The sequence below is a fragment of the Phasianus colchicus genome, chromosome 34, assembly GCF_987193195.1.
Source record: "Phasianus colchicus chromosome 34, bPhaCol1.hap1.1, whole genome shotgun sequence".
Classification (NCBI taxonomy): domain Eukaryota; kingdom Metazoa; phylum Chordata; class Aves; order Galliformes; family Phasianidae; genus Phasianus; species Phasianus colchicus.
Window position 1 is genome coordinate 100555 of NC_143469.1, and position 69175 is coordinate 169729.

At 50.9% G+C, this 69175-nt stretch overlaps 2 protein-coding genes across 15 annotated transcripts in view; one reads left to right on the top strand and one right to left on the bottom strand.

Moving 5' to 3' along the window:
• The first annotated feature begins 23250 nt into the window (after positions 1 to 23250).
• LOC149913794 (RANBP2-like and GRIP domain-containing protein 8) lies at positions 23251 to 51711 on the top strand. Its single transcript, XM_090128589.1, has 12 exons — positions 23251 to 23418; positions 33131 to 33238; positions 33879 to 34016; positions 34103 to 34249; positions 34758 to 34943; positions 35025 to 35108; positions 35595 to 35729; positions 47414 to 47583; positions 48754 to 48955; positions 50057 to 50140; positions 50471 to 50668; positions 51121 to 51711. Exons 1-7 carry the CDS (start codon positions 23251 to 23253, stop codon positions 35724 to 35726), a joined length of 963 nt encoding a protein of 320 aa, XP_089984715.1. The 3' UTR covers positions 35727 to 35729; positions 47414 to 47583; positions 48754 to 48955; positions 50057 to 50140; positions 50471 to 50668; positions 51121 to 51711.
• Positions 51712 to 63132: 11421 nt separating this feature from the next.
• Positions 63133 to 69175, bottom strand: part of LOC149913795 (coiled-coil domain-containing protein 81-like) — a 12213-nt gene continuing 6170 nt past the window's right edge. For 9 of the 14 annotated variants that reach the window (XM_090128659.1, XM_090128658.1, XM_090128655.1 and 6 more), the window contains 12 exons: positions 68735 to 69175; positions 68160 to 68221; positions 67452 to 67605; positions 66944 to 67200; positions 66539 to 66609; positions 66108 to 66187; positions 65874 to 65985; positions 65385 to 65508; positions 64674 to 64811; positions 64212 to 64354; positions 63882 to 64007; positions 63133 to 63772 (listed from right to left, as the gene is read on the bottom strand). The exon at positions 68735 to 69175 is cut by the window's right edge. In XM_090128659.1, coding sequence (XP_089984785.1) covers positions 63652 to 63772; positions 63882 to 64007; positions 64212 to 64354; positions 64674 to 64811; positions 65385 to 65508; positions 65874 to 65985; positions 66108 to 66187; positions 66539 to 66609; positions 66944 to 67200; positions 67452 to 67605; positions 68160 to 68221; positions 68735 to 68813 — 1467 coding nt within the window. In that variant the 5' untranslated portion in view covers positions 68814 to 69175 and the 3' untranslated portion in view covers positions 63133 to 63651. The other 5 variants (XM_090128663.1, XM_090128653.1, XM_090128664.1 and 2 more) reach the window with 5 other exon arrangements.

The window sequence follows — 69175 nt, forward strand, 5'->3', positions numbered from 1 at the left end:
CGGCTGGGATGCTGCCAGCGTGCTGCTTGTGCCCAGTGCTCTTGCGTTTGGTGGTGGTGCAGGCGGGCGTTGGGCACCTGGGTGGCTCGGTGCTGTCCCCGCGGTGCTTGTCTGCCAGCCGGCAGGAGATGCATCCGGGTGGCAGTGCGAGGCGCGTGAGAACCACGCGGGGCTGTTCCTGCTGCGCCTCTTCCAGGAGCTGTCCAGTTTGCGGCAAAGGAGGCACGGGGCGCTTGGCTGTCTCAATGCTGTCCCCCTGGTGTTTGTCTGCCACCCGGCAGGAGATGCATCCGGGTGGCAGTGCCAGGCGGGTGAGAATCACCCGGGGCTGCCTCCGCTGCACCTCTGCCATCAGGTGTGCCGCGGTGGGCGACGGTGGTGCGGAGGCAGCCAGTGGGTTTGGCAGTGGCAGACGGGTGAGAATCACCCGGGGCTGCCTCCGCAGCACCTCTGCCATCAGGTGTGCCGCGGTGGGCGACGGTGGTGCGGAGGCAGCCAGTGGGTTTGGCAGTGCCAGGCGGGTGAGAATCACCCGGGGCTCCCTCCGCTGCACCTCTGCCATCAGGTGTGCAGTGAGGGGCGCCAGAGGTGCTGGGGCAGCCAGGGGGGTCGGCACAGGCAACTCCGGGGATGCTGTCTTCTGCGGGAGCGAGTTGGTGCGGAGCCCAGATTCAGCATCTGTCTCGTTGCTGAGCTCCCTGCTGGCCCTGGGGGAGTCAGGCAGCTCTGCGATGGAAGAGCAGGAGTCGAAGCTGCTGGAGACATCTGGGCTCAGTCGCTCCGTGGCAGTGATGCACTGCATCAGGTCTTTGCTTTTGCAGCTGTCCGGAGCGCTGGCTGCTTCTGGAAAAGCGGAACATCCCCAGAACAATGATGGCAGCCTTCCCACGCCAGCTCGGTGTGGACACGGACCCGCCATCTCTGCAGACCACAAACTCACCATCAATCCAGTTGAGGAAATGGTCAATTTCCGCATCGTCAGCAAGAGTGTTGGTGCTGGGTCTCTCTTCTGGAAAAGGGAAGAAATCCCCAGTGGGGCAATGCCAGCTTTCCCACGGCCACTCGGCGCAGACAGCCGCCCAGCAGCTGTGCTGCTCCCAGACTCACCGTTGTTGATCCACGTGAGCAGGTCATCCATGTCTGCGGTGTCGTCCAGGATGCCTGTGTTGGCCGTCACTTCTGGAAAAGGAAAAAATCCCCAGTGGGGCAATGCCAGCTTTCCCGCGCCCACTCGGTGCGAACACCCCCCCGCCAGCTGTGCTGCCCCCAAACTCACCCTCGTTGATCCACATGAGGAGCTCCTCGATGTCGTCCGCGATGTCCTCCGGGGTGTCTGCGCTCGTTGTCACTGCTGGAAAAGCAAGAACATCCCCGGTGGAGCAATGCCAGCTTTCCCACAGCCAGCCGGTGCGGACAGCGTGCCGCCCGCTCCGCAGCCCCTGAACTCACCGCCTGGTTCCAGCGTGGCAGCGCTGCAGGTGAGCGGAGCCGTGGCGGGATGGGGGCACACGTCAGTGGGCGCAGGGTGCCCCCGGTCCTCCGAGAGCACCACGGCGTCTTGGAAGGGCCCCATCGGCGCCTCCCAGGTGTCAGGCAGGGTGCAGGGCACGGGGAGCACCTGCTGCTGCAGGGAGGGTACCTGCAAAAGAACGGGTGGGGGGCCGGGGCGGGCGGGGGCCTGCGGCAGGCAGGTGCCTGCGGGCTGCGGGGGCTCCCCGTGGAGGAGCACGGCCCCAGGCCACAGCCCCATGGGCTGCTGGGGCAGCAGCGTCCTTGCCAGCAGGGGATGTCCCGAGCAGGGAGCAGGGGCGGTGGGGGAAGCCATAGCTGGGTGCAGCCCCCCAGGTAGGAGCAGCAGCACCGGTAAGTGCAGCCCCGCAGCTGGGGTCAGGCCCCCAGGTGGCAGCTGAGCCGGGGTTGGGGGCAGCCCCCCAGGTGGGAGCTGCGCTGCCTGTCCCCAGACACCTGGTCCCCCAGGCCAGACAGAGGCCTGAGGTGCCAGGTAGGTGGCAGTGGGGACAGGGGAGGGTTGGGGTGGTACCGGCATCGGTCTGCGGACGGTGGGCTGCATCCAGGCGGGGTCCGGTGGCGGCACAGTCGCTTCAACGAAAATGGCGTCGGGTGTCAGAGGCACCATCAGCGCTCGTCGAGGGAATCTCTCTGTGGGGAAATGCCAGAAGGGGCGCTGGGCTGAGAGCCGGGGCACTGGGGTGAGATCCGGGTGAGAGGAGAGGGATCTGGGGCGCTGGGGTGCGATCTGTGGTCACAGGGATGAGATCAGGTGTGCTGGGGTGAGATCTGGGGCCCTGGGCTGAGATCTGGTGCGCTGGGCTGAGATCTGGGGTCACAGGGATGAGATCTGGGGCCCTGGGCTGAGATCTGGAGTCACAGGGGTGAGAGAGATCTGGGGCCCTGGGCTGAGATCTGGAGTCACAGGGGTGAGATCTGGGGCCCTGGGCTGAGATCTGGAGTCACAGGGGTGAGAGAGATCTGGTGCGCTGGGGTGAGATCTGGAGTCACAGGGGTGAGATCTGGGGCCCTGGGCTGAGATCTGGGGTCACAGGGGTGAGGTCTGGGGTGCTGGGGTGCGATCGAGGGTCACAGGGATGAGATCAGGTGTGCTGGGGTGAGATCTGGGGCCCTGGGCTGAGATCTGGTGCACTGGGCTGAGATCTGGGGTCACAGGGATGAGATCTGGGGCCCTGGGCTGAGATCTGGAGTCACAGGGGTGAGAGAGACCTGGTGCGCTGGGGTGCGATCGAGGGTCACAGGGGTGAGAGAGATCTGGTGTGCTGGGGTGAGATCTGGGGTCACAGGGGTGAGAGAGATCTGGGGCCCTGGGCTGAGATCTGGGGTCACAGGGGTGAGAGAGATCTGGGGCCCTGGGCTGAGATCTGGAGTCACAGGGGTGAGAGAGATCTGGGGCCCTGGGCTGAGATCTGGAGTCACAGGGGTGAGAGAGATCTGGGGCCCTGGGCTGAGATCTGGAGTCACAGGGGTGAGGTCTGGGGCGCTGGGGTGCGATCGAGGGTCACAGGGGTGAGATCTGGTGCGCTGGGGTGAGATCTGGGGCACTGGGGTCAGCTGGAGCATCAGAGCAGGGGGAGCCCGCTGCCTTACCTGCCATGACAGCTGGAGAGTGGCAGTTGGGGGAGCCCCTCCCCCCAGGGGGGTTCCGTGACCGTTGGGGTCAGCCCCTTTCCCCCAGGCTTGCGATGGTTTGACTTTTCATACCCAAACATCCTTCCCATGCCAGTTGTTTCCCATCCCGATGATCAGTGACCATCCCGATGGGCATTTGGCAGCCCAGTGCTCTTCCTTGCCAAGGGTCTGCCCGTCCCAGTGGGGATTTACCATCCCTGCAGTGAGTTCTCACCCCAGGGATGGTTTCCCCTCCCGTCCAAGCGATTTCCAGTCGTCACCGCCCAAAATTGTGTTTATCCAGGCCATGGCTAAGAACTTAAAGTGCCAGCATTAGTTACGAGTTCTTGAAAGTGGTAGTGGCCGTGGTAGGCCAGTTAGACCTATGGTAACAAGGGACAGTAACAACATGTGGGACAGCTCTGGTTTAGCTGAGAACAGTGCAGGAATGAGTCAGTGCCCGTGCAGCGTATGCCGAGCTTGTTACTGTGAACTGGTCCTTTGTGCCTCGGAGAACATCACTAACTTTAAACCGTGGACTTTTTCTCCTGGCTTTGGCTGTCTCTTGGGGGCATTGCTAGTGAGGACAGAAGAGACAGCATTGTCTTTTCTGCTCTTCCCTCTTCCGTGCTTCCCCTTTCTGCTCTCTTCCTCATCTACTCTTCAGCTCTTCTCCCTGAGTGTTATCCTCTTTTTTTCTGCTCATCTGCTGTTCTTTCTTCCTTGTATCCTGAGTCCTCTCCTGCATCTGTACTCCTCTTCTGCTTTTCTTTTTTCTTACCCGTATCCTCTCTTCTCCTCTTGTTCTCCTCATCCGCTCTTCTGACTTAACTGTATCCTCTTTGCACATCTTGCGCTCTACGGTTCTTCTGTTCTGACCACTCTCTGCTCTTCTACTTCACAGCTCTTTTCCTTCTCTGCTCTTCTGTGCTCTCTTCCTCCCTTCTGTTCTTTTTCGTTTCTGCGCTTCTCACGGACCCGTGTCCTGTCTTCCCATCTTCTGTACTTCTGCCATACCCGTATTCTCTCTTCTTCTCTTCAGCTCCTCTCCACTTCTGCTTTTCTGCCTTAGCTGTCTTGGCTCATCTCCCTTTCTGCTCTTCTCCCCGTCTGCAGGTCTTTCTTACCTTCATCCTCTCTTTTATTCTCCTGCTCTCCTCCTCTTCTGCTCATCTCCTCATTGCTCTGCTGTCTTGCCTGGATCCAACCGTTTTCTCTCTTGCGCTTTTCATCTTCTGCACTTCTTTCTTACCTGCATCCTTTCTTCTTTTTCTTCTCTGCTGCTCTTCTTTATTTCTGCCTTGTCTGTATGTGCTCTTCCCCTGTTCTGCTCTTCTAGTGCTCTTGTCAGCATCCAATCTCTGCGCCGCAGCTCTATGTCGGACTTTATTTTGGGGTGGAGGAAGATACGTAGGGCCTAGATTTGTACAAGAAAAGCTATTGTGCTGTGCCCAGAAGGTGATGAAGAAGAGCCCTGGGGAACCAGGAGCACAAAGGCAGCGTGTTTCTCCGAAGGCCACAGCGTGAGCACGTGTTCCCTTTGGCGGACTCCTTTGTACCTCTGCAGGAAGTGCTTTGGAATGGAGAATTTTCTGGAGTTGTTTCCAGTTGTTGCTTGGATGAGCTGAGGCTTTTCTCCTTGTATCTTGGCAGGAAAGCAGAGCGGAGGGAACGTCTGTGGTGAGATGCTCAGGTGAAGTTGCCTTCCGTGCACCAACAGCCTGTTTGTGTCCACGTGATGCACGGTGAAGGGAAGCCTGCTGTTCTGTCAGTAAGCCTGCCTAGTGGAATGATGTTTTTGGCCTTTTTGGCAAGTGTGTGAGGAGAGGTCCTTGGACAGGCTTTTTTTTTTTTTTTTTTTTTCTCAGGGGAAATGCTATTTCAGTTGTTAGTTACAATGGTTGATTGGTGCTTGTTTGAAAAATATTTCTCATCTCGAGAAGCAGTGTTCTCGCACCAGAGAAGTGAGAAATCTCCTGTACATCCTGTCTTCTCCGTGAGACCTTTGCACAATGTCTCTAGATGCCTGTAGAAATGGTGGGGGGATAAATGGGGAAGAGCTGAGGTGCAGTTTCTGTGCGTGCTCTGTACACGGAGCAGGCGTCGCCTAGTGAGAGCTAGGAGCCCTTTGCAGCGTGGTGGATTTGTTTTCCTTGTTTGTTGGAGCGTGATGCTTTTGTAGGTGCTGTGTGCATTGTAAGTAACTGTGAACTGTGCTGAGACAACAGGTGTGCTGGAGAGAGCCCCGCTGCAGCCTTTTTGTTTGGGCAGTTTTATTCCCTCTGGGGATTAAAGGGGTCTTGAAAAACTCACAAGTGCAACGTGCTACTGCTCCAGCCTGTCAAGTGGAGATGATGCCTTTCCTCCCATTGGGGCAGGGAGGAAAGTAGGTGAGAAATTCATCTGCCAGTGTGAAGTGGCAGGTTCGGAAGATGGTAACAGGCACGGTAGGCCAGGTAGCAAGATCTCAGAATCCTAGTATCGCCAAGGTTGGAAGAGACCTACGAGATCAGCAGTCCAACCATCCACCTATCATCAATAGTTCTCACTCATCCATGTCCCTCGACACAGCGTCTAACCGTTCCTCGAACACCTCCAGGGTGAGTGACTCCACCAACTCCCTGGGCAGCCCTTTGCAGCGCCCAGCCACTCTTTTGGAAAAGCAGTATTTCCTACCATCCAGCCTGAATCTCCCCCGGCTCAAATGGAGGCCGTTCCCTCCAGTCCTATTGCTAGTTAACAATGTGAGTTAACAGTGAGAGAGTGTTAACAGTGAAAGTGAATGTGTGTGGGGCATCCCTGACTTGGCTGACAGGAGTGGAACAGTGTTCACGTAGGCGGCGGGGGGCTTGTTCCTGTGAAACGGTCCCTTGTGCTCCAGGAATCTCTCTGACTTTCTATCATGGCCTCTTCCTCCTGGTTTTCAGTGTGTACAGAGGCACTGGTAATGAAGAGAGAACAGACCTCTTCCTGGGCCACAGAATGGAATGTGCTTGAGAAGCAAAGGCAGGCAGGTGTGTGCAAAGCAAAGGCGTGTGTGTGCTTGCAGAGCAAAGGGAAGCATGTGCACGCATCGAAAGCAAAGGCGGGCAGGTGCTTGTGAGGCAAAGGCAGGTATGGGTGTGCTTGCTTGCTTAGCAAAGGCATGCAGGTGCATGCTTGCATAGCAAAGGCAGGCAGGTGCATATGAAGGAACGGCAGGTAGATGGATGCATGCTTGCTTCGAAAAGGCAGGCAGGTGCATGGCTGTGAAGCAAAGGCAGGGAGACGTGTGCTTGCTTAGCAAAGGCAGGCAGATGGGTTCTTGCAAAGCAGTGGCAGGCAGGCAGGTGATTGCTTGTGAAGCGAAGGCCGGGAGGTGGTTGCTTGGTTAGCAGTGGCAGGCAGGTGTGTGCTTGCAAAGCAATCTCTAGCCGACTGAGGGGATGATGTTCTCAGGTTTTGTTGCTCTTTAATGACTTTCCTTTTTTTTTTTTTTTTTTTCCTTTTCTTCTTTACTGCCTTCAGTGTCCCCGTCTCTTCCAGAAGCTGCTCTTTTGGCAGCCGCCGCGTGGGCTCGTTAGATGCCCTGAGTGTTTGGAAGAGAGCAGTTTTGTTGAGGGCTGTTGGTGGAATTTCTGTTGCCAGGAGCGCGCGGACAGAGAAAGAAGCGTTGTGCAGGCGGGGCAAAAGGAGTGCTGGGGGTCCTGGGAGCAGCAGTGAGGGAAGGTGTTTGAGCTAGTGCCGTTCCACTGGAACGTCCCTTTGGTTTTCTACTTCTGAGAGTACTGGAACTGGTTGAAAAAGATGTGACTTTAAGCGAGGGTGCAGAGCAGATTTAAGCTTTACAGGCGGCTGTGCCAGAGCGTGAAGCATCATCAGCAGGCATGGGTAGCACCAGCTTGAAACATCAGGGGAAGCAGTTAGCTTCCTCAGAGCCCCCAAGTGGAGTGCCAAGGTGATGAGATGAAGCAGCACTGAGGGTGGTTTTCCAGGATCTGTGTCTTCTAGGGCTCGGGACCAGGGCTGTCACTGGGGTCGCTTTCACTGGACACCCGCCACCCCTCCTCAGGACCCATGGTGAGCGTGTGGGTGACAAACGTGTCACTGAGTGAGAGCATCAGGGTGGGAATGGATGGAACATAGCGGCCAGGGGAGAGACAGGCAGCACGGAGGGGGGTGCGTGGGGGGGGAAGGTCAGCCCCAAGGAGAAAGTCTCCCCGCATGGAAAGAAGGGCTTGTTGAATGCCTTGGGTGAGATGTTGCAGAAGAGGAAATGAGTGAGGTTAGTTAAAATGTGCCACCTGGGTTCTGTTTGAGCCCCCTCCAACCCCACAAGTGCCGTCCAAAGCTCTCCGGTGCCCCCTGGTGCTCTTTGCAGTTCCCCACTAAGGTCCCATTGCCTCTCGGCGTTGTCTGGACTCTCCTTGTGCAAAGTCAGTGCCCCCCAGTGCTGCCTGGAGCCACCCCAGTGCTGTGTGCGGCCCTCGCTAGCCTCCCAGTGCCCCGCAGTGGACCTCCCAGTGCCACCAGTACTGCCCAGTGCCCCCAGTTCAACACCCCCATTGCTCAGTACGTGACCATCTCCTTCCCCAGGAACAAAACAAGGCAGCAGAGATGATGACAGCAGCGATTGTGCTAGAGATGTTCAGTGTGGAGGAGCTGCAGCTCTTGGCTCCCTGCAGCCACCCCAACATCCCCAGAGGTGGGCACGGAGGCCTGGGGGGGCTTTGGTGCTGCATGAACGACTGCAGGCAGAGGTGTAGCAAAGCGAACGCAAACCATTTAATAGTTAAACGTACAAAAGAGTAAATAAATGACAATATTCCCAACCATTTCCCACCCTAACAATAGTTGCTGATCCCACCCCCTAAAATTCCCACCCTCTAATCAGTTTCCCACCCCCCGATCAAGTTCTCACCCCCCCGCTCCCTCCCACCAACAGTTTCCTCCCCGTCCAAAAAACTTCCCAGCCCCCAACATTCCCACCCCAGTAATTCTTTCCTCCCAGTTCCAACGATTTTGGAGTATAACATTGTATCAGAGTACAATTTCTCACTCAGAATTGCCACCCCACAAAAGTCCCTCCCCCTCCCCACATCCCCAGTGCCAGCAGTTACGGAGTACAAGAATTTTTGATGCCAGCCATCTCCCACCGCAGCCAGTTCTCACCCCAGTCATTTCCCACCCCAACAATATCACAGTACAGCCATTTCATTTCCCACTCCAAAAAGATCCCACCGCCCCAAAATGCCCACCCACAGCCATTCCCCACCCCAAGAATTCCCACCCGCAATTCCCACCCGCAGCCATTCCCTCCCCCCAGCCATTCCCACCCGCAATTCCCACCCGCAATCATCCCTCCCCCCACCCCCATTCCCACTCGCGATTCCCACCCCCAACCCTTCCCCACCCCAGCCATTCCCACCCCCCAACCATTTCCCACCCCCCAAGCAACATTTCCCAGCCCAAAGCTTTGACAGTCCAAGACTTTTGCAGTCCATCAGCTTCAGAGTCCCACATTGCCCCAGTCCAAGACGCCGCTTGTGGACAGCCCAGTTTTGGAAGGGTAGGGCTGGGGCCGGTGCTGGTGCCCCTGGAACGCTGCCGCTGCTCTCTGGGTGTCGTGGGGGCCAGCGAGGAGCCCAGGGCTACAGGGAGCCATATTCATCGGCTACGGCCACGTCTCCTGCTGCACCAAGTGGTGCCCATCACACCCCAACAGTGGCCGGAGCGGGAGTGTGCCAAGAAACCAGCCTGAGTGCTCCTGCTGGCCGCCGTGCTGCCACAGCCAGCTTTGCCTAGCGCCGATGTTTGTGGCCTGGAACATCCTGGCAGCGCGGCAGCTTCCTCTTTGCGGCTGGGATGCTGCCAGCGTGCTGCTTGTGCCCGGTGCTCTTGCGTTTGGTGGTGGTGCAGGCGGGTGTTGGGCACCTGGGTGGCTCGGTGCTGTCCCCGCGGTGCTTGTCTGCCAGCCGGCAGGAGATGCATCCGGGTGGCACTGCGAGGCGCGTGAGAACCACGCGGGGCTGTTCCTGCTGCGCCTCTTCCAGGAGCTGTCCAGTTTGCGGCAAAGGAGGCACAGGGCGCTTGGCTGTCTCAATGCTGTCCCCCTGGTGTTTGTCTGCCACCCGGCAGGAGATGCATCCGGGTGGCAGTGCCAGGCGGGTGAGAATCACCCGGGGCTGCCTCCGCTGCACCTCTGCCATCAGGTGTGCCGCGGTGGGCGACGGTGGTGCGGAGGCAGCCAGTGGGTTTGGCAGTGGCAGACGGGTGAGAATCACCCGGGGCTGCCTCCGCTGCACCTCTGCCATCAGGTGTGCAGTGAGGGGCGCCGGAGGTGCTGGGGCAGCCAGTGGGTTTGGCAGTGCCAGGCGGGTGAGAATCACCCGGGGCTCCCTCCGCTGCACCTCTGCCATCAGGTGTGCAGTGAGGGGCGCCAGAGGTGCTGGGGCAGCCAGGGGGGTCGGCACAGGCAACTCCGGGGATGCTGTCTTCTGCGGGAGCGAGTTGGTGCGGAGCCCAGATTCAGCATCTGTCTCGTTGCTGAGCTCCCTGCTGGCCCTGGGGGAGTCAGGCAGCTCTGCGATGGAAGAGCAGGAGTCGAAGCTGCTGGAGACATCTGGGCTCAGTCGCTCCGTGGCAGTGATGCACTGCATCAGGTCTTTGCTTTTGCAGCTGTCCGGAGCGCTGGCTGCTTCTGGAAAAGCGGAACATCCCCAGAACAATGATGGCAGCCTTCCCACGCCAGCTCGGTGTGGACACGGACCCGCCATCTCTGCAGACCACAAACTCACCATCAATCCAGTTGAGGAAATGGTCAATTTCCGCATCGTCAGCAAGAGTGTTGGTGCTGGGTCTCTCTTCTGGAAAAGGGAAGAAATCCCCAGTGGGGCAATGCCAGCTTTCCCACGGCCACTCGGCGCAGACAGCCGCCCAGCAGCTGTGCTGCTCCCAGACTCACCGTTGTTGATCCACGTGAGCAGGTCATCCATGTCTGCGGTGTCGTCCAGGATGCCTGTGTTGGCCGTCACTTCTGGAAAAGGAAAAAATCCCCAGTGGGGCAATGCCAGCTTTCCCGCGCCCACTCGGTGCGAACACCCCCCCGCCAGCTGTGCTGCCCCCAAACTCACCCTCGTTGATCCACATGAGGAGCTCCTCGATGTCGTCCGCGATGTCCTCCGGGGTGTCTGCGCTCGTTGTCACTGCTGGAAAAGCAAGAACATCCCCGGTGGAGCAATGCCAGCTTTCCCACAGCCAGCCGGTGCGGACAGCGTGCCGCCCGCTCCGCAGCCCCTGAACTCACCGCCTGGTTCCAGCGTGGCAGCGCTGCAGGTGAGCGGAGCCGTGGCGGGATGGGGGCACACGTCGGTGGGCGCAGGGTGCCCCCGGTCCTCCGAGAGCACCACGGCGTCTTGGAAGGGCTCCATCGGCGCCTCCCAGGTGTCAGGCAGGGTGCAGGGCACGGGGAGCACCTGCTGCTGCAGGGAGGGTACCTGCAAAAGAACGGGTGGGGGGCCGGGGCGGGCGGGGGCCTGCGGCAGGCAGGTGCCTGCGGGCTGCGGGGGCTCCCCGTGGAGGAGCACGGCCCCAGGCCACAGCCCCATGGGCTGCTGGGGCAGCAGCGTCCCTGCCAGCAGGGGATGTCCCGAGCAGGGAGCAGGGGCGGTGGGGGAAGCCATAGCTGGGTGCAGCCCCCCAGGTAGGAGCAGCAGCACCGGTAAGTGCAGCCCCGCAGCTGGGGTCAGGCCCCCAGGTGGCAGCTGAGCCGGGGTTGGGGGCAGCCCCCCAGGTGGGAGCTGCGCTGCCTGTCCCCAGACACCTGGTCCCCCAGACCAGACAGAGGCCTGAGGTGCCAGGTAGGTGGCAGTGGGGACAGGGGAGGGTTGGGGTGGTACCGGCATCGGTCCGCGGACGGTGGGCTGCATCCAGGCGGGGTCCGGTGGCGGCACAGTCGCTTCAACGAAAATGGCGTCGGGTGTCAGAGGCACCGTCAGCGCTCGTCGAGGGAATCTCTCTGTGGGGAAATGCCAGAAGGGGCGCTGGGCTGAGAGCCGGGGCACTGGGGTGAGATCCGGGTGAGAGGAGAGGGATCTGGGGCGCTGGGGTGCGATCTGTGGTCACAGGGATGAGATCAGGTGTGCTGGGGTGAGATCTGGGGCCCTGGGCTGAGATCTGGTGCGCTGGGCTGAGATCTGGGGTCACAGGGATGAGATCTGGGGCCCTGGGCTGAGATCTGGAGTCACAGGGGTGAGAGAGATCTGGTGCGCTGGGGTGAGATCTGGAGTCACAGGGGTGAGATCTGGGGCCCTGGGCTGAGATCTGGGGTCACAGGGGTGAGGTCTGGGGTGCTGGGGTGCGATCGAGGGTCACAGGGATGAGATCAGGTGTGCTGGGGTGAGATCTGGGGCCCTGGGCTGAGATCTGGTGCACTGGGCTGAGATCTGGGGTCACAGGGATGAGATCTGGGGCCCTGGGCTGAGATCTGGAGTCACAGGGGTGAGAGAGACCTGGTGCGCTGGGGTGCGATCGAGGGTCACAGGGGTGAGAGAGATCTGGTGTGCTGGGGTGAGATCTGGGGTCACAGGGGTGAGAGAGATCTGGGCCCTGGGCTGAGATCTGGGGTCACAGGGGTGAGAGAGATCTGGGGCCCTGGGCTGAGATCTGGAGTCACAGGGGTGAGAGAGATCTGGGGCCCTGGGCTGAGATCTGGAGTCACAGGGGTGAGAGAGACCTGGGGCCCTGGGCTGAGATCTGGAGTCACAGGGGTGAGGTCTGGGGCGCTGGGGTGCGATCGAGGGTCACAGGGGTGAGATCTGGTGCGCTGGGGTGAGATCTGGGGCACTGGGGTCAGCTGGAGCATCAGAGCAGGGGGAGCCCGCTGCCTTACCTGCCATGACAGCTGGAGAGTGGCAGTTGGGGGAGCCCCTCCCCCCAGGGGGGTTCCGTGACCGTTGGGGTCAGCCCCTTTCCCCCAGGCTTGCGATGATTTGACTTTTCGTACCCAAACATCCTTCCCATGCCAGTTGTTTCCCATCCCGATGATCAGTGACCATCCCGATGGGCATTTGGCAGCCCAGTGCTCTTCCTTGCCAAGGGTCTGCCCGTCCCAGTGGGGATTTGCCATCCCTGCAGTGAGTTCTCACCCCAGGGATGGTTTCCCCTCCCGTCCAAGCGATTTCCAGTCGTCACCGCCCAAAATTGTGTTTATCCAGGCCATGGCTAAGAACTTAAAGTGCCAGCATTAGTTACGAGTTCTTGAAAGTGGTAGCGGCCGTGGTAGGCCAGTTAGACCTATGGTAACAAGGGACAGTAACAACATGTGGGACAGCCCTGGTTTAGCTGAGAACAGTGCAGGAATGAGTCAGTGCCCGTGCAGCGTATGCCGAGCTTGTTACTGTGAACTGGTCCTTTGTGCCTCGGAGAACATCACTAACTTTAAACCGTGGACTTTTTCTCCTGGCTTTGGCTGTCTCTTGGGGGCATTGCTAGCGAGGACAGAAGAGACAGCATTGTCTTTTCTGCTCTTCCCTCTTCCGTGCTTCCCCTTTCTGCTCTCTTCCTCATCTACTCTTCAGCTCTTCTCCCTGAGTGTTATCCTCTTTTTTTCTGCTCATCTGCTGTTCTTTCTTCCTTGTATCCTGAGTCCTCTCCTGCATCTGTACTCCTCTTCTGCTTTTCTTTTTTCTTACCCGTATCCTCTCTTCTCCTCTTGTTCTCCTCATCCGCTCTTCTGACTTAACTGTATCCTCTTTGCACATCTTGCGCTCTACGGTTCTTCTGTTCTGACCACTCTCTGCTCTTCTACTTCACAGCTCTTTTCCTTCTCTGCTCTTCTGTGCTCTCTTCCTCCCTTCTGTTCTTTTTCGTTTCTGCGCTTCTCACGGACCCGTGTCCTGTCTTCCCATCTTCTGTACTTCTGCCATACCCGTATTCTCTCTTCTTCTCTTCAGCTCCTCTCCACTTCTGCTTTTCTGCCTTAGCTGTCTTGGCTCATCTCCCTTTCTGCTCTTCTCCCCGTCTGCACGTCTTTCTTACCTTCATCCTCTCTTTTATTCTCCTGCTCTCCTCCTCTTCTGCTCATCTCCTCATTGCTCTGCTGTCTTGCCTGGATCCAACCGTTTTCTCTCTTGCGCTTTTCATCTTCTGCACTTCTTTCTTACCTGCATCCTTTCTTCTTTTTCTTCTCTGCTGCTCTTCTTTATTTCTGCCTTGTCTGTATGTGCTCTTCCCCTGTTCTGCTCTTCTAGTGCTCTTGTCAGCATCCAATCTCTGCGCCGCAGCTCTATGTCGGACTTTCTTTTGGGGTGGAGGAAGATACGTAGGGCCTAGATTTGTACAAGAAAAGCTATTGTGCTGTGCCCAGAAGGTGATGAAGAAGAGCCCTGGGGAACCAGGAGCACAAAGGCAGCGTGTTTCTCCGAAGGCCACAGCGTGAGCACGTGTTCCCTTTGGCGGACTCCTTTGTACCTCTCCAGGAAGTGCTTTGGAATGGAGAATTTTCTGGAGTTGTTTCCAGTTGTTGCTTGGATGAGCTGAGGCTTTTCTCCTTGTGTCTTGGCAGGAAAGCAGAGCGGAGGGAACGTCTGTGGTGAGATGCTCAGGTGAAGTTGCCTTCCGTGCACCAACAGCCTGTTTGTGTCCACGTGATGCACGGTGAAGGGAAGCCTGCTGTTCTGTCAGTAAGCCTGCCTAGTGGAATGATGTTTTTGGCCTTTTTGGCAAGTGTGTGAGGAGAGGTCCTTGGACAGGCTTTTTTTTTTTTTTTTTTTTTCTCAGGGGAAATGCTATTTCAGTTGTTAGTTACAATGGTTGATTGGTGCTTGTTTGAAAAATATTTCTCATCTCGAGAAGCAGTGTTCTCGCACCAGAGAAGTGAGAAATCTCCTGTACATCCTGTCTTCTCCGTGAGACCTTTGCACAATGTCTCTAGATGCCTGTAGAAATGGTGGGGGGATAAATGGGGAAGAGCTGAGGTGCAGTTTCTGTGCGTGCTCTGTACACGGAGCAGGCGTCGCCTAGTGAGAGCTAGGAGCCCTTTGCAGCGTGGTGGATTTGTTTTCCTTGTTTGTTGGAGCGTGATGCTTTTGTAGGTGCTGTGTGCATTGTAAGTAACTGTGAACTGTGCTGAGACAACAGGTGTGCTGGAGAGAGCCCCGCTGCAGCCTTTTTGTTTGGGCAGTTTTATTCCCTCTGGGGATTAAAGGGGTCTTGAAAAACTCACAAGTGCAACGTGCTACTGCTCCAGCCTGTCAAGTGGAGATGATGCCTTTCCTCCCATTGGGGCAGGGAGGAAAGTAGGTGAGAAATTCATCTGCCAGTGTGAAGTGGCAGGTTTGGAAGATGGTAACAGGCACAGTAGGCCAGGTAGCAAGATCTCAGAATCCTAGTATCGCCAAGGTTGGAAGAGACCTACGAGATCAGCAGTCCAACCATCCACCTATCATCAATAGTTCTCACTCATCCATGTCCCTCGACACAGCGTCTAACCGTTCCTCGAACACCTCCAGGGTGAGTGACTCCACCAACTCCCTGGGCAGCCCTTTGCAGCGCCCAGCCACTCTTTTGGAAAAGCAGTATTTCCTACCATCCAGCCTGAATCTCCCCCGGCTCAAATGGAGGCCGTTCCCTCCAGTCCTATTGCTAGTTAACAATGTGAGTTAACAGTGAGAGAGTGTTAACAGTGAAAGTGAATGTGTGTGGGGCATCCCTGACTTGGCTGACAGGAGTGGAACAGTGTTCACGTAGGCGGCGGGGGGCTTGTTCCTGTGAAACGGTCCCTTGTGCTCCAGGAATCTCTCTGACTTTCTATCATGGCCTCTTCCTCCTGGTTTTCAGTGTGTACAGAGGCACTGGTAATGAAGAGAGAACAGACCTCTTCCTGGGCCACAGAATGGAATGTGCTTGAGAAGCAAAGGCAGGCAGGTGTGTGCAAAGCAAAGGCGTGTGTGTGCTTGCAGAGCAAAGGGAAGCATGTGCACGCATCGAAAGCAAAGGCGGGCAGGTGCTTGTGAGGCAAAGGCAGGTATGGGTGTGCTTGCTTGCTTAGCAAAGGCATGCAGGTGCATGCTTGCATAGCAAAGGCAGGCAGGTGCATATGAAGGAACGGCAGGTAGATGGATGCATGCTTGCTTCGAAAAGGCAGGCAGGTGCATGGCTGTGAAGCAAAGGCAGGGAGACGTGTGCTTGCTTAGCAAAGGCAGGCAGATGGGTTCTTGCAAAGCAGTGGCAGGCAGGCAGGTGATTGCTTGTGAAGCGAAGGCCGGGAGGTGGTTGCTTGGTTAGCAGTGGCAGGCAGGTGTGTGCTTGCAAAGCAATCTCTAGCCGACTGAGGGGATGATGTTCTCAGGTTTTGTTGCTCTTTAATGACTTTCCTTTTTTTTTTTTTTTTTTCCTTTTCTTCTTTACTGCCTTCAGTGTCCCCGTCTCTTCCAGAAGCTGCTCTTTTGGCAGCCGCCGCGTGGGCTCGTTAGATGCCCTGAGTGTTTGGAAGAGAGCAGTTTTGTTGAGGGCTGTTGCTGGAATTTCTGTTGCCAGGAGCGCGCGGACAGAGAAAGAAGCGTTGTGCAGGCGGGGCAAAAGGAGTGCTGGGGGTCCTGGGAGCAGAAGCGAGGGAAGGTGTTTGAGCTAGTGCCGTTCCACTGGAACGTCCCTTTGGTTTTCTACTTCTGAGAGTACTGGAACTGGTTGAAAAAGATGTGACTTTAAGCGAGGGTGCAGAGCAGATTTAAGCTTTACAGGCGGCTGTGCCAGAGCGTGAAGCATCATCAGCAGGCATGGGTAGCACCAGCTTGAAACATCAGGGGAAGCAGTTAGCTTCCTCAGAGCCCCCAAGTGGAGTGCCAAGGTGATGAGATGAAGCAGCACTGAGGGTGGTTTTCCAGGATCTGTGTCTTCTAGGGCTCGGGACCAGGGCTGTCACTGGGGTCGCTTTCACTGGACACCCGCCACCCCTCCTCAGGACCCATGGTGAGCGTGTGGGTGACAAACGTGTCACTGAGTGAGAGCATCAGGGTGGGAATGGATGGAACATAGCGGCCAGGGGAGAGACAGGCAGCACGGAGGGGGGTGCGTGGGGGGGGAAGGTCAGCCCCAAGGAGAAAGTCTCCCCGCATGGAAAGAAGGGCTTGTTGAATGCCTTGGGTGAGATGTTGCAGAAGAGGAAATGAGTGAGGTTAGTTAAAATGTGCCACCTGGGTTCTGTTTGAGCCCCCTCCAACCCCACAAGTGCCGTCCAAAGCTCTCCGGTGCCCCCTGGTGCTCTTTGCAGTTCCCCACTAAGGTCCCATTGCCTCTCGGCGTTGTCTGGACTCTCCTTGTGCAAAGTCAGTGCCCCCCAGTGCTGCCTGGAGCCACCCCAGTGCTGTGTGCGGCCCTCGCTAGCCTCCCAGTGCCCCGCAGTGGACCTCCCAGTGCCACCAGTACTGCCCAGTGCCCCCAGTTCAACACCCCCATTGCTCAGTACGTGACCATCTCCTTCCCCAGGAACAAAACAAGGCAGCAGAGATGATGACAGCAGCGATTGTGCTAGAGATGTTCAGTGTGGAGGAGCTGCAGCTCTTGGCTCCCTGCAGCCACCCCAACATCCCCAGAGGTGGGCACGGAGGCCTGGGGGGGCTTTGGTGCTGCATGAACGACTGCAGGCAGAGGTGTAGCAAAGCGAACGCAAACCATTTAATAGTTAAACGTACAAAAGAGTAAATAAATGACAATATTCCCAACCATTTCCCACCCTAACAATAGTTGCTGATCCCACCCCCTAAAATTCCCACCCTCTAATCAGTTTCCCACCCCCCGATCAAGTTCTCACCCCCCCGCTCCCTCCCACCAACAGTTTCCTCCCCGTCCAAAAAACTTCCCAGCCCCCAACATTCCCACCCCAGTAATTCTTTCCTCCCAGTTCCAACGATTTTGGAGTATAACATTGTATCAGAGTACAATTTCTCACTCAGAATTGCCACCCCACAAAAGTCCCTCCCCCTCCCCACATCCCCAGTGCCAGCAGTTACGGAGTACAAGAATTTTTGATGCCAGCCATCTCCCACCGCAGCCAGTTCTCACCCCAGTCATTTCCCACCCCAACAATATCACAGTACAGCCATTTCATTTCCCACTCCAAAAAGATCCCACCGCCCCAAAATGCCCACCCACAGCCATTCCCCACCCCAAGAATTCCCACCCGCAATTCCCACCCGCAGCCATTCCCTCCCCCCAGCCATTCCCACCCGCAATTCCCACCCGCAATCATCCCTCCCCCCACCCCCATTCCCACTCGCGATTCCCACCCCCAACCCTTCCCCACCCCAGCCATTCCCACCCCCCAACCATTTCCCACCCCCCAAGCAACATTTCCCAGCCCAAAGCTTTGACAGTCCAAGACTTTTGCAGTCCATCAGCTTCAGAGTCCCACATTGCCCCAGTCCAAGACGCCGCTTGTGGACAGCCCAGTTTTGGAAGGGTAGGGCTGGGGCCGGTGCTGGTGCCCCTGGAACGCTGCCGCTGCTCTCTGGGTGTCGTGGGGGCCAGCGAGGAGCCCAGGGCTACAGGGAGCCATATTCATCGGCTACGGCCACGTCTCCTGCTGCACCAAGTGGTGCCCATCACACCCCAACAGTGGCCGGAGCGGGAGTGTGCCAAGAAACCAGCCTGAGTGCTCCTGCTGGCCGCCGTGCTGCCACAGCCAGCTTTGCCTAGCGCCGATGTTTGTGGCCTGGAACATCCTGGCAGCGCGGCAGCTTCCTCTTTGCGGCTGGGATGCTGCCAGCGTGCTGCTTGTGCCCGGTGCTCTTGCGTTTGGTGGTGGTGCAGGCGGGTGTTGGGCACCTGGGTGGCTCGGTGCTGTCCCCGCGGTGCTTGTCTGCCAGCCGGCAGGAGATGCATCCGGGTGGCACTGCGAGGCGCGTGAGAACCACGCGGGGCTGTTCCTGCTGCGCCTCTTCCAGGAGCTGTCCAGTTTGCGGCAAAGGAGGCACAGGGCGCTTGGCTGTCTCAATGCTGTCCCCCTGGTGTTTGTCTGCCACCCGGCAGGAGATGCATCCGGGTGGCAGTGCCAGGCGGGTGAGAATCACCCGGGGCTGCCTCCGCTGCACCTCTGCCATCAGGTGTGCCGCGGTGGGCGACGGTGGTGCGGAGGCAGCCAGTGGGTTTGGCAGTGGCAGACGGGTGAGAATCACCCGGGGCTGCCTCCGCTGCACCTCTGCCATCAGGTGTGCAGTGAGGGGCGCCAGAGGTGCTGGGGCAGCCAGGGGGGTCGGCACAGGCAACTCCGGGGATGCTGTCTTCTGCGGGAGCGAGTTGGTGCGGAGCCCAGATTCAGCATCTGTCTCGTTGCTGAGCTCCCTGCTGGCCCTGGGGGAGTCAGGCAGCTCTGCGATGGAAGAGCAGGAGTCGAAGCTGCTGGAGACATCTGGGCTCAGTCGCTCCGTGGCAGTGATGCACTGCATCAGGTCTTTGCTTTTGCAGCTGTCCGGAGCGCTGGCTGCTTCTGGAAAAGCGGAACATCCCCAGAACAATGATGGCAGCCTTCCCACGCCAGCTCGGTGTGGACACGGACCCGCCATCTCTGCAGACCACAAACTCACCATCAATCCAGTTGAGGAAATGGTCAATTTCCGCATCGTCAGCAAGAGTGTTGGTGCTGGGTCTCTCTTCTGGAAAAGGGAAGAAATCCCCAGTGGGGCAATGCCAGCTTTCCCACGGCCACTCGGCGCAGACAGCCGCCCAGCAGCTGTGCTGCTCCCAGACTCACCGTTGTTGATCCACGTGAGCAGGTCATCCATGTCTGCGGTGTCGTCCAGGATGCCTGTGTTGGCCGTCACTTCTGGAAAAGGAAAAAATCCCCAGTGGGGCAATGCCAGCTTTCCCGCGCCCACTCGGTGCGAACACCCCCCCGCCAGCTGTGCTGCCCCCAAACTCACCCTCGTTGATCCACATGAGGAGCTCCTCGATGTCGTCCGCGATGTCCTCCGGGGTGTCTGCGCTCGTTGTCACTGCTGGAAAAGCAAGAACATCCCCGGTGGAGCAATGCCAGCTTTCCCACAGCCAGCCGGTGCGGACAGCGTGCCGCCCGCTCCGCAGCCCCTGAACTCACCGCCTGGTTCCAGCGTGGCAGCGCTGCAGGTGAGCGGAGCCGTGGCGGGATGGGGGCACACGTCGGTGGGCGCAGGGTGCCCCCGGTCCTCCGAGAGCACCACGGCGTCTTGGAAGGGCTCCATCGGCGCCTCCCAGGTGTCAGGCAGGGTGCAGGGCACGGGGAGCACCTGCTGCTGCAGGGAGGGTACCTGCAAAAGAACGGGTGGGGGGCCGGGGCGGGCGGGGGCCTGCGGCAGGCAGGTGCCTGCGGGCTGCGGGGGCTCCCCGTGGAGGAGCACGGCCCCAGGCCACAGCCCCATGGGCTGCTGGGGCAGCAGCGTCCCTGCCAGCAGGGGATATCCCGAGCAGGGAGCAGGGGCGGTGGGGGAAGCCATAGCTGGGTGCAGCCCCCCAGGTAGGAGCAGCAGCACCAGTAAGTGCAGCCCCGCAGCTGGGGTCAGGCCCCCAGGTGGCAGCTGAGCCGGGGTTGGGGGCAGCCCCCCAGGTGGGAGCTGCGCTGCCTGTCCCCAGACACCTGGTCCCCCAGGCCAGACAGAGGCCTGAGGTGCCAGGTAGGTGGCAGTGGGGACAGGGGAGGGTTGGGGTGGTACCAGCATCGGTCCGCGGACGGTGGGCTGCATCCAGGCGGGGTCCGGTGGCGGCACAGTCGCTTCAACGAAAATGGCGTCGGGTGTCAGAGGCACCGTCAGCGCTCGTCGAGGGAATCTCTCTGTGGGGAAATGCCAGAAGGGGCGCTGGGCTGAGAGCCGGGGCGCTGGGGTGAGATCCGGGTGAGAGGAGAGGGATCTGGGGCGCTGGGGTGCGATCTGTGGTCACAGGGATGAGATCAGGTGTGCTGGGGTGAGATCTGGGGCCCTGGGCTGAGATCTGGTGCGCTGGGCTGAGATCTGGGGTCACAGGGATGAGATCTGGGGCCCTGGGCTGAGATCTGGAGTCACAGGGGTGAGAGAGATCTGGTGCGCTGGGGTGAGATCTGGAGTCACAGGGGTGAGATCTGGGGCCCTGGGCTGAGATCTGGGGTCACAGGGGTGAGGTCTGGGGTGCTGGGGTGCGATCGAGGGTCACAGGGATGAGATCAGGTGTGCTGGGGTGAGATCTGGGGCCCTGGGCTGAGATCTGGTGCACTGGGCTGAGATCTGGGGTCACAGGGATGAGATCTGGGGCCCTGGGCTGAGATCTGGAGTCACAGGGGTGAGAGAGACCTGGTGCGCTGGGGTGCGATCGAGGGTCACAGGGGTGAGAGAGATCTGGTGTGCTGGGGTGAGATCTGGGGTCACAGGGGTGAGAGAGATCTGGGCCCTGGGCTGAGATCTGGGGTCACAGGGGTGAGAGAGATCTGGGGCCCTGGGCTGAGATCTGGAGTCACAGGGGTGAGAGAGATCTGGGGCCCTGGGCTGAGATCTGGAGTCACAGGGGTGAGAGAGATCTGGGGCCCTGGGCTGAGATCTGGAGTCACAGGGGTGAGGTCTGGGGCGCTGGGGTGCGATCGAGGGTCACAGGGGTGAGATCTGGTGCGCTGGGGTGAGATCTGGGGCACTGGGGTCAGCTGGAGCATCAGAGCAGGGGGAGCCCGCTGCCTTACCTGCCATGACAGCTGGAGAGTGGCAGTTGGGGGAGCCCCTCCCCCCAGGGGGGTTCCGTGACCGTTGGGGTCAGCCCCTTTCCCCCAGGCTTGCGATGATTTGACTTTTCGTACCCAAACATCCTTCCCATGCCAGTTGTTTCCCATCCCGATGATCAGTGACCATCCCGATGGGCATTTGGCAGCCCAGTGCTCTTCCTTGCCAAGGGTCTGCCCGTCCCAGTGGGGATTTGCCATCCCTGCAGTGAGTTCTCACCCCAGGGATGGTTTCCCCTCCCGTCCAAGCGATTTCCAGTCGTCACCGCCCAAAATTGTGTTTATCCAGGCCATGGCTAAGAACTTAAAGTGCCAGCATTAGTTACGAGTTCTTGAAAGTGGTAGCGGCCGTGGTAGGCCAGTTAGACCTATGGTAACAAGGGACAGTAACAACATGTGGGACAGCCCTGGTTTAGCTGAGAACAGTGCAGGAATGAGTCAGTGCCCGTGCAGCGTATGCCGAGCTTGTTACTGTGAACTGGTCCTTTGTGCCTCGGAGAACATCACTAACTTTAAACCGTGGACTTTTTCTCCTGGCTTTGGCTGTCTCTTGGGGGCATTGCTAGCGAGGACAGAAGAGACAGCATTGTCTTTTCTGCTCTTCCCTCTTCCGTGCTTCCCCTTTCTGCTCTCTTCCTCATCTACTCTTCAGCTCTTCTCCCTGAGTGTTATCCTCTTTTTTTCTGCTCATCTGCTGTTCTTTCTTCCTTGTATCCTGAGTCCTCTCCTGCATCTGTACTCCTCTTCTGCTTTTCTTTTTTCTTACCCGTATCCTCTCTTCTCCTCTTGTTCTCCTCATCCGCTCTTCTGACTTAACTGTATCCTCTTTGCACATCTTGCGCTCTACGGTTCTTCTGTTCTGACCACTCTCTGCTCTTCTACTTCACAGCTCTTTTCCTTCTCTGCTCTTCTGTGCTCTCTTCCTCCCTTCTGTTCTTTTTCGTTTCTGCGCTTCTCACGGACCCGTGTCCTGTCTTCCCATCTTCTGTACTTCTGCCATACCCGTATTCTCTCTTCTTCTCTTCAGCTCCTCTCCACTTCTGCTTTTCTGCCTTAGCTGTCTTGGCTCATCTCCCTTTCTGCTCTTCTCCCCGTCTGCACGTCTTTCTTACCTTCATCCTCTCTTTTATTCTCCTGCTCTCCTCCTCTTCTGCTCATCTCCTCATTGCTCTGCTGTCTTGCCTGGATCCAACCGTTTTCTCTCTTGCGCTTTTCATCTTCTGCACTTCTTTCTTACCTGCATCCTTTCTTCTTTTTCTTCTCTGCTGCTCTTCTTTATTTCTGCCTTGTCTGTATGTGCTCTTCCCCTGTTCTGCTCTTCTAGTGCTCTTGTCAGCATCCAATCTCTGCGCCGCAGCTCTATGTCGGACTTTCTTTTGGGGTGGAGGAAGATACGTAGGGCCTAGATTTGTACAAGAAAAGCTATTGTGCTGTGCCCAGAAGGTGATGAAGAAGAGCCCTGGGGAACCAGGAGCACAAAGGCAGCGTGTTTCTCCGAAGGCCACAGCGTGAGCACGTGTTCCCTTTGGCGGACTCCTTTGTACCTCTCCAGGAAGTGCTTTGGAATGGAGAATTTTCTGGAGTTGTTTCCAGTTGTTGCTTGGATGAGCTGAGGCTTTTCTCCTTGTGTCTTGGCAGGAAAGCAGAGCGGAGGGAACGTCTGTGGTGAGATGCTCAGGTGAAGTTGCCTTCCGTGCACCAACAGCCTGTTTGTGTCCACGTGATGCACGGTGAAGGGAAGCCTGCTGTTCTGTCAGTAAGCCTGCCTAGTGGAATGATGTTTTTGGCCTTTTTGGCAAGTGTGTGAGGAGAGGTCCTTGGACAGGCTTTTTTTTTTTTTTTTTTTTTTTTTTCAGGGGAAATGCTATTTCAGTTGTTAGTTACAATGGTTGATTGGTGCTTGTTTGAAAAATATTTCTCATCTCGAGAAGCAGTGTTCTCGCACCAGAGAAGTGAGAAATCTCCTGTACATCCTGTCTTCTCCGTGAGACCTTTGCACAATGTCTCTAGATGCCTGTAGAAATGGTGGGGGGATAAATGGGGAAGAGCTGAGGTGCAGTTTCTGTGCGTGCTCTGTACACGGAGCAGGCGTCGCCTAGTGAGAGCTAGGAGCCCTTTGCAGCGTGGTGGATTTGTTTTCCTTGTTTGTTGGAGCGTGATGCTTTTGTAGGTGCTGTGTGCATTGTAAGTAACTGTGAACTGTGCTGAGACAACAGGTGTGCTGGAGAGAGCCCCGCTGCAGCCTTTTTGTTTGGGCAGTTTTATTCCCTCTGGGGATTAAAGGGGTCTTGAAAAACTCACAAGTGCAACGTGCTACTGCTCCAGCCTGTCAAGTGGAGATGATGCCTTTCCTCCCATTGGGGCAGGGAGGAAAGTAGGTGAGAAATTCATCTGCCAGTGTGAAGTGGCAGGTTCGGAAGATGGTAACAGGCACGGTAGGCCAGGTAGCAAGATCTCAGAATCCTAGTATCGCCAAGGTTGGAAGAGACCTACGAGATCAGCAGTCCAACCATCCACCTATCATCAATAGTTCTCACTCATCCATGTCCCTCGACACAGCATCTAACCGTTCCTCGAACACCTCCAGGGTGAGTGACTCCACCAACTCCCTGGGCAGCCCTTTGCAGCGCCCAGCCACTCTTTTGGAAAAGCAGTATTTCCTACCATCCAGCCTGAATCTCCCCCGGCTCAAATGGAGGCCGTTCCCTCCAGTCCTATTGCTAGTTAACAATGTGAGTTAACAGTGAGAGAGTGTTAACAGTGAAAGTGAATGTGTGTGGGGCATCCCTGACTTGGCTGACAGGAGTGGAACAGTGTTCACGTAGACGGCGGGGGGCTTGTTCCTGTGAAACGGTCCCTTGTGCTCCAGGAATCTCTCTGACTTTCTATCATGGCCTCTTCCTCCTGGTTTTCAGTGTGTACAGAGGCACTGGTAATGAAGAGAGAACAGACCTCTTCCTGGGCCACAGAATGGAATGTGCTTGAGAAGCAAAGGCAGGCAGGTGTGTGCAAAGCAAAGGCGTGTGTGTGCTTGCAGAGGGAAGCAGAGGGAAGCATGTGCACGCATCGAAAGCAAAGGCGGGCAGGTGCTTGTGAGGCAAAGGCAGGTAGGGGTACGTTTGTGAGGCAAAGGCAGGTATGGGTGTGCTTGCTTGCTTAGCAAAGGCATGCAGGTGCATGCTTGCATAGCAAAGGCAGGCAGGTGCATATGAAGGAACGGCAGGTAGATGGATGCATGCTTGCTTCGAAAAGGCAGGCAGGTGCATGGCTGTGAAGCAAAGGCAGGGAGACGTGTGCTTGCTTAGCAAAGGCAGGCAGATGGGTTCTTGCAAAGCAGTGGCAGGCAAGCAGGTGATTGCTTGTGAAGCGAAGGCCGGGAGGTGGTTGCTTGGTTAGCAGTGGCAGGCAGGTGTGTGCTTGCAAAGCAATCTCTAGCCAACTGAGGGGATGATGTTCTCAGGTTTTGTTGCTCTTTAATGACTTTCCTTTTTTTTTTTTTTTTTCCTTTTCTTCTTTACTGCCTTCAGTGTCCCCGTCTCTTCCAGAAGCTGCTCTTTTGGCAGCCGCCGCGTGGGCTCGTTAGATGCCCTGAGTGTTTGGAAGAGAGCAGTTTTGTTGAGGGCTGTTGCTGGAATTTCTGTTGCCAGGAGCGCGTGGACAGAGAAAGAAGCGTTGTGCAGGCGGGGCAAAAGGAGTGCTGGGGGTCCTGGGAGCAGCAGTGAGGGAAGGTGTTTGAGCTAGTGCCGTTCCACTGGAACATCCCTTTGGTTTTCTACTTCTGAGAGTACTGGAACTGGTTGCAAAGGATGTGACTTTAAGCGAGGGTGCAGAGCAGATTTAAGCTTTACAGGCGGCTGTGCCAGAGCGTGAAGCATCATCAGCAAGCATGGGTAGCACCAGCTTGAAACATCAGGGGAAGCAGAAGAAGAAGAAGTAGAAGAGCTGAGGTGCAGTTTCTGTGCATGCTCTGTACACGGTGCGGGCGTCACCTAGTGAGAGCTAGGAGCCCTTTGCAGCATGGTGGATTTGTTTTCCTTGCTTGTTGGAGCGTGATGCTTTTGTAGGTGCTGTGTGCATTGTAAGTAACTGTGAACTGTGCTGAGATAACAGGTGTCCTAGAGGGAGCCCCAAAGTCCTTAGTTGAGTGAGGGCCTTTTTTCTCCCTCTCTCAGTTTTTTTTCTTCTTCTTTTCTTTCTGTTAGTGTGATATAGCTGGCCCATCAGATAATTCACTGGGAGTTGTGCCTTCTTGCGAAGCTGTGGCAGGTGGGTGCATGCACTTCACTGCTAGTATGACCAAGCTGAAGATGCCTGAGCTGTGTGAGAGCTTTGAGAATTGGATGGAGAGTTCTTGACCAAGGAAGAGCCCTGTGGTCCTAGCCCCCTGGGGAGAGGCTGGGATTGCTGAAGGGAGCGAGGATTCTTTGAGTGATCTGAATGGTCTAGGAAGGGAGGTGACAGGTTTAGGGTTCCTTTGCAGTGCTCTGCCCAGGCTGTGACACTGCCGGGGTTTGATTTTGAGTCACTCTGAATACAAAAGGAGACAAATGGTATTTTGTGCAGCCTGAAACCCTGCAACTCTGCTGTAGGGGCTCCAGCCCAGAGTAGGTGCCCTGTCTCCATGACTGCTGACCACGCTCTTCCCTTCTCCACAGTGACCACGGCCAGCCCCTGAAGCCCCAGTCATGAAGACCCTGTACGTCATGCCCAATGGCCATCTGTCTGTGCTGCCCATGTCTGTGATGGGTGATGGAAAGAGGTTGGGAAAATTGTCATTTTTCTTTTTCAATGCTCTCTACGTTAAATGATGAAATGTTTAGTGTTCACTTTGCTACACCTCTGCCTGCAGTCATTCATGCAGCACCAATGCCCCTGTACAGTGCATTCCTTAAACCCAGAGTAGAAAATGTGTTATTTGTGGGCAAATTGTATGATGTACATTTTTTATTGCTAAATCTGTCTATGATGTACTTAAAAAATGATTATTTTTTTGATAGAATTGGCTTCAGTTTTTAATTTATTTTTCCAGTCGATCCTTTCTTTTGTGTCCTGACTTGATCTGTCTGGTAGCTGCTGTGATAGTCTTACCATTGCCCTTTGGACTAAGGGTCTGTGTCTGCTGTGGAATTGCCTAGCAGGGATAATGGTAACCTAGTTGCAACTGGAAAACTCCACCAAAGGTGTTTTTCAGTGACACTGTTTGTTTGTTACTGGTGGTGTTCTTGTTACAGAGGTAGACAGGGGCAGAGCAAATGAAGTGCTGAGTAGGCAAGTGAATGAATGTGAACTTCTCAGACAAAATTCCTTCGATCAGGCTTTGGGCAGGGGGAGGATGTGTTGAAAAATCCTGTTGCCAACAGAGTGAAGCGCTCTTGCCCTTGATGACATCTTTTTTCCCATAAGTCTCCATATTGAGTTAGACAAGTAGTCATAGTCCAGCTGCCTACATATAGCAGTAAGCAGCCGTAGGGGAAGAGGATCTGATTTTGGCATTCTTTCTTTTACTCTCTTCTGAATTCCAGCAGTTATCTGAGTGCTATAATCTAGTGGTGGCCTTTTCACAGTGAATTCAAAAAGTATTTACTGAGAGTTGTAGTTGGAATATCTGGGTCTGTTGAATGGCCATCATTTTCTTTCCTGTTTTATATGGATTGCAAGATCAAGTTACCAGTAGTATACAATTATAATACAAGTTACCAGTAACCTTTTTTTGTCTTGCTTGTGCATGGGGAAAACTAGTGTTCTGTGGATCTGAACCTAGTATAGAAAGATCTGGTGCTGAAGATTGTGGAGCTATTCTGCAATAAAGACATCAGTGATGGAAGAGCAAAATACTGGGTTGAGAAAGCTGCCAGGCTGCTCCCTGGGAATGCTGCTGCTCTCTTGAAGGTTGAAGGTAAATTCCAGCTTCTCATGTCATCTAGTCATCTCAATATTTCCTTGGCTAGATTATTTTAGAATCAGGAATCTTAAATCAATTACATATTAATTTCTTTGCTGCCTGCTGTTTTTTTCTAGCTTGCATGAAAATTACAGCTCTGGACTTTCACATGCATTTTAAGGTTTATCTGTTCAAAAATGTGGGGAAATTGTTAGTAATAATATCTAAGAAGTTGAGCTTAGATAGGCAATACCTGATGTGTCTCTTGTGACTAAACTCCTTTTTAGTTTTTTGAGTTTAAAAATGAAGTGTGTGGGAAGTGCTGTCATTCTCAACTACTGTGTAAATGCTTTCAGTTATACAGTGTCACTTTGGCACTTAGTTTTATGTAGCACAGCAGCAATGACATTGAGGTTCTTAGGGGCTTCTGTTGGTTTTCTTTTGTTTTACTTGGACTAGTGTATGGTCAATAAGTATACAGATGCTATGTAGTATATAGAAAAGTTAGGCTGGTAAGGTTATCACGTTGAGAAAGATAATCAGAGATAAATGAAAAAATGCTCACTGATGTTGTGGGCTCACAAGAAACTCCATGAGGAGCGATCTCCAGAGAGAGATCCTTCCTCAGTGGCAGTCAGCCCTTAAATGGGGTCTAGGAGAGGTGCAGCCGGGCTCCATCCCTTGTGGTCACACAACTGAATTGCCTTCACCTGCAGTCCCAGGGCTGACTCAGTGCTCACCTGCGGTGATCAATCAGAGGTTCAAACTGTGATTCAATAGTTCTCATACGGACTAGCTATTCTGTAACAAGGTGTGCTGTCTCTGAATCAAACTGTCTGACAGTCTTAACTTAGCATCTACAAGAGGCACCCTCTGAAGTTTTTTCCCCTGTTATCTTGTTTCTAAGATGTTGGAGTAATTTCATCAAGTCTGTAGTCCGTGTAGTGGAGGTGAGCAAACAGTGGTGATGTGGTTGTTGAAAAGACTGATGCAGAAAAAAAATTAATTATGTTGCCTTCATGTTTCATAGGAGAAGTTACAAGAATATAAAGTTGAAGATGGCTGAAATGAGCTCTTTTATGTGACTCAAGCTGAATTCCATGCAAGACCTGATGACGTCTCTCTTAACATCAAACTTGGTTGCACTGTACCACTCATGCAGTAAATTACGAGATGCTGTGCTCCATGTTCAGGAGGCAGAGAAGAAAATACCTCTGGAGACGAGCTTGGAATATGGTGTTTCTGTGTCGTAAAGACACTTGAGGTATTTAATCATCTTTTGATTCTGTCATAATCTTCCATATCCTCAAAACTGGTCACAGTCTCTTAGTTTCGTTCCACTGACAGCTATTGCTCAAATAATGTAACTCCTCCAAATGAAAGTCAACTGAAGCCAATTGTTTAATGGGGATTTTCTTCCTAAAGTTAAACCTTGTATATTTTCTAACTTCAAGTCTAAGCTAGATATAGTAGCTTCATCAAGGAGAGAACTGTTTGAAGAGTTCCTGGAACTTCACTGCTGAAAGATACATTAATGCCTCACCTGTGAAAGTGAGTTAGGTAGCAGTGTGTCCTGGAGAAGTAATATCCTTGCCTTCACAGAAAGATGGTGGTTCCTCATCCTCTGATGAACTTTATTCTTTAGGAATACCTTGAATCAGCCCAGGACTTGGAATCTAATACAAGGAATTGGAGAGCTATCAAAAGCGGTCATCTGCTGGCGCATTCTAGCTTTATTAAAATGAAATTTGCTTTGGGAGATGTCTGTCAGTGCAGAGAGGTGCTTGAAAGGTATTGTTTTATCATTTTTGTATTTAAAAGTCCAGAACGGAATACTTTTTTCTTAGTCAGAGAACATCTAGCAGGTGTCAATTTCCCTGCGTAACCAGTTTGTGGACAGGAGAGGAGTTTCTCTGTACTAAGGTTCTTAGTAGGCTTGAAGCCCAAGCTATGTATTTGTCCAGGCTACAAGCCTTGGAGAAGACTTGGTGATATCCTGGGTCGGTTGCCTTCTGTCTCTTCAGTAAAAGAACGTTGTTCTATACTTCAGCATCTAATTCAGATTTCACAGATATTTGTGGACCAGTTTTGTCCTGGTCAGCTTAACACAACCCGCATATGATATGATATGATGAAGAATTGTAGATATAAATGGGAAGCAGAAGGCCACCCCCAGTAAGAGCATTCTTCTTCAGGGAAAACTGGTCAGGCCAGCTAAGCCAACTGACTTCAAGGTATATCACCTGCGGCACAGCCGGAATAGTGCAAAACAATGTTTGTAGCCCATTTCTTGGTGAAGTTCTGTGTTCCATTCTTCCTGTTATGTTTTCTTTCATACTGACTTCTACTGACTTCAGTTGATTTCACTTCCATAAGTGAAGGTCAGTGCTTTGGGAACTTGAGGCTGTTGTCCTGCTTTCTTGTGCAACTCAGGTTTAAACAACTGAGGTGGTAGTAGCAGTTGAATCACCAAGTTGCTCGGTCCACAGTTAAATAACACTGACCCAAAGCATGCGATGGCTTTCACCAGGACTTTGTTGAAAATGAGTCTTTTCTGCCTTCTAGCTTTGATCGTCTCCTTCACTCTGTGAAACAGTATGTGAGAGAAGCTGAGGAGCTGTCTCACACCGTCCTGGAAATGAAAGGACAGCTATACATGCATGCTGGGATGTTTCTGCTCAAACTGGCCCAGAACAGTGAGGTGCAGTGGAGCGATGCGTGTCAACTGGCAGCACTGTGTTATTTGAAAAGTTTCAACATAAGTCACTTTTCACTTTCTGCCTGTAGTTAATGCAGTTCTTGACCACTCTTGCTGTACATGTGCGGAACACCCATATTCCAAAGATTAATTAGTGTTTGTAAGGCTCTCCCCTCACTAAGTCTTACTCTTCCACATGCCTTTAAAGGACGTGGACAGGAGCTAACTGAGTATCTCCCACATTCTTGTTCACAGACAGTCAGTAGAGCTTAGTCAGTCTTAATTCTTTGCCTTATGAAATACTACTAATTTTCCATTTTGTGCAACTGCTGGTGTTCAGAACTTTACTTTCTCTTGTGTGTGCTTACAGCTATTGGCAGTAGCTAAAATTACTCACTGTGTCTTCTTCATTGATATGTTGCAGAGTGCCTTCAGAATGAGTGTATATTTCTAAAGTTCTCTTGTGCTAGAAATAAGAATATGTTTCCTAATGTTCAAGACTAAACTAAGTGATCTACTTTTTGTTGTAAAGAAGCTGTGACAAATCCTCTCCTTTCTTCTCCAGGTTCTTAAACCAAAGTCAAAACTAATAAAAGGGGATCCCGCTGGAGAAGACAAGCTGGAAATGTTGGCTTGTGATCGCAAAAGCCAGTCTGGTAATAAGAATTAATCCTTAAGAAAGTTCCATAGATCTCTTTTAATTTTATGAATAGTTACTTGAAGAGTTAAGTGGCTCGATTCCCAACCTTAAGTAGCAAGAGCAGCCCACTGTTGGGGTTGTCCTTCAGTGTTTTTATGTGAAATCCCATTTTTGTTTTCTAGGTCATATGTTGCTGCGCTTAAGCCGTGGCAAGGACAATTTCTTGAAAAAGACTGGAATCTTTTGCCAACACAAGGGGTTTACTGACGTTATTTGAAAGCCTCTTTGGGAGGGGGGCTTCTCTTTCCTTGGCATAGATGAGACAAGCAATGTCAGTACACGAGCACCAATGTAAGAAGAACTTAATAAATATGATAATGGTAAGAGGTGTTTCTTAAATTCAACTGAAGCACGACTGTTTCAGAGGAGCTTTTTTAGCTCCTTCCTTTTGCAACGAAAGAGGTGGGGCTGTGACAGCTGTTCAGTGTATCAATGCAAGGGGGTGATGTGCACGAAGCTTCCATTGATGCTTGTTGCTGAGAGGTGGTACTGTCACGCCTGCTTCTGAAGAATTTCTCATGCACTTCCTGCTTCCACGGTGCTGTCTTCTTGTCTGCTTTGATTCATTTTCACTTCAGCTGTCTGCTTAGCCTTTTGTGTCTGAACACTAGGAAGTGTTAATAGGAAGGCACATCTTGTAATGCAAGAATGCAGTTTCCAAGCATAAAAATGAAGTAACTCTAGGATGAATTGCTGAGACTTGATGATGAAGTCTGGCTTTGAAATTGAGTGAGAGAAGATTAGAATACTGGTAGTTTTCTACCTAGCTGTTAGTTTTCAGAAATGTTTAGATTATTAAATCTAAAATGATCTAGCAGGATACAAAACAATAACTACAGCAACAACTATGGCCTTTTTTCTTGATAGATATAGCTAAAGAGAGATACGTGTAGGTATAAAGGAAAAAAGTTTATAGTTTTACAGTCTCTCCTAAGAGGTTTGTTTCTTTATATTATTTTGTAATGTGTATTTAAAAACAAACTAACAAAAATGAAAACAAAAAAAAAAAAAAAAAAAAACCAAAACAACAGCACTCAAAGGCTTGTGCTTATTATACATGGGATAAAGATTTCCCCTATTAGAGGAAAAGCCGTGTAAGCATATTTGCAGGAGTAAAAAACAAAACTGAATTCAAAACAGAAATTAAGCATTCAGGTTGTTTTCTTTGCTGAAAATGGTAGATCTCTTGAGCTTTACAGACTTAGAAAAACGGGAAGGATGTCTGTATAATACATCAGCTTAACCTGATACCTCAAAATGGAGAGGTTAATGTTTAAATTTTTTATGTGCTTCCTTGGAGATGTTCTCTCCATTTTTCGCCGTGACAGAAAGAGCAAATGTACCAATATGTTTGCCTTGTGCACTTCTGTGAAGTTGGTATTTCTCCTTTAAAAGTTACTTGTGTAATCAAAACAGATGGAGAAATCACTTGAAGAGTGTTACATCTGCTTTTCAAAATGCTTAGTTCCAGCTTGTTAGACAAAGGCAGACAGGTGGGAAGAGGTTGCTAGGAAGCTCCTAGGATGGGAGAAATCTTCAGAGCTCCTTACTTCTCTTGGAATGAAACCCAGCTTTGATCAGACGCTAGCCTTCCTCCCTAGGACGTAGATACTAACTTGCTACTGCTTTGTTTTTGCACAGGTGCTGTTCAAATGCACAATGTAGTGTGCTGGTAGTCTCCAGCACCCTGTGTGGCTTGGTTTGCAGTGGTGCTACCCCCAATGTGACAATTTTAAAAACAACTTTTTCACTTGCTGCAAGAAACATCAAGACTTGAGACAGATACTCCTGAATCCATTTGCCTGTTGGACCTTGAAGTCAGTGCACTTTCGTACATCTTAAATGCATTTAAGTGCTATTTTATCTTTTCTTATTTATTTTCTTCTCCTTTATTTTCCTTTATTTCTTTTGGTATCTAATTTTTTGGTTGTTGTTGTTTATTTATTTTCACAAAAACAGGTATTTCTACTCGGGATGGTATTCACTAGCAACTTAGAATTGCAAGAGAAATTTAATATTCGTAATGAAACACATCAGCCTCCTTTCTTACTGTTGCTGCTGTGCAAACAGTGCTGTACTGAGAAGCAAACATCCTGGTGGGATGCTGTTCATATTCTTATGCAGAAAAAAAACAATGTAAGAATTCTTCAGTTCAGAAATATTTGAAACAAGCCTTTAGACAGCTTCTGAATTGATTCCCATAGTTTGTGTAAAACTAGTTTGCTTTGTTGGGCTGTTTTGGACATGAATGTTTTGTTCCAGTAGGGGTTTGAGACCTACTGCATACGAGCTTTCTGTAAATGGGCTTAATGTTTCATGTACAGCATTTCTAAACTAGAGCTAGTTTAGAACCTACTAGCTATTTGTTTTCGTCAAACAAGTCACGTGAATAGAAGAAAAAGAGAAAATACTAACTGAGGACTGTTTCCTTTGATACTCAGACCAGAATCAGAGACAAAACTGAAGTTGCTTGCACAGCATGGATTAAGTACTCTGCAAACACTGGAGAAGCATGGCCTTCGGCCTGCCTTAGTTATACACTGGGCAAGAAGCCTGCAAAATATAGCAAGCTAAGATTATTTTTAAAGGTGTACAATCCGTTTTTTCTCTCCTTGTGTAAACTGAACACACAAAGTAAACAAAATCAGATGAGAAGGTACTATTGAGAACTGCTGTTAACTTTGTCGGGTAAGTTACTCTATCTAGTCAACCTATCAGGTACACTCTCCCTCACTACCTCTTCACATTACAGTGAACTGTAGTGTTGTTTTCTGTCTTTATGTTACTTCAGATAACTCTAGAGAGAGACCTCCTGAAATTTATCACAAGTGTCAGAGAACAATTCTTGAATTTTTCAAGAAAACAACTACACCAGGAAAGAATAAGTGTTAATAAGACTTGATTTGAATTTGTTGAGGTAGTTTCTATTTCTTTTCAACAGGGCACCAGCCTGAAAATTTTCTGTGATCAGAAGGAATACATTGGAAGAAGTGTCTACTACTGGAAGAAAATCCTGATTAGTTTGGAAACAATAAAAAGAACAAAAATATTCCTGAACCAACTGATCCTCTCTTCAAATGTTTCCATAATGTGGACATTCAGGTGCAGATTGACCAATCTAAGATTGGAGTAAGGTTATATGTCTTTATACAAGCTTATGGTTGTGATTTAACCTGGAAGATGGCTAAACATGATGTCATCCTGCACGGAACACCCCTTTGGCCAGTTTAAGTCAGCTGTCCTAATTCTGTTCCCTCCCAGCTGCTTGGATTATTTGCTGAGAATGGCTTGGTTCTGTACAACATGCTTAGCAGGAACTATAAGCATTGGTGTGTTCTCAACATTGCTTTTCTCCTAGAACCAAAACATCGCATCATACCAGACACGCTGAAGGAAACAGTTCCATCCCAGCTGCAAATAAGACACTTACATTTACATTGGAGCTTTTTTGTTTGTTTGTTATGTACTCGTTGTTGGTGGGTTTTTTTTGTTTTTTTTTTTTTGCATTGTGCTAACGATGAGATTTGGTAGTATCAGAATGTATCTGATGAAGGGGGAAAAATATTTTCTGAGAACTTTTCTTAGATGTGAACCTGTATCTGCTTGGACGACACTGAACTCCCTTAGCACCAACTTTGTTGAAAAAGTATTTTCTTGTCTTAGAGGAAGATGAGTAATACCTGATTACTTCCTGGATGTTGGCATGCACTAGCTGTTCCAAGTATTCACGCATATGTTAGGTATGACTTGTCTTTGGCTTTGGTTGTAGGTCTTTCAGGTTGCAGCCTATGAAGAAGAGGCACGAATAGCATTTGCAGTGCTGGATGCGGTTGAAGGCAAAACTGATGATGCCTTCCTAGCATTTGAAGCTATCAAGAATGTGATTTCATACTGGAATCTTGCCAAGGTTGGTCCCTAACCTGCATTACCCCAAATGCTCTTTCGTTACTTGCATTCCAACTGATTCTTATTAATCCAAATGCTGTTGCTTAGCTTTGCCAAAGAAAGGCAGAGGAGATTGTGAATGGTGATGTTTTGCCAGAAGAACAAGGAGAACACAAAACCTATCTTCTTAAAAGAAAGCACTACCTAACGAAGATCATTGATGAGTTCTCCTCAGATCTGTCAGTAGCTGACAAAGTAAGTAATTCTTGCCCAACATCTTGTTTGGAGAGATGCAGTGGTGTCGCTTACAGTTTCAAATTGAAACCATTTGCAGCCTTTGCTTTAAGGCAAGTGAAAACTTACTTGTTCCCCCAGACAAATAACTTGCCTTACTCCAGTGGGTTGATATATTCTGGGAAACTTCTCTAACAACACGAGAACATGCAATGTTTTGACTCCTGCAAATGGCAGTTTTTATGTAAACAAACAGCTTTTTCCCACTATCTTCTCAGTGTGGTTGATAGTTTCCAAGTAGAATTCAGGCTTGTGTGAATTGTCCTCTTACATTAATTTTAACAGAGGTTGGGCTTTGCTGGGAAGGAAAAACAAAACAAAACAAAACAAAACCAAGGAACAAAACTTAACAACATTTCTGTCTTTTTGTAATGAAAGCCTTGTGAGCTGTTCTACCAGAGTTCAGAATGTAGCCTCTTGCTCTGAGGAAGGATTGCAATCATGACTTGCATTTCAATTAATTTTCCAGCTGCCAGTGTCTATTGAAACTGTAACAGAAATGCTGAACGCAGTGATCCAGGAGCTTGGAGAATTTGAAGAGAAGGAAGAGGGGGATCTTTCCTCCAGAAAGATCTCTCAAGCTGCAGGTTCAGGAGTAAAACATTCCATTCCATTTCCTAAGAAGTTATTGTTCTCACCAACTGACAGCTACAAGGTACATGAGACATATGATTTCAGGGAAGCGTTACGTTTGAATAACAACTCAAAGTTCAGTACATTCTTTTTTTTTTTCCAGTTTTCTCCTAAAACTCTCCCTCAGTGGGCAGAAGATGCCCAGTCTTTACTTCAGATGCTCTGTCAGCAAGTGGAGGCTTTAAAGGTAAATAACTTTGTCACTATATTCAATGCAGAACAGTTGATCTTTTTGTTACGGTAGGTACTTGGTGATCCAAGCATTGGACAGACATTCTTTCTGGACTAGTGCATGACTCATGAAAACATCTGCTCTGAACATCTGCTGAAATTGAGTGCGAGAGTAAAACTTGTTGCCTATAAACTCTGACTGGGGACTCAGAGATGCGGAGGGAGCCTTTCTAAGGACTGTGTGAACAAGAAAGAGTCCTGCTTTCATCAGCTTGGCTATCGTCCTCTTGGTTCTGGGCTTTTTCTAGCTTTGGATAACAGTCTCAGAGTTCTGTACAGGACGGGCAGATCTTGAATTATTCCAGCAGTTAACTCTTGATTTTTTTCTCAGACCTTAAACATGCTTTTAAACAGCAAGAGAGTAGGGATTATTCCTTAGGTTTTCTTCAAATACCGATGGAATACCTTTACATTCTCTTAATTGAAACACTGTCTTTAACAGAATGAAATTCAGGAAATGAAATGTAATAACTCCAGTGTGAGTGTATCATCTCATTGGTGGTCTGCTAAAAGCTATGGAACAGATGCTATGTCAGATAGTTCTCAGCACAAAATCTTCGTGAAGCTCCCTTAACAGGTAAGTTGTTGCTCTTCCAAAGAAAACAACTGCAAAGAATTATGTTTCATGCCAGAGCCCAAATCCAGCTATGTGGGAAACACGTGGCTCCCCATTCACTGAATGTACTGCAAGTTTCAAAGCCAAACATAATACTGCACGAGGGAAATTTGGATCTGGCTTTGCTAAAAAGGAAGGTCAGTGGGACTGTAACATCTGTTCGGTGAGAAACGAACCCACTGCCTCCTAGCATGTTGCCTTTCAGAATCCAAGCAAAACTAATACAAAAGCATCTCTTCAACGATTTTCCTTTAAACTTGAAGAAGCGGATGCTCCAAGCGTCAGAATTACTTGAGAACTGCTTTTTCTTTAGCTGTTCTGTATGCCAAAACGAAGGAAGTGATGAAAACTGTTGTTCCTGTAAGAATCCTAACTCGCAAAGTCAACCTAGTGTGCTACTATCTGTTGTTCAGGATTATTATATACATAATAAATATATAATATTTATAATATTTATATAACTGTCTGTTAAATTTCAAAGACTGAGAGCAGTATTCCGGTGATCTCAGGAGCATGGAACTAAAAGATGACTTCTTGAACAGAAGTTGTTTCAGTAACAGCTACCATGGTAATAGGTTGAGATTAGTTAGTAAAAAGCACAGATCTCCCATGACTGACTTGAAACAAGTCCTCTTCAGTTGCTATTCAACGTCTTCTGTAATTTCAAACACTCAAAGTTATTCAGTAGTACGCGTTGCTGCAAACAGCTTTTTTTTTCTCAGTCCTGCCTGAATTTTACTTCTCCGCTTCTGTAGACGACACCTCTTTGGCTCTTCTCCGTAATCCTGTATTGTTTGATGTGAGGATATAGCTGACCCTTGTGACAGTATGAAGATGCAGGCTTGTTCCTGATCTGAGCCTTGAATTTCAAAGGCAATAGTATAAGACGTAACTGTGCATGGAGATTGGAGCTTGTTACATTGCAACACAGTCTATAATTTCTGCCCCGCCATTCTGTAACTTGGACTATTTTTTTTTCTGTGGGCAAGGAGAAAGTGCGTAGACTCCAAATCTATTTCTAACTACCTGGGAATTAATTAGCTCAGTAATAAGGGCATTGTGGGGTTAATGTTGCTGTTGTTCTCGAGTAATTCAGTCTTCATGTTTTGCTCAATTTCTGTCCAAAGCTGTGACTGCGCCATCAGACGATCCACCATCTGATGATGTTATTATTGCTGATGAGCTAACAGCTATCCCAAAGCCTTTCTGGGTCTTCCAGAGGGCTTTCTGTAGGTAGGCCCCAGGTTTACTTCTGTAAGCAGGCCCCCTCTCAGAGATTGGTCTTTGCTTGCTGCTTTGCTGTGCCTACCTGCCTGCTCCCTGTGCTTGCTGCATCTGATACCAGTGGTTGTGGAGCAGGCTCCCCAGGGCTGTGGGCCTGGTCCTGAGCTGCTGCAGCTTAAAGACTGTTTGTGTTTGGGTGGTCCTTCCTGGAGCACGAGGTTGGACTTGATGATCCTTGTGGATGCCGTACAACTTGGGACATTCTGTGATTCTATGATCTTGGTGTTTGCCTGGAAAATACCGGATGATTTTTTTTTTCCCTCATTTTTTCCTGGCATTTAAAGTTGTAGTTTCACTTCTAAATGTGAGAGTGGAGTTGGATAAGGGGAGGGTAAGTTGCTTCTTTATTTTCTATTCTCCCAGGTGGGTCTGTATATTTTCTGCCCAAGTTGTGGTAGCTCTGTAACTGGGAATGTTCCTAATGGTCATAAGAAGAGTCTGCTGCCAGCACAAAATTTGGCCACAGGACTGCCTGCTGGATTAAATTCTGTAGATTGATTATATGTTATTTGAGATGGCATGTTCTGTTTATTTTTTCCAAGACAATCAGGTTTTGAGGTCACTGAGATGCATTGATTAATCAGTCACTTGCAGCTTGTTTGAGCTCATCCCACACAACAGCATTGTTAAATAAAACCTTACAATCACTTTGAAATTGTAGCTCTGCGCTACGCTATGCCACTGGTATGAATGTCTGTGCTACAGATGGCATCCTTCCTCATCCTCATCCTCCCACTGTGCTCCTCATTGGCAAAAGCTGTCTACTTCACACAATGGTTTCTACCTGAGCAGAGATTTGGTCACTTTCCAGTTTCTCTGTGGCACCCCCCTATGCTGTTAGTTCTTTTTTTTTTTCTGTATTGGTGTCCTGTCTTGTCTTCAGTTTGCCCCAGGATGCCAGGTCAGTTGAAAAAAAATTTCAAATTATATCCATCCTGATTTTTTTAATGTATTATCTTTTTTCTTGATGAGGAACACACTAGAGTCTTCAGAAGAAATCACCATTTCAGGTGTGCGTACTGTTTATCTGTGTAACCAACTAGTCCTCTCAAGGCTCTTGTTGTCTAATGTGTTTGGTTCAGGATCAGTCCATGTCCTTCGTCCTCCTTGCTTTGCTGTCCTCTATGGATTTACCTGAGGTTTTTTCTTCAGCCTGCTTTGCTTTCAGTGCTGACAATCATGAGGAACTCTATGTTGTATGCTGCTGTGTTCATTTTCCTCAGCACGTTCCTTCTTGATGTATAGCAGGTACTGGTGATAGCAGAGCCACTGTTCTGTGTGAGTGACTTGTGCCAAGCCAATGTTTATTGAGCTCTGATCTGCAAGATTAAACATAGCTTCAAGCTACCTGTGTGGAATTGTGGTTTGCGCTGCTTTGAATTTAGTCCTGCTGGCCAGAGATGGACAAGGCAGGGATGTTGGGATACTGAGGAAAGTGTTGGCGCTTGATATTCTCGCTGGATTTTATTTTTTAAGCAAGCATTGGGAACCACTGAAGTTTAGCAAAGGAGCCTTAGTGGTGTGGTCGTATCAGGTGTACCTGATTTCATGATGATTTCAGGTCTTCTAGTAGAGTTTAGGCTCTGACCCCTCAAAGCAGTGAATGGAATGAGTTCCGGGTGATACCAAGGCTAATACAATAAGGTTCCGATGAAGCTGTCACAGAAGAGTTACCTATCTTTACCAGCCTGGCTGGTGTGTGATGTATGTTACTGAGGCGCTCCTTCCTCTGTGTTTGATGAAGTAGATGCTGTTACATAAGGGCATTAAGGCATTGGATCTTAGCTTCAAAGCACAGTGAAGGCAGTTGGAAGGCAGGAAGGTGACAAGTTGGAATCATATTGTGAGCCCAAATTCAGCAAGCCGTTACTGCTAAACAGGGGCCTCAGGCATACGTTTTAAGTTGTTCTGATTCCTATAAGATTTAAACATCTGTTTATAGGTTTGCAGTGTAGATGCCTAGGAGCCATGTTTTTCCTAGGGAGAACGGTGTGCTTGCGTATCTTGTGTGCTCTTCAGCAAGGACATGGTAAAAACCAGTCCTGGATGTTTGGTGAGGGAGCAGAGTGAGAGAGGTGAGCCCAGTTAGTGATGGGAGTCCTGATCCAACGGGTTTCTGTGCCTCTCTCTAGAGCGAAGACGTTTGGAAATTTTCAGATTAGCTTTGGATAAGCCTCTGAGCTTCTGGATGCTTTTCATGACCAGTTCAGACCTCTCAAAAGCTTGAGGTTTGTCCGTTACTAATTTTCAAGGAATTGCATGGGAAAAAAAATGCATATTCCTTATTTTAAAAATAGAAGCAATAATGAATAAGCTAGTAGTGTCACTGTCATGGAGGAACACAAAGTAGTAGCCAAGCAATAGGAGAAATAAGGAAGAATGTCCTTTGGTTTTTTTCTCTAGGATCTCCAAGAACTGTTGATAAATGTGAAAATATGTAATGTGCACATAAAAAAAGATAGTTCCTACAGTTAGAAAAAAATAATGTGAGGTACTCAAGTTTTACCCCTGGTCAAAAAGCTTTGGAACTCTCCCAGAGTAGAGAACAATTTCCCTGATTTTTCATTTTGCTGAGCAGTTGAAAGCATCCAAGAGGACTTGCTAGGATCTGGATGAAGAAAGAGTGTTGAGAGGAAGAGGAAACCAAGTTGTTAAGATCTGTGAAGAAGGAAGGAATTAATTATTGTTTGAATTGGTAGATGCATAGAATTATAGATCACAAGGTTGGAAATGACCTACAAGGTCATCTAGTCCAACCATCCTCCCATCACCATTGCCAGCACAAGCACTAAATCTCATCTTGTAGCTCCTCATGCAGATGCCCCTTGAACACTGCCAGGGACGGCGACTCCACCACCTCCCTGGGCAGCCATTCCAGTGCCTGACCACTCTGAGAGAAAAACCTCAGAGAGGTCTAACCTAAACCTCCTCCAGTACAACTTGTGGCCGTTTCCTTGGGTCCTGTTTGTTACCTGGGAGAAGAGGCCAAACCCCTCCTCATCATCACAACCTCCCTTCAGGAAATTGTAGAGTGCAGTAAGGTCTCCTCTGAGCCGCCTCTTCTCCGGACTAAACAATCCCAGCTCCCTGAGCCGCTCCACATAAGATTTGTGCTCCAGACCCCTCATCAGTTCTGTTGCCCTTCTTTGGACATTGAGGCCTCAGTGCCTTTTTTGTAGTGAAGGGCCCAAAACTGGACACAGTACTTGAGGTGCAGCCTCACCAGAGCTGAGTACAGGGGGATGATTCCCTCCCTGCTGCTGCTGGCCACACTATTTCTAATGCAGGCCAGGATGCTGTTGGCCCTCTTGGCCACCTGGGCACACTGTTGGCTCCTGTTCAGCCGAACATCAACCAGTACTCCCAGGTCCCTTCCTCTTCACAGTCATCCAGCTGCTCAGCCCCAAGCCTATAGCACTGCATGGGGTTGTTGTGGCCAAAGTGCAGGACCTGGCACTTGGCCTTGTTGAACCTCAGCCCAGCGATCCAGCTTTTCTAGATCCCTCTGAAGTGCCTCTCTGCCTTCAGGCAGGTCAGCACCACCTCCCAACTTGGAGTCATCTGCAAACATACTGAGAGTACACTCAATCCCTTCATCTAGGTCATCAGTAAAGATATCAAACAAGATGGGCCCCAGTACCGACCCCTGGGGTTGCCAGCTGGATTTAGCTCCATTAACCACTACCTGTTGGGTGCAGCCCTCTAGCAGTTCCTTAGCCAAAGAAGGCTATACCTGTCCAGGCCATGGGCAGCCAGTTTCCCCAGGAGAATACTGTGGGAGACCATGGAAAAGGCTTTGCTGAAGTCTAGGCAGACTACATCAATAAATAGCCTTTCCCTCATCTACCAGGCTGATCACCCAGTCATAGAAGGAGATGAGGTTTGACAAGTATGACCTGCCTTTCATGAGCCTGTGCTGGTTGGGCCTGATCCCATGGATGCCACGCACATACCATGAGATCTCACCCAAGATGATTTGCTCCATAACTTTCCCGTGACTGGGGACTGGCTTGTAGTTCCCCAGATCCTCCTTAACAGCCCTTCTTGTAGATGGGAATCACAAGTAGTACTGGTACCTCTCCAGTTAACCAGGTGCGCTGGTAGATAGTGGAGAGTGGCTCAGCAATCACCCTCACCAGCTCCCTCAGCGCCCTAGGATGGAGCCCATCCGGTCCCATGGGCTTGTGACAGTCCAGATGGAGGAGGAGCTCTCTGACTGTCTCCACCTGAATCACCAGGGGTGTATTCTGCGTAGCATCCCAGACTTCGGGATCGGGGCACAAAGTGCCCTGATGATAACTGATCTGCCTTTTAAAGGCAGGTGTAAAGAAGGCGTTGAGGACCTCAGACTTCTGCTTATCCTCAGTGGTCACATTCCCCGCTGCATCAAGTAAAGGATGGAAATTCTCCTTGGTCCTTCTCTTACCATTGATATATTTATAAGAGGATTTCTTACTCTCTTACTGCGGTGGCCAGTCTGAGTTCAAGTTGGACTTTTGCCGTCCTAACTTCCTCCCTGCATACCTTAGCAACTTCCTTGCAATCTCCCCAAGTAGCCTGTCCCTTCAACTTTGTCACCTTACTGCCCTTCTTGTCTCCCTAGAGCCCATCTGACAGAAAAACATTATTTGAAGACTCATTTCAACAGGTATTGTACTAAAACATATTAGTAGTGGGCATGAGAAGTTGAATTGAAGAAATCTGTTATCTGTATGTCATTCTTAATGCCCTGACACCTTAATAATGTTATTTGAACAGAGACTAACAAAAACTAACAGTTAGCACACAGGCATGCTTGTATATCTAAAGATCATGCAAAAATGTGAAATTCTGTCTCCAAGTGTCACTGTGTCCATGAAACAAATATAAATATATATATATATACGTTTGGGGTTTTTTTGCACAAAGACGAGAACTGTGTTGGAAACATCATAAAAATACTACTTAGAAATAATTTTAAACAGCATCTAGTTTTAAAGCATTGTAGTTCGGTACTAATTTTGTAAGAGCAAGTTTCCAGGGTTGTTATGCACCATTTGTTCTAATAACAGTGGTGATTTTTTTTTTTTTTTCCTGACACTTAAAAGCAGGAATTGGAGGCTGAGGAATAGAAGGGATAAATAGTTAAAACTTCTACTGCTATAATGATAAATAATAATTCTTTAAAAATCTGAAAACTTAGGCTGGTTTAAGGGTCTAGAGAGGTAAAACGTATTTCACTCAAGAATGATCAAGCATTTTTTAAAAAGCTTAGGAGATGAATGCATTTTTAAGAAGCAGAAATGTGAAAGACGAAAAGTAGTGCATCTCTGGTGATGAATCTTGGGATTGTTATTGTAAGCAAGGAAGAAAGGGTGAAAGAGCTTTTGAGATATTTACAAGTTGAAATAGGAGTTTTGGATCAGTTTTGAAAAGGTAGCATGTTCTGAGCTGGGTAATGTGCTGCTAGAAGGTGCAGTAAGAGAACATTTCATTAGGAAACTTCAGTAGTGGGCATTTGAGTAAAGATGACGTGAAATTGAGACCTGAAAGGGAAAAAAAGATCGAAGGCTTGATTCTTGAGATTAAAGAATCTCAAGCAGGTGTGTATTTTTTTCTTTATCCTTGTTATCCTGTGACTTACTGGATTTTAGAAATCAAGCAAATACAACAGTGAGAGAAAGCTACAGGAAAGAAATTTACACTAATTGGTCTTTAATCGAGGGGCAAGGAATTTGTGAATAAATTCTAATAAGTACCATCTGTAACAAAATTTACCTTAAGAACAATGTCACTCCATTAACGTTCTGTGGAGAGTCTAAGAGTGAAAGAGCAGTATAACCTTTTGTAAACATAGTCACCTCTTTGCATTTGTCTATTAGTAAAGGTGAGCTGGACACTTGTTCAGCACTATCATTTGCACATTTCAAAACAGTGTTTTGGTTTTTTTAAATAACATCTGATAACCTGAAGGTCTTTTGGTGCAGAAGTGTGTTGTATTTATTCTCTGTATAGTTCTTTTGATGCATGTGTTGCTAAAATGGATCAAAAGAGAGCACAGAGCCTTCTGAATACCAGTACTAAGCTGCTTGTTAGTGGCATGGAAGAGAACTTGTAGACATTACAGATTACTTTTTCCTCCTCACCTTTACTTCAAAGTGTGCAGCATTGCCAGACAGCATTCAGGTGATAGTTTGTGAGCTTTCCAAGTACAAAAAGTTTGAGTAGGTTTCCAAGTAGGACCAGCAGTCCTACCAGGAGAAGCTTACATAGGAAGTAGGGAAATAAAAAACTCAGAACTTGTCAAAAACAACTTTTGCATTTCACTCTAAGTGTTATTTTCAAATTTCTCCACTCTGCTGGCTACCTATGCTTTTATTAATTTACACTTAGTATTTTGAGGGGGTTTTTTTTTTGGCTAGTTTGGCTGTTCGAAGTTTTTTTTTAATTTCTAGCTTATTGCCTCAGAAAAAAAAGCAATGAGGAAACTTAGGGCTGTAGCAAGAACTTTTCTGAAAGCTGTCTCTAGAGAAAATACGAACTACATGTCAATTACAGTATCTGTACTGATACAGAAGTCTTCTAATCTGGAGTCCATGAAAGGCTTTGCCCCTTTTGAGTAAACACGGAAGTACCTGAGCATTTCAGAGAAGAACCTTCAGACCTCTAAGCAGTGTGCACTGAGCTCTAAATGCAGAGGTCAGTAGCTGGACCTGCTTACCAGCACTGCTGAAGGAAATCACTGTAAATGTGCGGTAAAAAAATCACACCTGGCAGGGAGGATACCTTTTTATTAATCACCAAAAAAGCAAATGATGCAAATTCCCAGGAAGCTTTGCAATAAACACTTTCTGGTCCCACTTTTTCAGAAAATCTGCAGAATTACTTTGTTTGGAAAGACCTGGAGAGTTCGTCTAGTGAGGCCCCTCTGCTCAAGCTGAGTCAGTTAGAGCAGGTGTCTCATTTGAAAGGAAGAAGTAATTTTATTTTGCCATCCATCAGCTCTCCTGAGGTTTTGTATTGTATTTTGGAGAGATCAAATTGAGAAGCACTGTTGCATCACAGCACTAAATACATCACGGTGATGTTTTCAGTAATGATGTTTCTATGTTTATAGTTAAGGGCATTTACATTTTATGTTGGGGAAATGTTCATCAAGTGGTGGTTTCACACCAGTTATCAACAGAACACCACCACACCATGCTGTTACTGCCCCTCAAAGGAAGAGGGGGGAGAGAAAATGTGGTTGGAAAATAAATGAACGAAATGCTCATAGGTTGAGATAAGGACAATTTAAAGGAAAAGGAGGAAAAAGAAAAACACCAAGCAAAGGCCATACAAGGAGAGGAAACAATTATCCTCTGCTCATCATAGAGTGGCCTGGGTTGGAAGGGACCTCAGAGTCCACCTGGTTCCAGCTCCACTGCTGCCAGCAGGGTTGCCAGCCACTAGATCAGCTTGCCCAGGGTGCCATCCAGCCTGGCCTTGGAGACCCCCAGGGATGGGAAATCCGCAGCTTCTCTCAGTAGTAAGCAGTGTTTGGCCACCCCTTGGAAAGCAAGGCCTCAGTACATGTTGTGGCCCTTCCCCAGCTCCTCATGCTGTGTGTGGCATCGTATGGTATGCGATATCCCTTCAATCAGTTTAGATCAGTGCCCTGCTGATGTCCTTCCCCCTCCTCTTGCCCACGCCCAGCCTGCTGGCTCAGGGGCTGCAGAGTTGATGCTGTGCCAGCACTGCTTGGCAGGAGCCAAAACATGGCTGTGATACCAGTGCTGCTCTGGCAGCAAGTGCAAAGCACAGCACCGTGTGGCTGCCGTGGGAACAGCAACCTTGTCCCTGCCTGCCCCAGTACTGCACCCCTGCATATGTGCATCACTGCTATAGAGAAGCACATACCAACATAGAAATTGCAATGTTGCACCTGTTATTCTGGCTATTAAACCACATAAACAGAACAGAGATCTGAGCAATGTTTGTTGAATTAAGGTTCTTCTTATTTTGAAGTTTCTAATGAGAAAATTCCTCTTTCTCAGGAACATATTATTTTGTTAACTTAGGAGCTTGGAATATTTTGATTTACAAGATAGTCCCATAAATATACTGGAGTTGAAGATAATTCATTAAGCATTCTAAATCTTTTCCTTCTTATCTGCTATTACTTCACAAGGCAGCAGGTAATGAAACATACAACAATGTCATTACTTCAAAGGTTTTTGTATTCCATAGGCATTCCACTTAGAGGCGGTGGGTAATTTGTCAGCCCAGTGACAGATGAATTTAAGGATACAACTGTACCTAGTGCACAGTTTGCTTATGCACATCAGTGAGGTGTAGTCTGTAAATCTTACAAAACCACAGTTATTGTGTAACGTTTCCTTAACTTGATTCGTGAGCTCTAAAGAGTTAAGAAAAGTCCTTATATTCTTCGTACCCATCTCTTCTACTGCGTGCACAGTCTGGACCTGGTTATTAATAATTACATTTTCATCCTTGCAGAGAGAATGATATTTAAGAATGTTGCTTGGAAGTGTTTTTCTCAGTTGCTAAAGAAATTCTAGGTGAAATCCAAAGCCATGATTTGAAGCCAAATGGTAGCAACATTCTTGTGACGGAAGAAAACAAAGAAGAATATATTAAGTAAGATTAAATGAAGATTTTAAAATACTTTTCTCTCTCCCATTTCTTTTAGCTCAATCAAGAAAATACTGTCACACTATGTAATCTGAAGCATTATTGAAATTCTGTCTATGAATAAGTACTGATGGCAAAATGTGGCAAAATGTGGCAATTGTTCAGATTCCGTATTTGAAAGGAAAATATTGATGGAAATATTTAAAATAGATATATATTACATTTCCAAAAGGTAATATATATATATTACTTTTCCCAAAAGATTCAGTTTAGTAGAAGCTCCACTTGTTGTGTTTTTTTCCCAGAGATAATTAAGTTTAGCAGAACATCGTGACGACAAATGTGAACGTCAGGTACTTCATCGTACCATTGCACACATTTATTATTCACATTTTGGCTTTGTAGACTGCTGATATTCTATCCAGCCATTTATGGTGTTGCTTGTTTTTAACCAAAGAACAGTTTTGGATGCTTTTGTGGTAAACTTGAGTTTTTAAAAATGCATAGTTTTGATACTAGTTTCCATGTGAACTGCCCTGATAGAGCTGTTATGTCTAGGCATTTGTAACAAGGCAGCATTATGAACAGTGTAATGTGTTGTACTGTTGTAAATGAGGAATTATGATATAGCAGTAGCAGAATGTTTTAAAGCAAGGACAGGAGCCTATGAGTGATTACAGAAGAAAAACATGAGCGATGAGGTGCTTTGTCTCAAAATATCCCCTTCTTGTCTTGTAATATCCCCAGCGAGCAGCAGTATATAAGCTCTGCTTTAAGGTGTGAACTTCAACATCATCTTACATAGAGGATTTGCTCAGAACAAAAAGAAACAAATAGGAAACCACTACACACGTGGCAGGCATGAGATAAATTGAATGAGTAGAATTTTCCTCTTATGATATATTCTGTGAAGGCTTTTTTGTGGGAAAGGTTTGAGGGATGAGGGAGTAGGAATTGCTTTCATCATGAGTCGTCCAAAAACATTTCACAGAAATTGTAACATTTGCAGAAGGAACATATTGGCATTTTGCAGTTGTGCAAGATATTAATTGGGATGAAGAGTAAGGAGTATCTGCAGAAGACCATTCTCCTCTAGTTTTGAGGAACCCAGGCAGAGCTCAGATTGCAGCCTAAGTAATATTCTTTTGCCATAATAGGTCCTGTGTTACGCTCCCCAGAGTTTCATCTCTTCTTTAGATTCCAGTTCTCCTGACAGGTTAGGTTTGAATTCAGCATATCTGCTTCTCCCTGGGTTCAGGTTCTTTGGGTCTCCTGCCTGCTTTTCACCTTTTTATTAATGGAGAGTGGAGTTTCTACCACAAAGCAAAGTTTCATGATTAACAGAAACAAACATGGAACTTTCCAAATGGACATAATCGTTTCTTGATAAGCTAGCAGTCCTACTTATCTTCACTAGTACCACCTGACCTAGATTTTACCTTGTTGTGGATAATGACTGAGATTTCTGGGGACAACATTAGATGAATCTAGCTCTGCCTTTTTTTTCCTTTTCCAAATACTTAGGGATTGCTGTGCTCTCATTAATATCATCAGCTGCCTCCTGTTTGAGCCTAAAATGCTTTCCATAGCGGAGTGGTTGGAAACATAGGGTTTTAACTTAAAACTGTTTGCACAGACTGAAGATTGAGTTATCTAGCCATAATTATTACATTCTCCTTTCTTTTATAAAACTTGTTGTCATCCATACACTCTTAGTATAGTTCTCCTTTCTGTCTTTTCCTACAAAGGACTCACTCAGATGGCCTTGAAAGCTCTGAAGATGCTGCTTCAAATAAAAACAAGACTGTTAATGGCAGTGATTCCCCACTACTCACCAATGGAAGCTGCAAACCTTCTCGACCTCCCAGGCCTTTTTGACCACCTCCACCCACACCCCGCAGACCCACATCAGTAGCTGGTGCGTATTCTAGGGCCAGACATCCACTTCAAAGCTGTGGATTCTCTGTACAGTCTTAAAATGAACGTAACGTTTTCCAATGCGTGTTTTTAACTACAGTTTTTTTCAGGGTAAATTCTTGGATATATAACTTCTATTTTAACAGCTTGCATTCAGCATCGTTGTTCCTCTTATAAGTAATTTCTGTTTCCACGACAGGTAAGTGATGATTGCAGCGATACTGCTAAATATGTTGGAGCTGGTGCCAAAAGAACATGAGTGAGTGCTACTGTTGCATTCAGTTAACTTTAATGAGACCCGTGAACAAATCTGCTGAAGGACTTACAGAACTGCCTCAAGTAGATAATACTGGAGCTTGAAAGACTAGTGATTTGTTTCTACAGTCCTGGTTAAATTATTTGAAACAGCAGCACTTCAAACACTGATTGCGTGAAAATAAATATGTTTTTTAGTACATCTTATAATTTAGAAACTACAAAGCTTTAAGACAGTGGTAGGTGTTTTCAGGTTAACTCCTCCACATGCATACACTACCATGTGTTTTGGTGATCTTATTGTCACAATTGATAAATACTGAGGCTGGACGGAAAACTGGGCTGCAGTAATTATTTTAAAAGATAAAGGCAGTGTAGTTTAGTAATAAGACTTGTGTATAGTTCTTAACACTGCCTACCAAATGGCCTGCATGGGAAAAAAAATCTGAAAGCGTTTAAAGAATGCATGTATTCTCCCTTCCACAGCCTTAATTTTTCTCTTCTTGAAAATGTTATGCACGCTGCCTCTTAAATTGTTGCAAATATTAAATGGGAAATCCATCAACGCAAGCAAGTAGCTTTTTCTTTATAATCATCTAATGTTTAGAAAATGCAGACAAGTTGCTTTAGTGAATAACTTTTCTTTGTCATATCAAAGCTGTGCAGCTGAATAGCTGATAGTTCTTGGATTGAAGCATTTTTACAGAGTGCAGCTAAAGTTGCCTTTTGTGTGTGTCTGTGTGTGTGTGTGAAATAGAAAATGTGGCTATATGTGCATACTACTTCAAACCACCACCTTTTGCACATCTACTTTTGTGACTTACAAATTCTGAAATAGATTACCAATACAGAGAGAAATGCAATGACATGTCTGGCGTCGTAGGAAGTGTAAATGGTTCTCCATCCACATCCACAGAGAATGATGGGGCCAGTGCAGGTTCACTGGCAGGTGCAGCTGCAAATACATCTTCAGAACCAAGCCCTGAGGGGGGAACAGAAGCAACTACAGCTCCTGCAACTGCTGCACTCACCACACCTCCAGTATCAAGACAAGTCCAGCCAGTAACTCCTGCAACTCAGGCACTAACTACAGTCAGTCAAGGTCCTCTTCCACCTGGGTATGAGTTTAGTGAATTTTTCTGCTGCCTTTTCTGTTTTCTTATTTTAAGCATACCAAAATACACATAACATCTGTCTTTTGCTGCATAACAAAAATTCCCATAATCTGCTATATGGCTTTAAATTTCATAGTTCATACATTGCACCTCCTGAGAGCAATGTGGGCGCAGCGAGATACTTCATACCCATGTGGAATTTGTCAGATGATTGGTCTCTTGTCTCAGAGATATTATTTAGATTCTTAACTTTTTCTTAAAAAAATAGAAATGTTTCTGTACTCTGAGTAAGAAAGGGAAAGCAAAAGCTTCTTAATGCGAGTGGTATAATAGATAAGAGTGCTGGGCAGGTGGCAGCCATGTCCAGCATGAAGAGAGCTAGAGAAGAGGATAGCGTGGTTTTAAATGGGAAGAGGGAGCTGGGGGCCCCAGAACCAAAGAGGAGGAGGGGGCCCGCCGTGACCATCAAGTGGAGGAGGGAGAGGAGGAAGAGAGCCCGGTTCCATTGCGCCCGGACCTCCGCTGTGACTGATCATGGGGAGCCCATGGAGGTGGATCCACCTGCAGAGGAGCCCATGGAGGTGGATCCACCTCCAGAGGAGGCCATGGAGGTGGATCCGCCTGCGGCACAGCTGGCCTGGCACCACACCACCGTGCCAGGCCCCGCATCGGCGCGGTCACAGCTCCGCCATCGCTGGTCCGGGCGCTGGGCTCCTTACCCGCCGCGCGGCCCCACCCCCAGCATTAGCTGGGTGGCATTGTTTAACATCTGCTCCTCCTCCACCTTGTTGCTCCTCCGCGGTTCTGCAGGCCTCCAGTTCCATCTTCCCCTTTTAGCAGTTAGGTCCCCCTTCTGGGTTTTGTTGTTGATGTTAGTGTTAGCGTAGTTTTAGTGTTTAGTTTTAGCGTTAGGCATAGGTTACTGTTAGTAGTTTAGAGTTAGGCATAGATTGCTGCTAGCAATTGGCAGTACATGCCGCTCACTCAGTAAGCACTCCCCTGATTTACCATGCAGAGAAATGAGTGCGAGTGCACTGAGACGGGAGGTTTGATGACGTCTGCGATGAATTGAATTTCTGTCTTGTGACTTTTCTTCTGTTGCAGAACATTGAGGAAGGAGAGCGTGAGTGGCTGAGAAATGGAGTTGGGACTCAGGGGAGCAATAGGTGCCTGTGTGACCCTTGCCAGGTAGGTGTGCCTTACTGTAAGCGTGCGCTAAGGCAGTGCTGTTCAAACACAGCTTGTGGCACTGTCTGCAACAGATCTGCTTGCTGTTAAGCTTTTCCCTTATTTCATGTCCACCTATCCTCTTCAGCTCCTGCTCCCCTCACCTGCAAGTGGAGCAATGCTCAAGTTGGAGGAATCTTTTCCTCGGCAGGTGGTAAAAGATGATGCAACTGCGTTTCATGCCCTTCTTTGTTATTGGGTCAGTAGGCCAAGGATATCTTCAGAACAGCTAAGTCAGTCTGTAACACCAATGTGCATGAGAGAATGATGACTCTTTTTCCCCTCTTGTAGAAAGCAGCCTCCTTGAGAGCAGGAGAGCAGCAGGCTGTCTGCTCTGTGGCTCCTGAAGGGCATTTCTCCCCAGCTGAGATCCCTGAGCCCACACTGGCGGAGAATGTGCTGCACCACGATCTCTTCTGCGGAGCCACTTTGCAGCTCACAGAGAGTGCGTCAGTTGTAATCGTGCCAGTTTCCATGTGCCATAAGCCAGTAAGTCATGCTCTCTGAGGCTGATAGAAAGGCACAGACAATAGGCAGGGAGGGAACAATTTGTAGCTGTTGCCTACGGTAGTGTGTCCCAGCACTGCTGAAAGAGGCGTAGTTTGTTCTGTCTGTCCTTCGGTGTGTGTGCTGTACCTGATGCACGCAAGAAGCCTTGAGGTGCAGACTCATCTTACTGCTGTGCTCTGTGCGCTGCCAGGCAGAGTGTCCAACCCTGTGCAGGCGCTGCCTTGCAGGAGATGGCTTTGGATTCTAGTTTGTGTGGGTCTTTTGGGATTAAGATAGAGGTGGAGTTTCTAGCGTGCCCTAATGTCGGAAAGGTGGTTTCTAGTACTGGCAGCCAAAGCTGCCCAGGAGGGTGACTTGAGCTCCCAAAGCGAGCTGTCAGCCAGTTGTTAGCTGTGAAGGTTCCCTGACCGTTTCTGAATTGATTCTTGTAGGACTCACACAGTCCTGGAACTAAGACTTGGGAGACAGTGAAGAAACCCAAGGCAAGTGCTGCTCAGCTGAGGAAGAAAGCCAAGAAGGAAAGCAAAAAGAACCAATAAGGGCTTGACCAAGAAGGCCCACAGGACACTAGAGTCATCTGGAATGGTTCCTCAGAGGTGGCACCAAAGGCAGCTGACTGAGTCGTCCGGTTTTCTGGCATGGCCGTGCTTTCCCTGTCACGGACAGTGCAGAGGAACTAAGGCAACTGGGAGGGAAGGGCTTGTGCTGCGTTCCAAGCAAAGAGGACTTGCCAGAGGCAGGACTTCATCTATGGCAAGAGATGGAGACACTGTCTTCCTTCAGGATGCATCTCTTCAGGGCCAGAGCCGGTCTAGTATGAGATTGAAATACAGCTAGCCGGACCTGGAGAGAGAGAAGGTGACGTAGCCACAGGGTCAGGCTTCTCCTTGTGTCTGACGGGAGGCTGAATGACTCACTGCTAAGCAGAGATCCTGGACACTGGGGTTTCATTTTGGGCTGTGTTGATAAATACAACCCAAATCCTTTTGTATTGAATAAAAGCGAAATCAACTTTTTAAAAACGGTGCTGCCTGTTTCTGTAGCTGGTCAAAAGGTCCCTTGCTTGGGCTGGCAATTGCGGGGCGATGAACCGGTCGGCTCTCCCCTGAAATTCTGCTGGTTTTCCCTCATTTCCTTGTTGGTGTTCCCAATGGGTGGCTTTTCAGCCCAACTGTAACTGCTAGCAATAGGCTGTGAGCATCCCCTTGCTCTCCATGGACTGCTAACAAAAGCACAAAGGAGGGGAAGCAGCCCAGGAGGAAGAAAGGTGTCCCTGCACTCAGCCCCTTGAGCTCGCCTCTCTTTCCTGATGGCTTTTTCAGCCTTGGGCTGTACTGAGGGTTGCTGTTTGCCCTGGGAAACCCAGCTGCACGCAGGCAGCGATGGCCTGCACATCAGCCTCCCGTTTAGGCACGAAGAGTTGAGGTGTGGGTGGGATGGTGTGAAGAGCAGAGCTGGGAGTGGGGAGGAGGAGAGGGCAGCAGGAGAACGTGCCTCGGGCCCAGAGCTCAGCCCCGAGGAAAGGAGCTGGTTGCAAAGAGAAAACCAGCTTCCACTATTTCTAAGTGGTCATTGCATCTTAGGTCTGGGTCTGGATCCAGCAGGGGGGCCCACGTGCAGCCGTTCGGGAGGAAAGTCCGAGAACAATTCCACAGCAAAGAAGGCAGTTTCAGTGCTAAGGCCTGTCTTCCAGCTGGACATCGGGGTGCTGTGGCTGCAGGACCTCCAGTCTCCCAACGACATCATCCCTGGTGAGAAGGCAGCAGCCACCTTCCCCTTCCCACCACACGTCCGGCCAGGTGTGTTATCCCTGCTCTTTGGAAATGGCAGAGAGCAGCAGAGAATTGTTTGCAAAGCTTGGGGTACAGCGTGAGTTCCTCCAAGAGGAACCACAGACCAAGAGCTGTTTCTCTGAAGGACCTTTCCTATGGGATTTGGTCACGATCATGTTGCATGGGAATGTGGCTTGCTGTGGCAGTGAGGCTGTGCCTTCTCCTGGCAGACGATGTCAAGACTGAGTCGCTGAACTACCATCAGCTCTTGCGAGCCTCTGGCATCCCACTGCACATGGTACAGTGCTGCATGCAAGAGTGCATGCTCCTGTACTGTCATCTCCTGAGGAACAAGGAGCCCGTCTCAGCATTATGACTTGCCAAGATGACTTCCTCCTCACGAGGTTCTTCTAAAGCTGCATTGCAGCACTGGAGGGCAATACCAGAGTCATTGCACTGTCCCACACTAAGTTGAGGTTTTGAGGGTGTGCAATCAAATCACCACTGGCCAGCCTGGATGTGGCAGGCTAGCCAAATGTCTTTCCCCGTGCTTGCCTCCCGGAGTGATGGGGAGCCGAATGCTGATCCCTATTCATGGCAGAAATTCTTCTCTTCACCCTTCAGGAGTCTCTCCACACTGCACCGGAGCCCGTCATTACATCTGTGGGAGCACAGGGGGAGACCGAGGTGCACGGGGTCCTGCAGACTCCACGTGTCTGTTTGCAGCACGCTCCCAGCATGAGCAGGCAGCTCCCGCAGGACGAAGAAAGCGGGACAGAAGAAAGCACCTACTTCTGCTCAGACCAGCACAGCACTCCATGCAACAGAGGAACGTGAGTGCTGCAGGTAACGGCGCCGCACGGTGCGACAGCAGAGGCTCGATCAAAGCTGCCAGTCGTTCCGCGGCTCAGAGTCCCGTGCGGAGGAAGTCGTCTTGGCCCGGTGGTTCCGCCGCAGGCGCCGGCTCTCGCCGCGGCTCGCTCTCCCTCGCCTTCTCCCACGCGACAGCGGAGGCTCGCTCAGAGCTGCTCGCTCTCCACGCCGCTGCGGAGCGGCCGAGCCGCTCGGAGCCGGACAGACCGTGCGCAGTACGGCCGCTGCCACGGCGCGACCGTGTGGGCCGGTGCCCGCCGGGGCCGGGCCGTCCTTCCGTCCTACCCGAGCCGCCGCCGCCGCCGTGGAGCGACCGAGTCGGTCGATGCTGGGCGGACCCGGCCCGTTCCGGGCGTACTCGGGCTGCGTGGCTCGGCGGCAGGCGCGGCTGACTGCCCCCGCTGTGAGGGGTGTCCGGCCTCTGTGGGTGCCTGTGCCAGTGCTGCAGCACTTACAGTGCGGGAGTGCTCCTGATGTTTGGTGGCAACCTCTGGTCCTGGCACTGGGCTCCACTGGATGCAGCCTGGCTCCGTCCTCTCTGCCCCTCCCTGCAGGGATTGATGGCCGTGGGTGGGATCCCCCTGAGCTGCCCTTCTCCAGGCTGGGCAGCCCCCTCTCTCTCAGCCTCTTGTCATAGAAGAGGTGTTCCAGTCCTTTCACCATCCTGGTAGCCCTCCATTGGACTCTTTCCAGCATGTCCATCTGTCTCTTGTACTGGGAGCCCAGACCTGGACACTGTTCTCCAGGTGCAGCCTCACCAGTGCCGAGCAGAGCAAAGGTAATGGTGCAGAATAATGGTCCTTACTGCTACAGGTCAGGACTAGGGCTATGATGGGAGCACGCTGCTTTATGATTGACATGGAGAACTGCTAGGAAGAAGGCCTGGTGGGCCTGAACACAGGTGCCAGGTGGCCCAGCTTTTATTTCACTGGAAACCAGAGACTCCATGGGCAGCAATGTGGAGATATGTTCTCCATGTAGTTGTGCCCCTGTGGCTTCTTTCTGATATGCTTGGGAAGTCCCACTAGAGCAGACTGCTGCGTGAGACAGAAGCCTGATACAACATCACTCGTGTGGGTGGAGTTTTACTATCTCTGTGTTCACCTCTTTTATGTTTGTTTGTTTCTTTGTTTGTTTGTTTTCAGTTCAACTCTTATGTGTGCAAGTCTGCCTTTACTAAATCCTTTCCTTGTGACCTTAGGCAACAATCAAGCGGGCCTCAGTTTTCAGCGCTGAGCAAGAAGCACAGGCGCTCAGGAAGGTCATGAAGGGCTTTGCTAAGTTGATCTCCCTCCACAGGTCAACTTTTATTTTTTCCCCAGTGCTGGGAATGGCTGCTCTGATGGTTTGTTAGAGGGAAGCATAGCTGCTTGCATTGCTCCACTGTCCTAAACACACTGCACAACTGTCCTAAAAATCGTTGAAAGGTGGAAACAGAACTGCCCTTCATGTCCCAAAATGCAGCTGCTCTGGTGGTGTGGGTCCTGGCAGCTTTGTGCGCATAGATGTAGTCCTGGGGCTGTTGAGAACCGGCTGTGTAGGGGACTGGAGGTGGCACAAGAGCAGAGGTCTCTTCTGATTCTTGTGCAAGCAGCCTGACTGGCTTCCATTTGTTGGTTTCAGGCACAGATGAAGACCAAACAGGGACACGAGAACCCTTTGAAACATGGAAGATGTGTCAGATGCCATCCTCAAGGGAGCAGCCAGATTCTAGCAAGAACACACACACAGCATCCTGTGTCTTGACCAAACTAAACGTTTCCCAATGTCAGCAAGTTCTGAGCACTATTGGCAGGGTAGGTGGTCTTCAGAGATGTGTGAACGTGGTTGTGTCACTTGGGTGAAAAGTGAGAAACGACCTAATCTCCGTAAGAGAAAGGTCAGCAGAGACTTTACCTGACCAGGGTTGTTTTGTTCTTGTTCAGTTCAGAGCAGTTGTTGATGCAAGGAGGGTTGGAGCCTGAAGAGAAGTGGTGAACAGCTCAGTTCCTTCTGTTCTCTTGGCCTTCTAGGGTTTGATTGATGACTTGAAGACGGAGCTGAGTGGGAATTTTGAGAGGGTGATCATTGGGATGACTCCCACCACCATGTATGATGTGCACAAACTAAGGAGTGCTGTGAGGGTTTGGAAATCTTCCTTCTGTATTGCTTAAGTTCTGTCCAAGGACTTACTGCTTTGTTATGTATGTTTTCTTATTTATTACTAACTCTTAAAGAAACCTGGTTGCACGTCACAAGCAGTTGCTGGTATCTTAAATCTTGCTGTGGCAATTCCCTAGGGAGCAGGAAAGATGAAGGTTGCCTGATTGAAATTCTGGCTTCTCGCACCAATGAAGAGATTCATCACATTAATGAGAACTACAAGCTTCATAAGTAGTGTGAAAGGCCAGGCCTTGTCCTGCTAATGATGATGGCTGGAGTGCTGCAGTGATGCTGAGAGCCGTGGGCATGGTTCTGTACTTAGCTACGTTATGGCTAGAAAATGTGGGCAGCACCCAGGTGGTGGCCCTGCTCCTAACGGATGCTGTGTGTGTGTTCTTGCTAGAATCTGGCTGCTCCCTTGAGGATGGCATCTGACACATCTTCCATGTTTCAAAGGGTCCTTGTGTCCCTGGCAGAGTGAAGTGTGACTGCCACTGGGGCAGGGGGGAGAGGAGCTAAGAAATTTGATTGGCAGCACAAAGTAGCAGGTCTTGAAAATGGTAATAGCTGTGGTAGGCCAATTAGAAGACTGCTAGCAATGAAAATGAAATATTTCTGAGGGACGGTCCGGATTTAGCTGAGAGTGCTGCAGGAATGATAGAACGTTCGTGCAGCATATAAGGAGCTTGTTGTTGCAAAGCAGTCTTTTGAATCTGTCATGGTTTTATGTTTTTTGGTTTTCAGTATTCTGCATCGAAACATCATGTAGTGTACTGGAATTAAAGTGTTAATGCTCCAATTCCAGGTACCTGTCCCTATACATTACGGAAGTCGTGGATCTGACCCTTCCGGGTGGGGCGGGCTCTTACTGCCTGGCAGTGGGTGCTGGAGGTGCTTTCCCAGCCATTCCAAGCTTTCCAGGTTTGATTCGGTCTCAGGAACTCTCTCTCATATCTTATTTGATTTATTAGTCTCAGTTTCAATTAGATTGTGTTATATTGTGTTATCTTGCATTCCGATATCATAGTTAGTAAAATAAGTTTTCCTCCTTGCCGCTGTTTTTTTCAATCTCCCTTCCTTCCTTCGCATTTTGTGGGGCCGGGGGGGTGTGGGGGGGCAGGGGCCTACTGCCCCCTGTCACAGGCATAGATTGATCTAGTAAACTCCGTGTTAACTCTCTGACTTTCTGCCATGGACTCTTCCCCTTAGTTTTTGATGGTAGTGAGGCATTGCTGACAAGGACATAACAGACAGCATTAAATCTGCGGTGTCAGGAGACCTGGAAGATGCGTTGCTGGTGGTGGGTGAGTGCTCTGCTTTAAAACGTTGTCTACAAAGTGATGTAATGATGAAAGGTGCTGTGTCTTCCCTCGAGTGGCTGTTAACGTAGTTTCAGGAGGCAGACATGGTTTGTCTTTGTTTATGGGCACAAAGCCAGGCTAGGTGGGACTTGGAGCACTCTGGTGTAGAGGGAGGTGTCCCTGCCTATTGCAGGGGGTTGGAACTAGATGATGTTAGGGGTCCCCTCCAACCCAAACCATTCTATGATTCTATGCTTTACAGACCCAGTCAGGCGAGAAAGCTATCTTGTGCTTTATGGTACAGTGTGCTTGGTCATGGGGTGCTTTGGCAGCAGAGGTTTGCTGCCAGGAGGCATGAAGACCTTCATGCAAATACTGCTGTGCGCCAGGCACAGAGATGTCAGCTCACAGCTCATCACTGACTGGATGCCTGCACTGCAGCTGCTGTTTGTTAACCTGGAGGTGCATCTTGACAGAAGAAACACCTGCACCAAGAAAGTGCTGCAGCATTGTGGAAAACCTCCTGCTTTTACTGACTTTAATTCTCTTGTTCTTGTCTCTCCTTAGTGTAAAGTGCATGTGAAATAAGCCTGCGTGCTTTTCTGAAATACTGTGTGATTCCATGAAGGTAAACAGATCATGGAGTAAGATTGCTTGCTTCCTTCTTGCATTTTCATGCTCAAGTCAGCAGCATCATGGCAATCGTGAGATGGAAGCTGCAGCCAGTCAGGAAACTGGCTTTTCTAGGAAACATCAGGCTTTTCTGCACATCAGGGTAGTAGTCTTACTCAGGAGCAAGCTGCTGCTAATGGATCGCTCCATTAATGCAAAATTGCTGTAATTAAGAGCAGCTCCTGCACAAGACTGGGCACTGAGACCTTTGTGTCTGTCGGTGATTCTCCAGCAAGTTCTGTATTAGCTGCATGGGGCTGCTTTCCTTTCTAGGGCCTGGGAACAGCCAACAGCACTCTGATCAGAGTGATGGTGTCCAGCTCCGAAAAAGGATCTTTTTAGATCTGCTCTTCTTACCTGTATCCTCTCTTCTGTTCTGCCCTCTTTCTTCTCCCCTCTTGTTCATCACATTTCTCCCCCTTACAAGCTCCTCTCTTCCCTTTTTCCTTTGTTCTGCTCAATCTTTTCTCTCCTCTCCTTCTCTTCTCTCCTCTCCTCTCCTCTTTGTTGGCAAGAGGGCTCCGAGCTCCCTTGCTGGTGCGGAGAGGCTCAGACTCCCTTGCTGGTGCAGAAGGAACGATGAAGGACCTTTACTGAAGATGCTTACAACCTTTTATACCCGTGCAACAGCAACTTACATGTAGGAAGCAGGAGCCTCGTGTGTGTTTACGTCTGGCACAAGTTACTGCTAAGCTTCTTTACTCATTAGCAAGATAATGACTTTATCCCACATCTCCCCCTTCTCTATTAAGAAAAAAAGAAGCACGGTTCAAAAACAATCCTAAAAGTAGCTAAACTAAAATTAATACACTGAACAAGGATGGGTTCTGTAGAGTACAAACAGCAGTCCATATTAACCAGTCCCAACGATTCCAATTCTTATGATTCCTTGGTGACACAGTTGACAAAGTGCGTCTTGTCGCTGTGAGTCCAAACCACTGATGAAAGTGCTGTGGTCATGTTACAGCAGATGATGAGACGGATGGCCAGACCCCCCAGATTCGCATGAGCACCCACTGGACACCCCAGGACTCCTCTGGGACATCCCCAGACCCTTCTGGATGACTCCAGGACCACTCAGACCCACATGAGAACTCCCTGGACCCTACCAGACCCTGCTGGGCCATTTCCCAATCAGCCCAGGGACTCCTCAGAGCTCTTGGGCCCATAGTGGGAACTTCCAGATCCTTCCATGGTGCCACAGGACCAACCCGGGGACTCCCTGGACACCCCAAGGTCCCGCTGGGATATCTCCAGACTCTTCTGGTTGAGTCCAGAAGAGCCCCCTGGAGCCCCCAAACCTCTCTAGGATGTCTCATGCAGATCCTTCTGCATGATTTCAAGGGGGGATAAGGGGGGATAAAGGAGGGTGTGGGTGGGGCGAGAAAGGGGTCAGTGGGGCTTTTTTGGGTTGGAAAGGGGGGTTGTGTGGAATCTAAGGGGGGAAGGGACTGTGAGTGAGTGGGACTGCTGTGGGGTGGAAAGAGGATCTGGTGATGGAGGGAGGGGTGGAAGGGGAAAACTGGGGAGTTGTGGAGAGCTTCTATAGGGTGTAAAAGAAATAATTTTAAAAAATAAAATATAAAAAAAATAGGAGGACCCTGGGAACTACAGGCCAGTGATTCTCACCTTTGTGCTTGGGAAGATCATGGAACAGATCATCCTGGATGACATGCTTGATCAAATGAGGAATGAGCGTGTGATCCGTGACAGCCAGCACAGCTTCACCAGAGGAAGGTCATGCTTGACCAATCTGGTGGCCTTTTATGATGGAGTGACGGCATCGTTGGACAGGGGAAAGGCAAACAATGTCATTTACCTGGACTTGAGCAAGGCCTTTGACATGGTCCCCCACCACATCCTTATCTCCAAGTTGGAGGGATGTGGATTTGATGGGTGGACCACTTGATGGATAAGAAACTGGTTGAAAGGCCACAGACAGAAGGTGGTCATCAATGGCTCCAAGTCCAGGTGAGACTGGTAATGAGTGGCATCCCCCAGGGGTCTGTCTTGGCACCGGTGCTCTTTAACATCTTTATCAATGACATCGATGATGGAATTGAGAGCACCCTCAGCAAGTTTGCTGACGACACCAAGCTGAGTGGTGCGGTTGACACGGTTGAAGGAAGGGATGCCATTCAGAGGGACCTCGAGAGGCTAGAAAGGTGGGCCCGGGTGAACCTGATGAGGTTCAACACGGCAAAGTGCAGAGTTTTGCACTTGGGCCAGAGGAATCCCAGGCATCCATACAGACTGGAAGGAGCGGTCCTTGAGAGCAGCCCTGTGGAGAAGGACCTGGGGGTCTTGATAGATGAAAAACTTAACATGAGCCAGCAGTGTGCTCTTGTGGCTCGGAAGGCAAATGGTATCCTGGGCTCCATCAAAAGAGGGGTGGCCAGTAGGGACAGGGAGGTGATTGTTCTTGGTTGTTCCCCTCTTGTGAGGCCCCATCTGGAATACTGCGTCCAAGTGTGGAGCCCCCAGTACAAAAAAGACAGGGAGCTGTTGGAGAGGGTCCAGAGGAGAGCCACGAAGATGATCAGGGGCTGGAGCACCTCCCCTGTGAAGATAGGCTGAGGGAGTTGGGCTTGTTCAACCTGGAGAGAAAAGAAGGCTGTGGAGTGACCTCATTGCAGCCTTTCAGTACCTAAAGGGAGCCTACAAACAGGAGGGGAATCAAGTCTTTGAAAGGGTTGATGACTGCAGGATGAGGGGAAATAGTTTGAAGTTGAGGGAGGGGAGATTTAGGTTGGACGTTGGGGAAATTCTTTACGGAGAGAGTGGTGAGGTGCTGGAACAGCTGCCCAGAGAGGTTGTGGATGCCCCGTCCATCCCTGGAGGTGTTCAAGGCCAGACTGGATGGGGCCCAGGGCAGCCTGGCCTAGCATTAAACAGGGAGATTGGTGGCCCTGCATGTGGCAGGGGGGTTGGAGATTCATGATCCTTGAGGTCTCTTCCAACCCTGGCCATTCTGTGATTCTGTGATTCTGTAAAGGGGGTCTGGGGCAGAGAGTGGGGATTGTGGGGGGACGACTGGGGGGAGGAGAATGAAGCTTCCATGAGTGGAAAGGGGGCCTCGGGGAAGGAGGGAGGGGAGAGCTGGTGGTTGTAGGGGGCTACTATGGGACATAAGGGGGGTCCTGTTAGGGAATATTGGGGGTCAAAATGGGGGAATGGACTCCAGAGGTCAGGAAGGAGGGCATGGGGGGTACAGGGGACTCTATGGATCAGAAAATGGGGTCAGGAAGGAGGGGGGCAAACTGAGGGGACTGGGGGATGGTAGGAGACTACGGTTCAGAATAGGGGAATTAGAGTGGGGGTACTTGGGAGGACAGGGAATTCTGGAGGTCAGATAGAGGGGACTGGGGGGGTATGAATCTGCGGGACAAAATGGGAAGACGTACGGGGGGGCGGGAAAGGGGACACAAGGGATCAGAGTGGGGGACCGAGGAAGGAACAGGATGGGAGGGGGCCAGGCATGGGACCCTGGGGGTCAGAATGGGGAACAGGGGCAGACACTGGTGGAAGAACAACTGGGAAGGGGTGGATGAGGACTCCATCGATGAGAATGGGGGAATTGGAGGTGGGGACAGGGGAGAGAGTGGAACCCCAGGGGTCAGACTGAGGGACTCCAGGGGTTGTAGGCAACCAGTGGTGGAGGTGGGGGGAAGGCAGTGAAATACCCTGGGTGGGGGACGGGTGGCACGGGGCCTGAAGCCTGAGTGGGGCTCGAAGGGCAGTGGGAGGCGAAGAAGACCGGGTGAGTGGGGGGACGGAGAGCCCTCAGGGATCTCCTGGGGAGGTGGGAGAGCGACTCAGGGGAGGGCAGAGCTCCAAGGATGGGATGCAACAGGCAGGCATCAAGATACTCCCCTCAATTCTCCTTCCAAGCTTCTCTCTATGCAATTATCTGGATATTTCCAACCATACAAACACCATAATCCTCAAAGGAAGAGGAGGGATTGATGTGGGGTGCTCTGTTCAGCAGCAGGGATTAGCACATCAGTTTAAGAACCAACGTGTGAGTTTAGCAAAAGGAACCCATGAGCGATAGTTCCGAAACTCCGTTTCAGCTTCAGGGGGAGAACAGCCTCGTTTCTCCTCCGGAACTTCGCACGGGGACACAAATGAACGCTTCTCCCTTCTGCCTCGATGACTGTGCCTCGCAAGAAGCCTCGATCGCCGAGGTTCGCTGCTTCGGAGCTGTTCCAGCCAGAACCGCAGCGACCGACCGCGAGGTACGGGGGTTTTCGCTCGGTCCCCTCACCCAGGGATCCCCGAGACAACAGAGCGGCCGGGCAGCTCTGGCGAGAGCGGCTGACGCGGCGGGGACGTCGCCAGGGCAACGGCTCTGCATCCGCGCCCCCGCCGAGAAGAAGCCTCTGGGAGGGCAGCCTCGCGTCGCTGCCCACCACAGACGGAGAGGAGGAGTCGGGCTGTGAGGATCAGGCGGGCTGTTTCAGCGAGGAGAAACCGTAAGCCGCCCGTACGCGGGACTACACCGCAAGGAGGGTTGCGATCGCTGTCGGTGAGCGGTAAGTGCGGGGGCTCCCGTTAACGAGCCGGCAACGGGGCGAGGGCAGAGCCATCAGTACCGGCAGCGGGGCGGGGCTGATCAGTCACACCCCATTAGGCTATCGAGTAGTGTTAGTGTGCCCCCAGATGGACCCCTGGGGGACAGCGCTGGTGACCGGCCTCCGCCGGGATGTGGAGCCACTGACAACAACCCTCTGGCTTCCACCATCCAGCCAATTCTCTATCCACTCGAGAGGCTGCTCCTCAAATCCATCTCTCTCCAATTAGAGATAAGGATATGGGGCGGGACCATGTCAAAGGCATCACACAAGCCCAGGTGCATGACATCAGTTGCCCCTCCTTGGACCACCAGTGCCGGCACTCCCAATGTAGAAGGCCACCAGATGGCTCAGGCACGATCTGCCCTTGGTGAAGCTGTGCTGGCTGTCTTGGATCGCGTCCTCATCTCGCATGTGTCTGAGCATCTCTTCCAGGAGCATCCACTCCAAGATCTCCTTGTGCTCAGAGCTCTGCCTGGCAACCATCTGCCTTCCTTTCCCCTGTTCTGGATTTCCCTTCCAGCTGTGTTCCCCGTGAAAAGGCAAATGGTTTCTCACTGTACAGCTGTTCCAGTCAAGCTTAATGTGGCCTTCAGACTGCCAGCTCAAATCTTTGTCTCAGTGCTGTCAGAGAGAGAATGTAAATGTTCCCCTTGAGGACGGCAGTGTTGGTTTGAAACTCCCTGCCTACAGTTACAAGCAAATCCACCTTTGCAGAGCTCCTGGCAATACAGTTCCCAGCTGCAGGCAGGAGTGCTCACAAGCCCTCTGGGGAAAGGAGAGGCCTTTCAGAAGCCCTCATGTTCCCTGTGCCCCTGCCTGCTCCTCGTCCCCACAGAGCTCCCCTGCGGTTCTCCCACGGAATTTCTGTTGCTGGGAGGGAGCTATGGGGATACGAGGGGACACATCAATTCTTCTGCACAGGAAGTGTGCACGGCCAGCAGAGATGGCTGCCGTCCTGGGAATCCGCTCTTGGAGAGCATGGGCCTACCGGGCCTTGGGAGCAGCTCTTGTTGCCACCCAAACTCCTCTCTCAAAGCACGGCTCCATCACATTAGTTGATGGCAACAGATACGACACCAGCAGAAAGACTGGAAATAAGCCCAATTTATTTTTTTGGGGAGTACTGCGTCCAGGGCTGGGGCCCCAGTACAAGAAAGACGCAGAGCTTTGGATCGAATCCAGAGGAGGGCCACTAAGATGATCAGAGGGCTGGAGCACCTCTCCTATTGAGAAAGGTGGAGGGAACTGGGCTTGCTTAGTTTGGTGAGGAGAAGGCTCCGGGGAGACCTCATTGTGGCCAATTCTTGAAGGGAGGATATAAAGTGGAGGGGGAACGGCCGTTGACGAGGCTGGATAGTGACAGGACAAGGGGGAATGGTTTTAAACTGTGGAAGGGGGGGCAGAATTTGGTTAGATGTTAGCAGTTCTTCCCGCGGAGGGTGGTGACGTGCTGGAACAGCTTGCTGAGAGGTGGGGGATGCCCCATCCCTGGAGGCGTTCAAGGCCAGGCTGGATATGGCTCTGGGCAGCCCGGTCTGGTGGCGACCCCGCACATAGCAGGTGGGTTGAAACTAGATGACCTTCAATGCCCTTTTCAACCTAGGCCATTCAATGAGTCTTTGATTCTAAGATCTTCCATTCACAGGTGGAAATCTGGACAGCTTCCCAGCCCCCTTGCCGAGAGCTCCACCGCGGTCACCACCGTTGGCTGCACCTTCCCCTCTGGAGCGACGCGAGCATCGAGCACTACGGAGGTGAAAAGAACAGCGCACGGAGCGTTACGGGCTGAGCGCAGGCAAGTAGTGCAGGCTGGGCTCCAGCCCGGCTCTCAGGATCTGCTGCCTATGGAGCTCACCAGGGGAGCTGCCGCTTCAGCTCCAGCTTCTGCCGGTTTCTTTCCGCTGTGCTGGCAAAAGCCTCTTGCTGATGGAGGTGCGGCTCCAACCTTTGGAGCACCTGAGCCACTCGTGGGGAAAGGAGGCTGCAGCAGGAGGAGAAAGTCATCCCTTGGGCTCTGCTGAGCCCCCCTGCCTCTCCCCTCACCCAGCCCAGCATCCCCATGCTGCCGCGTGTCCCCACCCTTGCACCCCGCCAGAGTTTTTGGCCGGGCCGTGCCTGTCCCCGAGCTGCAGGGTCACAGCTGCCCGAGTGCCTCAGGCAGCCAGCAGAGCCCGCACACACTTACTCAGCATGCAGTGCCAGCTTGGTCGCTGTTCCCATTTTACTTCCCGGCAGAGGATCCACATCCTTCCTCCACCTCCTCTCCACTTGCTGTCCCCTGGGCTGGGCTGGAGGATGCGGAGCACGCATGCTCTGCCTGGCCATCAGCTGCCAAAGAGGAGACGCTGTCAGCAAAGTGGCTGGGAGCACGGGGCTGTTTCTCAGAAGCCCTCTGTCAAGGGCCCTGCAGCTTGCCCCGGCAAGCAGGAGACTTGGCCCTGCCAGCCCACGGCTGCCCGCCGCCCTTCCCTTCTCCCTGCAGGGCTCTCCCTGCGAGGTGCCAAGCTCTCCTCCCCAGGAGGAGCAGGCCAGCCCTTGCCATGCTGCACGGCGCCTGTCCCACTCCCCACCCCCTCAGTCCTGCTGAGCTCGCAGCCTGGCTCTGAGGATGGCGGCTGTTGCCAGCAGGCTCGATCCCTGACAGTACCTGGGGTGGACGCTGGTCCGCCCCTATGCTCCAGCCTTCCCACGCCGCCCTTTCTGCCCATGCTTGCTCTACTTGCTGCTGGTGCATGGGCCACGTGCGGTCTACTTCTTTCCACAATGCGGACACTTCCCGGAGCTCCTGCAGAGACACAGCAGCATACAGGATCAGCCTCAGCCCCTGGGACTTTCCTTCAGCTCCACGCTCCTGCTCCTCGCCTCTGGCAGCCGGTCAGCACTGTTTTGTCCCTGAAAGACCAGGGGCCCTAAAGGCAGGACGGGATCCGCAACTTGTAGCAAACGTGGCTCAGAGGTCGTATTCCACTCTCATGGCCCCTGCTCAAAATCAGAGTGCTGTGGCAGGTGGCAGGCCAGGAGGCGAGAAAAGATAGGGAAGGTGTGCAGCACCCTCCATCTACTGAAGAGGAGCTGAAGGAGCGGGTAGAAATGTGAAATGATGGCACCCCAAGGGCTGTGCTCCAGGTCACTGCACACACAGAGGCTTTTGCTTCCCTCCCTGTGGAAGCACTCAAGGCCAGGCTGGGTCAGGCTTAGAGCAACCTGGTCTAGAGACAGGTGTCCCTGCCTACAGCAGGGGATTGGAACTAGGTGGTCTGAGGGGCCCCTTCCAACCCAAACTTCTCTATGATTCTACCATTCTGTCATTTGTGCAGTCTCAAGCAGCACAGTCCCCGTAGCAAGGCAGGGCCGGTACCTGCAGCACCCTCTTAGACTCCTCTGTGGCAGGGGGTGCAGTGCTGGTCTGGGCAGGAGTAGATGCTTCCTTCTGTCCCGCTTTCTTTGTCCCGCGGGAGCTGCCTGCACATGGCGGGAGCGCGCTGCAAACAGACACAAGAGGAGTCTGCAGGAGCCCAGGGCACCTCGGTCTCCCCCCGTGCTCCCACAGCCGTAAAGATGGGCTCCGGTGCAGTGCGGAGAGACCCCTGAAGGGAGAAGAGCTTCTGCCATCAATGGGGATCAGCATTCAGCTCCCCCAGGGATCGGGGGCCAGGGTGGAACATGAAGCTGGTGTGTCTGCCTCGAGCAATTGTGCTGCGTGCTTGCCATCCCTGGAGAGAACGGCTCACACTGGGACACGTGTGTCAGGAGCCTCTCTGGGTGCTGAGAGCTGGCAGCTCCAAAGGGGAGGCTACTCCTACACGAGCACACGCATCTCCTTCTTCTTTTCGCCCAAGGCTCTCACCTGGCAGAAGGCTCCTTCGCCACGTCTTTCTGCCTTGAGCTTGGCTTGCGCTGCAGCAGCATGGAGGGGGGAAGTGTCTTCCGCCTCTGCAGCAGCCTGCTGGCAGAGCCCCCTGAAACCAAGACAGAAAGAAGTTCTTCAGAGCAGCCCCACGGACACAGCACGTGAACCTGGATCCGGTCACCCGGCACGGGACAGGGCCCACCTCCCTACAGCTGGGACCCGTTCCCTCACCTCTACTCATCTTCCGCTCTACTGCAGCTTTCTTTTCCGCAGCAACCTCTGCTCTGCTCTTTTCCACAGTGAGCTGAAACCTGGAAACAAAGAGTGACAACCCTTGAAGAAGGATGACCTCCTACCCATGCAGCTGTTGGCGGTATTTATCTATGTGCTATGCAAAGCGTGGCATCCTTTTCCTTCCTGGCCATGCCAAACCAGCACACGTAGCCCAGATTCCTCTGCACGTGCAGTCCATTCTCTCTGATGAGAATCGGGACAGCTTGGGCACCAGTAACACAACCATGATTCCCAGGAGCCAGACTTTCCAGGATTTCTACCCGACTGGATGCCGAGCACGGAGACCCAGCAGGGCACGTCTCAGAGGAGGAGGTGGGAAATAAGCCTGTCTCCTGGCCAGCTAAGTGCTGCAGAGGAAATGCGCTCACCTCGGGAACACCCGGATCCCATGGGCGGTGGTCTCTGGCCCGAAGTCAGCAGAATCTTCTGTCCAAAATCTCTGCAAAGGGACACAGACCTGCTGGAGGCTTGCCAAGGCCATTTTTTCATGGCTCTTCTTGACAGGAAGCAAGCCTGGCTCCCATGCCAAGAGAAAGCTGCTCTCCACCAAAGCCTCTTCCGTGAACATCAGAGCTTTGTTCTGCTCTGAAGGAGCAGGATGGCCAAATAGAGAGGCTGTGCAAGAGCACTGCCAGGCTTTCTGCAGGGGCAGAGATCCAGGAAATCTCTTTGCCAGTGGAGAAAGCCGTGGGGACAAGCATTGGACTGGCCTGCCACATCCAGGCTGGCCAGCAGTGATCTGATGGCGCACCCTCAAAACCTCCTCTACTTACAGTGCGGAACAGAGAAAGGACGGTGGCATTGCTTTCCAGCGTTGCAATGCAGCTGCAGAAGAACCTCATGAGGAGGAAGTCGTCTTGGCTCGTCATAACGCCGATGTTCTTAAAGACAAATGAGACGGGCTCCCTGTTCCTCAGGAGGTGACAGTATAAGAGCACGCTCTCTCGCACGCAGCGCAGCACCACGTTCAGCGGGACGCCGGAGGCTCGCGAGAGCTGCCGGTAGTTGAGCGACTCAATCTTGACATCGTCTGCAAGGAGAAGGCACAGCCTCACTGCCACAGCAAGCCACATTCCCATGCAACATGATCGTGACCAAATCCCATAGAAAAGGTGATTCGGAGAAACAGCTCTTGAGCTGTGGTTCCTTCGGGACGAACTCACGCTGTACCCCGAGCTTTGCAGACAATTCTCTGCTGCTCCCGGCCATTTCCAGAGAGCAGGGATAACACACCCAGCCAGACGTGGGACAGGAAGGGGAAGGTGGCTGCTGCCTTCTCACCAGGGATGATGTCGTTGGGAGACTGGAGGTCCTGCAGCCACAGCACCCCGATGTCCAGCTGGAAGACAGGCCTTAGCACCGAAACTGCCTCTACTTTGCTGTGGAATTGCTCTCGGACCCCAGCAAAGACCCCGAGCCCCGGAACCAGGACTCCCTGCACGGGGAAAAGACAGAAAGGCTGACGAGTGTGTACTTTAGGGGCGGCAAAAGCCACAAACATCAAGAGCATGGGGTCACTGCTCTCCGCCCTCCCCACTCCTGATGGACAGCAGGGTGAGATGGGGCTCTCCGGAAAGCTTTGGAAAAATCTGTGATCCCTGCAAGACAGTCACCTTCGCATAGTATTTCCCAACATCCTTTGGCTAGAGAAGAGCCCGGGCATTTACAGCACAGGGCTTAAGCCTGGGACTTATTCCCAAGGACATCCTTGGCATAGGGCCAGAAAAAATCCCCCACCCATTTCTCCCTTGGCTCTCCCCGTTCTGATCACAGGGCAGAGCAAAGCCCCTGCGTGTGCCGAACGTTTGCTCAGAGCAGCTCTGGCCTTGGGTTTCCCTCCCAGTTGGCCAACAGGCTGCTCTGGGCACCCGGCTTGGGCTCAGCGTGCTGCTCAGTGTGGTGCTCAGGGAGGGACTGCTCTGTGAGGCCCACACTCTTGGCGGGACTGAACCTCTCTCCAGGGCAAGGGCCACCAGCATACCAGCCCACCTTGTCCAGCTTCATCTGTTCCAGGATGTAATCAGACACGGCATCCCAGACCGCCACAATCTCTGCAAAGGAAAGAAAAGACATGTCATGCTCCAGGACAGCCTCTTCACAACTGCTTGGCAAGCTCCTCACACAGACAGTGATCGATACAGGCACACGCACACACCCCAGAAAAGCACCGCCATGGCTAGCGGAGCTGGGCTTTGCTCTGATTTCAGCCTTATTCAGGGCCCCGAGGGGAAACGGGGACATAGGAAGCCTGTGGGACACAGGATGCCTTTCCTCCCAGAGCTGGAACCTACGGAAACATCTGTAGGTGTGTTCTCCCAGGGAAACCTGGTCTTGGACTGCCCTATCACAGGGGACTGAGCATGCCTAAAGGAACCTGGGGGCTCTGGGCAGCTCTACTATTGGGACCTGGCTGCCACGTGGTCCCCAGAAGAGCTGGACCCTTGGGCAGGGCTCTTGCAGCAGCCCCCAGCCATGCCCAGCCAAGCACAGAGAGCAGGAGCTGAGGCTTTGGACAGCTAACAGCCCCGTGCGATGCCTTGGGAAGGGAGTCCGGAAAGCCTTACCTTTGGTAGAGAGTTCCAGCAGTGTTGGGAACGTGTAGACCAGCTCGGAGCTGAGGCTCACAGTCCAGCAGCCTTCCATGTCGCTGGCCGACAGCCCTCGGCTCAGAACTAAGGATGCCCTCCACCAACAAGGCTCCTCAACCAACCAACAATTCTCCACAAAGTGCCCCTGCTCCTCCACGTGTCAACAAAGGTCACCCAGTGCAGCCTTGCTGCCCCTGAGCCGACTCCTGACCGCAGAAGGACAGAGCCCCTGAGCAGTGCTGCAGCAGCGCCCAGGCCTTGCAGGGAAGTGCTGGCACTGATGCTGCCCTGTGGAAGATCTCCTTGTGATGCAGCGCATCGCACTGTGACATCAGCCCGGGTCACCTGGAGCTCTGTTGGGTCACTGGCATGGAGAGGAGATCTCCTCTTCCAGGAGGAGTTCCAGTTAACTTACTG

Coding starts and splice junctions, on each gene's coding strand:
- LOC149913794 (XM_090128589.1), top strand. CDS start 23,251: ATGGTAACAGGCACGGTAGGCCAGGTAGCAAGATCTCAGAATCCTAGT. Junction 34,017..34,102: donor CATACTGGAATCTTGCCAAG/GTTGGTCCCTAA, acceptor GCTGTTGCTTAG/CTTTGCCAAAGAAAGGCAGA. Junction 35,109..35,594: donor AGCAAGTGGAGGCTTTAAAG/GTAAATAACTTT, acceptor TGTCTTTAACAG/AATGAAATTCAGGAAATGAA.